General features: G+C 46.2%; 1 protein-coding gene and 6 non-coding genes across 10 annotated transcripts; 6 read left to right on the top strand and 1 right to left on the bottom strand.

Annotated features, from left to right (window-relative positions):
• The first annotated feature begins 17,579 nt into the window (after positions 1-17,579).
• Positions 17,580-46,853, top strand: LOC149852621 (E3 ubiquitin-protein ligase TRIM7-like). Of its 4 annotated transcripts, none has more exons than XM_090030050.1 (9): positions 17,580-17,668; positions 18,279-18,456; positions 25,532-25,958; positions 26,581-26,676; positions 30,115-30,345; positions 34,307-34,329; positions 36,280-36,395; positions 39,404-39,439; positions 42,783-46,853. In XM_090030050.1, exons 3-9 carry the CDS (start codon positions 25,542-25,544, stop codon positions 43,295-43,297), a joined length of 1,434 nt encoding a protein of 477 aa, XP_089886176.1. In that variant the 5' UTR covers positions 17,580-17,668; positions 18,279-18,456; positions 25,532-25,541; the 3' UTR covers positions 43,298-46,853. The 4 variants fall into 4 exon arrangements, with proteins under 4 accessions (XP_089886176.1, XP_089886173.1, XP_089886175.1 ...); XM_090030047.1 differs by having other exon boundaries at positions 25,248-25,958; XM_090030049.1 differs by having other exon boundaries at positions 17,599-17,668; positions 18,379-18,456.
• Positions 46,854-48,529: 1,676 nt separating this feature from the next.
• On the top strand, positions 48,530-48,602 carry TRNAT-UGU (transfer RNA threonine (anticodon UGU)). Its single transcript has one exon. It is a non-coding gene; the product is annotated as a tRNA-Thr (tRNA).
• Positions 48,603-50,347: 1,745 nt separating this feature from the next.
• On the top strand, positions 50,348-50,419 carry TRNAP-UGG (transfer RNA proline (anticodon UGG)). Its single transcript has one exon. It is a non-coding gene; the product is annotated as a tRNA-Pro (tRNA).
• A 993-nt stretch (positions 50,420-51,412) lies between these two features.
• TRNAV-AAC (transfer RNA valine (anticodon AAC)) lies at positions 51,413-51,485 on the top strand. The gene has a single exon. It is a non-coding gene; the product is annotated as a tRNA-Val (tRNA).
• A 709-nt stretch (positions 51,486-52,194) lies between these two features.
• Positions 52,195-52,276, bottom strand: TRNAL-AAG (transfer RNA leucine (anticodon AAG)). Its single transcript has one exon. It is a non-coding gene; the product is annotated as a tRNA-Leu (tRNA).
• A 6,239-nt stretch (positions 52,277-58,515) lies between these two features.
• On the top strand, positions 58,516-58,587 carry TRNAP-UGG (transfer RNA proline (anticodon UGG)). Its single transcript has one exon. It is a non-coding gene; the product is annotated as a tRNA-Pro (tRNA).
• Positions 58,588-60,685: 2,098 nt separating this feature from the next.
• On the top strand, positions 60,686-60,758 carry TRNAT-UGU (transfer RNA threonine (anticodon UGU)). The gene has a single exon. It is a non-coding gene; the product is annotated as a tRNA-Thr (tRNA).
• Positions 60,759-70,792: the final 10,034 nt, after the last annotated feature.

Genomic DNA, 70,792 nt, shown 5'->3' with positions numbered 1-70,792 from the left:
GCTGGTGAAGGGTCTTGCCTCGATGTTGATGGCTGCTGACTGATCAGGGTGGTGGTTCCTGAAGTTTGAAATATTGCGAGAATTACCAAAATGTGACACAGAGACACGAAGTGAGCAAATGCTGTTGGAAAAATGGTGCCGATAGACTTGCTTGACGCAGGGTTGCCACAAACCTTCAATTTGTAAAAAAACGCAATATCTGCGAAGCGCAATAAAGCAAAGCGCAATAAAACAAGGTATGCCTGTATGTCTTAATATTTATGGCCTCTCTTTTACTGTCTTTCTTCACTATCCACACCTCCATACACCAGGTCAATTTTCATTTTCATGGAGAGTGTTTCAGCACGATGAATCAACTCAGGGCTCAACCTCTTGAGGGGCAGAGGGGGAAGAAAGAAAGAAAGAGAGAAAAAATGGTTTCATTTCTTTGTAACTCTCCTTGATAATCTACACAGCACAGATTGGCTTCAGCAACCCAATAGTAGGAGGCACATGCTTCAGGGAGGAGTCCTTAGGTAGAGTTTGTTTGGGGGTTTTTTTGGGGGGGGGTGTTATTATTATTATTTTTATGGTTCATTACTGTATTCAGTCCATAAACAGCGAGGAAATTAAGAAATTAGATTTTTTTTAATATATATATTTTAAAAAACCCATGCAAATAAAAAGTTTCCCTGTCCAAACTTAGTCCGAGGAAGGGTGCTTTGTGCCTGAAATCTTGTCTAACTTTTCTCCCACATACAGTTAGCCCAGCAAATATATATCACCACTGCTTTCTGCATTCCTATGAGACATTTAAAAACCCAGTGTTTATTTATTACATGATATCCCTACTTTTCAGAAGGAAGAAGCACTTCACTATGGGGCTGCTTTTTTGGACACCTGGGAAAGAAGAGACCTCCGTGGTTAAAGTGGGGATAAAATTCTCCAGCACAACACGAGACAGAGACTGTTGGGTTATTTTGCCTTTCTCTGGACAACTGGGTTAAGGCTAGGAAAGTATCTTCTCCAGTGTGGAGGTACTGGAATAGCAAGGAGGAGCAGACACAAGTGGTCTTAACTTCTTCTCAAATTTCATTCCCATGACTATCCAAAAGAAACAGATAAGGAGAGGTTGAATTGGCAAGGTCATCATGGAAAACACAAGGACCCACTAGCTGATTTTTCTAAGTTGATTCTGTAGTAGGGATGTGGTCTGTTATTCCCCATCCCGAATGGCTCCTCTCTATCCTGAGAAGTAACTTCACATTTCTCATCAGTCACACTGGCCCCAGGGCATCTGAAAGAAGCCAGCATTTCCTGCAGAAAAACCATATGTCTGCAATTCTGGCTTCAGTTCCCCCATCTGTCTTCACAAAAGGATTGTTGCAATGACGAGGTTCTCGAGAACATAATGGTCAGTTGAAAGTTAATGCAGTTTGTCCTCTACTGCTTTCTGGCAGTACTCCACGGTGGACAATGCAAATCTTCTTTGCCTCTGCTACCACCCTCCCCAGCATACTCTCACCTCCTTCAGCCCTAATTTTGAATTCCCACCCCTGTGGCAAAAGGTGACGTCCTACTAAGCAGGAAAGGTGAACTCTTCCAAAAGAGGAATCCATGCAAATCAGGAATTCTTTTGGGATAATCAAAGAACTCGTGCAAAGAGAACTGACGTGCCTTAACTACATTAACTGGATAACCCCTAGTCAGGCTCATGTGAGCTTATGACTTTTTTGGCTGGAGGATGACTGATAAACACTGAAGTTGGTTAGCCTGAATCATCACTGAGCAGTCGGGGCAATTCCATTTTGTGGATGATTGTGATGCTGAAATCAAATTGAAATAAACGCTCTTATGAAAGGGAATGGAGCCATAGGTTAAGGAAAACCCTCTCTACCTTCCTGTCTTGAGGGAAGCAGGGAGCTCTTCACTCCCACCGCATGAACCATGGAAGCACTAAGAGTCTGGAGACCTCCGGCACCTTGTTCCCAGTGAATTGTGGGAGCATTGAGCCAGGAGCCGCTAAAGAAATGTGAGCACTAAGAGGCTGTCCAAGGGCTAGCCAGGCAGGCCGTGGGAAAGACAGCCAGACAGTGGGACACCCGGCAGGCTCTGAGTCCTTCCTGGGTTCTTCTGTTAACTTGGACATCAAAACACCTCTACACAAATATATATCTGATGGGAAAAAAACACTCTTCTGGAGGCTGGAGAACTTCTGACCAGCTATACTGCAAAGTAGGCTCCTGACCAGTCTGGGGGCAGGGTGTCTACACTGCAAATGCAAGTGGGATTGCAGCATCTGTAGGACTACCTGAGCTTGCATTAACCTTGGTAGCATCAGTACCCCTGCAAGCACAGCTGTGACAGAGCACTCCATGCAGGTGACCAGCCAAAGTACCAGCAGCCCGGGCTGAACCCATGATGCCAAACTGGCCATCTATTGATATCCCATTGAATAGGGTTAGGTCTACAGGCAGGGCAGGCCATTTCTGTCTGTAATGTAGACATGCCCTATGTGAAAACAGTATGTGGGCATGTCTGCATGTGCATTAATGTGCCGTACTAGACATTAAGTTTTGTGCCTGTAATAACAGGCACTAAATGTGTGGTAATTGGTGCTACTTCACAGTGGTGCTGGTGCACATCTTTTAAAGCCACACCGATGTGCAGTAGACTTATTCTACCGCATATTAGCACATTGGCACAGCTTCTGCTGTGAAGCGCTAATGCACAGTAGAATTAAACTACTGTGCTTTTAGCATCTTGTGTAGACGCGCCCTGTGTGTTTTAATTTATACCACAGCCAAGTCAGCGACTTGGGCTTTGAATGCCACCAAACCAAAGGCAGAGGGTTTTGTGTGTGAACAGGAGGTGGATTAGGGGCAACATCAGAATGAGACAAAGTTATTGCTGTGGTGAAGGCACAATAATAGAGTTCATTTGTCTATGTTAAGGCAGTCAATTTGTCTATGCCTATGTGCAGTCCAGGGCAGGTGTTTATACAGGTGCAGGAAAGGCATTGTTCTAACCCAATAACATCCCCTACACAAGGGCTGAACGACCTGATAATTTTGGGGTCATGCTGTATGTGTGACACTCAGTGGCGTTGAAGAAAGTCATCTATAAAGGCAATGAGAAACCTAGAGAGGGTAGGTGCTCTGCGCCAAGGTTGCCAGCAGGCTGCTTGACTGGATGTTGCAGGGTAAGAGAAAGTCCTGAGCTACCAATACATTTCTCTATTTTCTTTAGTCTTTCATTTACCTTGAAGTGCTTTTCCCCCCCCATGTTGGGTTCTAGGTAAGTAATGCTTGGAGTTTGTATGTCAGGTCTGCTAAAAGAGTGTCACTTCTGCTCAGTCTCAGCAAGGAGAGAAGAACCTTTATCCGACTGTCACCTTCAGCATGCAAGCAAAGGTAGGAGCTGGAGAACCAGCGCTTCAAGAGAAGTTACTTAAGCACAGCAAATACAGCATAGCTGCAGGTCCCTGGCTAGCTCCATCAGTAGGGCATGAGACTCTTAATCTCAGGGTTGCCCCCACATAGGGCAGGGTTGTGGGTTATGGATCTGTATTTGCTCATAGACTGGATGCTGGTGGCTGCCTACTGATAGTCCACGGGCTAGGTGAACAAGTATTCACCAAAGCACCTCAGGGGAGAACTGGGAGCAATTGTCATAAACTCCTAGAAGGATTCAGACTGGATATAAGGAAAAACTTCTTCCTGGTTCATGTGACCAGACTGGACCCTACCCTGGAGATCTTCAATAGAAGACTGGACACACACCTTGCTAGGGCTATTTGACCCAGCAGACTTTCCTGCCTAGAGCAGGGGGCTGGACCCAAGGATCTCACAAGGTCCTTTCTAGCCCTGAATCTGTGAATCCAGATTGCCTCTTATCAGTACTACAAGTGCAAGGAAGAAAATTGCCGGTTATTCAAAATCTAATCCTTGCTAGTGGGCAAAGAAGGAAGAATGGTGGGTTCTAGCTAGTTGCTTGATTTTCACAAAGCAAAATGAATCATGACTGAATGCACTATCTGCTTGACTGATTCATGTCTTGGCTAGCTTTCATCACCGGGTATGTCTGGCTTGCCTATATTTATTGTAGGGTTTGAGGCCAGAAAAGGTGATTAGGAAGCTGCTTATCTTAAAACACAAATCAATAGAGCTATTGAGTCATGGCAGGTGCATTACAGAGCTGAGAGGGCCAGATCCTTGGTCTGTGTAAACTGACTTCTGCACAACTAACTTCAGTGGAACCAGGCTGTTTTACACAGGATTTCTTTTTGTGCAGTTTTATTTGTTCCTGAGGAACTTCCTAACACCAGGGTATAAGTGAGGCTCAGTGATTTTGTATTTCGAAATACGTGGAGCAGTTTTCTCTTTCATCTTATATGATCCCCCCCTCCCCCATTTCCACTACAGGGCAAGCATCAGATGAGCTGGTGGCGTACTAGAAAGCAGGACTGAAGCTCTGCTTTCCTAGGCTTGTTTTGGAGGGATCCTGTGAGCTATCTTCTTACACCTTCTCAGGACACCTGACTCATCATCCCTCTGCTGAAATGAAGATTATTTTCCTGGCACTGGCCACAGTTTTGTGCTTTGCAGTAGGTAAGTCAAGGACAGCAGTTGAAATAGTTAGAGGTAAGCATTCTTGCGGGTGCTCTCTTTTATTTGAACAACTCTACGCTTGGGATAGACATAGACAAGCTTTTGGGTATCATGAGACATTTCATGCAGTTGCCTAATTAGCTCCACAGCAGACATCTTGGCAGCTCTAGGTGCAGTGCTATTAGGACAAAGTAAACTACTTAACTCTGCCATAGGTTAGGTTAGTACTTGTAAACACAAGTACTGTCCTATGGCAGAGTTTTTTACTCAGCAGCACTGCATGTGTAGATGCCGATGTGGCTGGCTGGGACACAAGGGTGCTTCCGTGTGAGGGCTGCCCACCAGCTACCTCTGCACTGAAGCACCCTTGTGCCCCAGACAGCCCCTCTGCAGCATGTTAAGCCACGCAGGAGCAGCCCTGGGCTGGCAAGCTGCCCCCTGGGCTCTCTGCTAGCTGGGGCTGCTATGATCCAGCTTGACATGCTGTGGTCCCAGGTGCATGTTTAAACAGTGCACTCAGGAGCAATAAACTCCAGCGTGATGTGCACTAGAGTTTATTGCTGTACATTGATTGCATATGTAGATGTGCCAACTGTGTCCTGTTTCAGGTCTCTGGGAGACAAGCAGAAAGCAGAGACCCAAGGAAGACCTTACTCTCCCTCAGACATGTGGAAGGGTACTGTGATTCCTGAAAATTCGTCTCTATTTATCCCAGCCAGGCAGCTGGTGCAATAAAAGATAACACCCACAAGAATTCGTGCATATTCCCTGGATCATCACAGCAGCAGCATCACTTCAACAACACTGTCACTGAAATATTAAAAGCTTCAGACATTAGAAACAAATTTGCATTCAGATACAAATGTTTATTTCCCAGGGGTTCATCTTTAGATACTACAAAACTGAAGTTTGTTCAGCTTAGATAATGTCTTGCCCAGTTAGTGCATATGAGGTTTAATCATTAAAATGCATTGTGAAGATGTTTGTTAATTATGCTGATGTCCTCCTTATAGTTTGTTTTAAAAGTTAGTTATATTGAAGTGAAGAAAAGCACCCATGGTAGCTCGGGGTTCGTAACAACAGGGGTGCATCTATGTGAGACACTGTGCATTTGCCTAATAACACTGGGCAGTAGTGTGGTGTTTAAAAACCATGCTAATAGCTTACTGCATAGTATTATTAGGCTTATGTGCAGTAAGTGTCACAAAATAATCATGTGCCATCGCTACTGCACAGTAACTCTAGTTACTGCACATTTCATTAGTACTTCATTAAGCAAGTACTAAACTAAATGTGTATTAATGAACAGGTGGACATGCACTAGAAGTAGCTAAATTTTAGGCTAAACCTTTGGCTATGATACTCATTTGAAAAAACAAAACAAAAGAGAAAAAGGCCTAACATGTCTACACTAGGGCAGGTTTAGCCGTGTAAGGATGCTGGCATATTTCACTGCCAAAGCACCTCTAGACTTAACTGAGGCAAAGTTTATTATACTGGTATAGAAAAATCACCACCACTCTGAGCCAAACAGACTACACAAGTGAAAGCTGAACATTGCCACTACGCTTGTGCTTATTTCTACCCTATAGAAATAGGTTCCTAAATATCTTTATAGAACTGGGCCTAAATCTCTTTTTGCTTCAGTTTTCCATTGGTAAAATACTATTTCCCTGTTTCATATGGGTTTTGTGAGATTAAATCTTGAAGTGAGGTGTTTAAAAATGATAGTACGGGGGGAGGACATGTAAAGTGTGTAAAGTATCTAGATAGGTAGATTTGTGCAGTGATGCTACACAGAAATGTGAAATACAGGAAAGGGCCCAAGAAAACCAAGACACTTTCTGTGATCCCCTAGTGGCCAGAGTATGAAATGCAATCTGTAGTCACCAGCTGCAGTGTTTTTCTCTCCAGCTGTGCAAGCCTTGTGGTATGGAGCTGCTCTGACCCCAACCACAAAATGGGATGGCTTCACTAGTTGTAAGAACAAGCCCTGAGTTGTTCCTTTTGTTATCCAATGTAGTGGAGGCACTTCAGTGCAACATCTGCAAGCGCAAGGTTGCTATCCTGGGTTGCGTTCTGGGCCAAAATAAAACAACGTGTGAACAAAGAGAAAAATGTGCCATCATTAAATCTTCTTTTGGTAAGTGTATTGCAAAGACATAAATATTTACATATGTAATTCTGTCTATGTAGATGCTTGTCCTTATCACAACAGTGATTTTTAAAGGGACATTTTGTTTAGATTAATAGGACTGGGGATTGATGCTGAAAATGAGGTTCGTTGAGACAAAGTGTCATTTGCTTTCCTCTCAAACATGGCTCCAAATTCAAGCCATAAGCACAGAATCAGTGGAAATACTCATAGGTCATGACAGAAAGCATTTTTGCATAAAATAAGGACCTTTTGTAGAACTGAGATTTTGCTATCTCATTTGTAAGCGATGATACCTTTCTGGGCTTTCCTATAAATGTGTGTAGGACAGCTGACAAAAATACTTACTTTTAAAAAGCAGAACTTAAAATATGGTTTCATGGTGCTGTAATTTATTTATTAATTTAGTGGTGCTCTAATTTATTTATTAATTTGGCAATTTTCAGATCCACTGCTGAATTTAATAGTATTTTTAAATTTGCACTGTTTTAGCACCAACCAAAGAGTTGTGTGTGCATGTGTGTGTGTATGTATATATATATATGTGTGTGTATATATATGTAATATGTTTGTTTGCCTCTCACAAGTATATGACTCATATATCTAAGAGACATGCATACATACATGCACACAAACCTATATGCACATACTGTAACCATGTGACTAAAGTTGACAAGAAGTTTGCAAAACTAAAACTTCAAAAAAATGAAGATATTTTGCAAAACAATTTTCCTTTCCTTTCCTTTCCTTTCCTTTCCATAGAAAAACTAGCAAATTGCCCATCAAGAATGATGAGGGAAAAGGGGCTGGTGGTGACAGAGCCGTGTCTGCCCCCACCCCCAACCGCTTCTGGTCCAACACCACTTCTCCCCACCACCCCTCGCTTCGGGACCAACCCCACCCCCCATCCTCCCAGTCTGGGTCCAAACTCGTTTCCCCTCCTACTCCCCATTTGGGTCTGACCCCACCCCCCTCTCCCCCATTTGGGTGGGCAGGGTCTGACCCTGCCCACCCTCCCCACCTGCTTTGGGTCTGACTGTGGCCCACCTCTCCTCCCCACCTGTTTAGGTCTGTCCCCATACACCCTCCCCCCATTTGGGTCTGACCCTGTTCCCCTACTTCCCCCACCCCTGGTTAAAGTCTGACCTCGCCTCCCCCTCCCCCCATTTTGGTCCAACCCTGTTCCCACCCCCACCCCAGCTTCAGGTCTGACCTCGTTCTCCCCCCTGGTTCGGGTCTGACCCCACCTCACCCTCCTCCACCCCAATTTGGGTCCAACCCTGACCCACCCCCCTCCACCCTGGTTTGGATTCAACCCCGCTCCCCCTCCGCCCCTGCCTTTCAGGTTCAACCCCACTTCCCCTCCTTCCCCCCCCTTTGGGCCTGACCCCACTACAACAGAGGGGCTCCTGCCTTTCCCCAGCTGGCCCCACTGCTTGTAAAATGCGTGTGCCAATTTATTTCTTGCCACATGTGGAGGAGAGGTGAAGGGAGCCGCCACACTGGAGGTTGCCGGAGGAGGAGGTGACTGTAGAGGGGCTCCCTTTTTAACTCAGCTTGCCCCACCTCCACCCATCCAGTCCGCACAGTCAATCAGCGCATGCACAGTTGGGGAAAAGCGGTATGGACAGACACATAGACAGACAGACTAAGCCTTTTATTATATTAGAATAGGGCTGGAAGAGACTGTGGGATGTCATCTAGCCCAATCCCCCGCTCACGCCAGGATCACCTCTGTCTGAAACAAGGATAGTTTGTGTTTCAGCCTAGTTTTGAACCCAGGATTCTTCATATCAGGCAAAAAGGATAATCACTGTACTATGTATATCTACCTTTTCTTCTGTTTTTTTAAGTTCTATCTGAAATCCTTAAAAACGTGAGAAAGTTTGGGAAATCCGAAACATTTTAATGAAAAATTCCAACCGTAAAAGGTGACAAAAGGTCAATTGTAACCAGTTCCCTTACATAGGATAAAGTGCAGATCGAAATCTTTGTGCAGCCTGATGTTTCTAATCCCTCGGGGATGCTTGAAAGAGGTGCCACGTGAGCACCGGGTGGTATCAGTCATTAATCCTGCAACTTTTGTCGAGGGTTCACGTTGAATAGGAAATCCTAGTCACTACTTGCCTGGAATTGCACATTGCTGGGTATGTTCACACCATGTTCACGAAGAGATAGGGAGCAGGCAGACACGGTGTGTGGGCCTTGGAGCCTTGCAACGTGGTGGTTTTGCCTGCCTACGAGAGTCACTGACACAGGGAGCCCAAGTAACCATTTTAAACTGTGCCTGAGACTTTTCTCTCTGCTTTCTCTGTCTCCTCAGGGAAACTGTCTCTCTTTGACGAGTTAAGTTGCACATCAGAGCTGAACTGTGGCAAGATGAGGGCAGCGGATACTGAGTCTTACCTTACTTTTGAATACACCTGCTGTGAGACTGACTTCTGCAACTAAAGGCTCTGGGAGGAGAAGGGAAGAGAGGGGAGCGGGGCTAAGGACACAGTTCAGCTTTCTCTGGCTCCTACTTTTCAGTGAGCACGGGGCAGGGACAGGGGCTAGGGCAAGGGGTGGGGAGGGTGAAGATTATGGCTCTCTTTCTGCCAGCTCTGTTGTAAATCCACACAGTTTTTCCCTTGTTAAAGACCTAGAAATAATCCAGCACTGTGTTCACTTCTCCAAGAAAACACCAGCCATTCTCTTCCTTTGGTGCCTCAGTCATGAGGGCTAGATTGACTATGGTATTTATATGCATAATTTCTATTTCGGCCCCACACTATGGGTTGAAATAGAAACTGGCCACCGTAGTGATTCTGGGCCTTGGGCACCTAAGTTCCATCGACTTTCCATTGCACCCATTCTTGTTTTCTTGGGGTCAAAAAGTGACTGGCCCTTTATGTAGCCCTACTTTCCTTGAGCAGAAGGAGCTGTATACATGTTACTAACAACAGAATTTGATCATGGGTCTATATTTTCTCCTCCAAGACGGTCCTATTTATAGCCATCTAAATTTATCGTGCTGATCACAGCCATGTCACTTATGACCTTGGACAGCCCTTGTCTGTTGGTTGTATCTGTTTGTTGTGTCTCATTTCTAAATTAAGGTGGTAAATACAGCGGGCTGGAACCACTTTTTAGTACACTTTTTTTTACCTTAGTATGTGCATTTCAAAGAGCGCATCTACATGTTCATTAATGTGTTGTAGTTACTGCACATGGATTTAGTACTTGCATAAGCAAGTACTAAATCCATGTGCAGTACCAGGTGCTATTGTGCAGTAGTGCCAGTGCATGGCTTTTTAGTGATGCTGACTGCATAGTAGCCTAATACTACTGTGCAGTAGCGTATTAGCATGGGTTTTACCCTGCATGCTGCTGTACAGTGTTATCAGGCTATTGAGCAATTAGTGTCTTGTGTAGACACACCCAAAGTGGACCTAACTGGCAAAGAAGTCTGCCCTAGCAAAGGAAAAGCTACTCGAGGTCTGGGGCCTTGGATGGTGATTCATGTGACCTGTGATGAATTGTTTGGCTCTGCCACAGACTCTCTGAGTGACCTTGGGCATATCACCTATTCAAATTCATGCTTCATGCCCCAACCTTAAAAGGGGGGATAATAAACCTCCCCTACCTTGTGGCAACATGGTCTTAAGAGTAAAATACCTATTAATGGCAGTGTGGCTCAGTATGACACTACATATTAAGATTTTCTTGATCAAAGGGATGAATAGATATCTTAATAAATGATTTAACCAATTGTCTCGTATCATTGTTGATTCCAACAGGTCAATAGGCTGCTTTTAATGATCAATAACACTTTTTGTTGTGCTTATAGCCATACATAGCACATATGGTTTATGTCTATAGCACACTTCTAGCATCCATTAGTGGTATAGGGCCAGATTCAAATTGCCGCTGGAGGCCCGTAGCAGGGCTCTAAGCAATTCAAACTGAAACGGGCACTCTAAAAACTCAATATGCACCTAAATCCAGCTGGTGGTGGCCTCTTGGGGTCCAGTGTCTCCACTTAGGCTCACAGGGATGCTTTGAAGTAAGGGCATAACAACACAGCCAGGTGCCCAAGGCAGCTGTGACACCAAAGGGCAGCAATGCACTCCAGCTGTTGCCATGCAGTTGGCATGATTACACAGCTGTGGCTGCAGCTGTTTTTATCTTCCCTCCTACCACAGGTTAGTGCCTGAGGGCAGCTCCCCAGTTGCCCTACCCTAGTTATGCTGCTGCTTAGAAATGGCTCAAAGTAGTCACTGGCAATGTGTAGCTCTAACCTAAGCTCATTTTTTTATTCAAACTGATTGTCAAACTTGCATGTGCACGCACACACACACACGCACACACACACACGTGTATACTGCAGACAGTCTTCAAGAGATCCAGCTGCAGGTGGGCAAAAACCACAAGAAACTCCCACTGATAGTGATGGACAGGTCTTATACAACCTGGAGGGATGTGGGCAATGGAGTTCCCCAGGGCTTGGTCCTCGGGCCCGTATTGTTCAACATCTTCATCAGTGACTTGGTCGAGGGGGTAAAAAGCACCCTGTTCAAATTCACAGATGACACTAAGGTGTGGGGGAAAGTGGGCACGTTACGTGGGAGGAATAGGCTACAATCGGACCTGGACAGGTTACAAGGGTGGGCGGATGAGAACAGGATGGGATTCAACACTGACAAGTGCAAGGTGATGCACCTGGGGAGGAACAACCGGCACCATACCTACAGGTTGGGGAACTCCCCTCTTGTCAGCACAGAGGCGGAAAAGGATCTTGGAGTCACTATTGATGCCAAGATGAACGTGGGCCAGCAGTGCGGGGAGGCAGTCAAGAAGGCCAACCGCACCTTGTCATGCATCCACAGATGCATCTCGAGCAGGTCCAAAGAGGTGATCGTCCCCCTCTATGTGGCACTGGTCAGCCCACAGCTGGAGTACTGCGTCCAGTTCTGGGCGCCACACTTCAGGAGGGATGTGGACAAAACGGAGAGGGTCCAGAGGAGGCCACTCGCATGATCGGGGGCAGCAGGGCAGGTCCTATGAGGAGAGGCGACGGGACCTGAACCTGTTCAGCCTCCACAAGAGAAGGCTGAGGGGGGATCTTGTGGCCTGTTATAAACTAGTCAGAGGGGATCAGGAGGCACTGGGGAGTCCCTGTTCCCCCGAGCACCGCCAGGAGTGACCAGGAATAATGGTCACAAGCTGGCAGAGGGTAGGTTTAGGTTAGATATCAGGAGGCGCTACTTCACTGTCAGGGCGGCTAGGGTCTGGAACCAACTTCCCAGAGAAGTGGAGCAGGCTCCTACCCTGGGGGTCTTTAAGAGGAGGCTAGACAAACACCTTGCCGGGGTCATTTGACCCCAGTACTCTTTCCTGCCATGGCAGGGGGTCGGACTTGGTGATCTACTCACATCCCTTCTGACCCTACTAACTATGAAACTATGAAACTATAGTACTGAAGTTAACTCAAACACCAAGTGAAGCTAACTGCCTTTGGCCCAATGTCCTAGTGGTCAAAACATTTGCCCAGGACATGGGAAACTGGGCTCCTAGACCCACCTCACCTTGAAGGGATTTGAACCTTTCCTTGAGGCCATAGTCTCACTGGATCCAAAAGACCAGAGTCCCAGCAAGTAGAGACCTCCTTACACCCAGGGGTGCAGCCCATGGGAGTGGAAATGAAGAGAGTGCAGGAGACTGAAATGAGATGCAGTAGCCATTTTAGGAAGGCAGGTGACCATTCCTGGGGGGCTGATGGACACCTTGGCTTAGGGGGTGCAGATCTACAGACTCTCTGAGTGACCTTGACCATGTCACCTGTTCTCATTTGTGCTTTTAAATTTGGATTTCTTTCCACTCAGAATGAGGCCACATCCCCCAGCTGCATTTCTGCCCTTGGTGTGGAGAGGAGAAACAAAGGTGGGATATGGGGCATTCATTAGCTATGGCCACCAAAAGACCATAGTTAGGTCAGGTGGGGGGAGGTGGCCATTGCCTTCATTCTCTTCAGCATCCTGCTCAGCAGGTCTGGGGCTGAACTGCTACAGGTCAGTGCTGCACCCTGCTTAAAAACATCAGTGCTAAAAATTGATCAGAGTGAGGGCCCAAACTCTTAAATTGAATTGACAGCTAGTGATGAACGAGCCCTTGTTTACATCTGCATTTTAGCAGTAATTCATTTAACAATATTACTGTGTGCTTTTCATGGATTAATAGAAATTTGTGTTAGTAAACTTAATCAGCAACAAAGACTTCCATCATCTTTGCTGTCCGTCTGCAGGTAATTGGAGAGAGGCCCTGTGAAGGTTTGTGAGAAAGTGTGAGTGTAAGTGTGTGTAACAAGTAGTCTTTACATATGACTTTCTTTTATTAAGTGAGAGGCGAGGATTTCTTAAGGTAATTCTCATTTATTGGACCAACTATGTAGTTGGGATAAAGTTAGACAAGCTCCTGACTGCACAACCTTCTTCCTGCGGTCTTTTTTCTTGTTAAGAAAATACGTATTGTGATAAGAAACCTGTTTGTTAGTAACATTGACCTTCCTACATGAATGCAAGTCTTGTTTTCCAAGCCTTTCATTCCTTAGACTGAAGACAGACATTGCAGTTGTTGCGGCTCTGGCCGTGGTGGGACACGTAGCCGGTAGAGAAATTGCACTTCTGTAGTGATGACGCCTCAAGTGGTTGTGTGCACCACCGCGCTTCCACCACCAGGTGGCCTTAGAGGACAGGCACAGCATGGCCAGAAGGGGCCAAACGGTCCCTGGCCCTTCCCTAACTCTACCTACCGCACCCACTGGTTATTCGTGCTCTGATCCTGGCTGCTTTGATATGCAAGTTGCAGTTCCCAAGTCAGATGTAAGAGGTGGAATAGAAATTCTGACACTGTACTTTAATAAAATAAAGCTTAACCAGTGTACGTATAAGCACGTGAGATGTGTGGGGTAACATCTTTGCCGTTAAGAATTGTCGTTCTGGGTCAGACGTCTGGTAGATCTCTTGATGCCAGCCAGCAGCAGTGATCACTGCCAGAGGAAAGTTTGAGAAACCCTATAGTAGACAATGATAGGATGTCCTTAAATTGGCAAAATCTCTTCGAGCGCGTCTACACGTTGCTCTACAGCGATGTTGTTACTGCGACATTATAACCACCTGTACTGTACAGGTATTTTTAGCAACTACTTCACTGCAGCGACGCACTACAACAGGGGAATGCCCTGCTATGGCAAGGTAGCTTCTAGTCACATGTGGTCACTACACTGCTGTAGCACATTGTGACAGTGGCATAGTGTCACGTGCAGATGTGCCCTTAATGTACAACCCTTAGCAGTGTGCATAAGTCCTGAAGTATGAAAATGTGTATCTCTTCTACAGCTTTAGCATTTTCATTTTTTCAATAAACAATGAAACAAATGTGCAGAAGAAATAGGTGGTACTAATCTCCCTCTTCCCCCCATACCCGCACAGCTATTGATGAAGAAATAATTGCAGCAGTCGCAGATGGGTTTTTCTGAAGCTGAGCTTGACAATCTTGTCAACCAGGGCTGTCCAACTTCTCAGAGACCAGGGGCCACATCCATGTGGGCCACGGGCCTCCTAAGCCACACAATACATGGGTTCTCCCATTGCATGTTCCCCCTACTGCCACACTATCTCCCGCAATGCTTCTCCAGCACACGAACTTCTTCATGACCCACTGCCACCATGTGGCCTCCCGCACGTGTCCCCACCGTATGTTCACCCATGTAGGCTTCCCTGCACCCACTTCTGCCACATGATCTCCCCCATGATCTCCCACCACACAAAGCACTTGGAGGTCCTGTTGCCTTGCTGGGCTACCTGGATCCCAGATGTCCAGGCTCCCCAGATGTGCCATCCTGCCCCCAGGGGCAGGGATAGGAAGAGAAAGCTGGATGAGGAAAGAGCAGCCTGGAGGCTCCAGCCAGCAGCAGTCAGAGCAATGGGGAGAGCAGCACCCACAAGGGAGGATCTAACCACGAAGGAACTAGAAATCTCAAAAGGCTTTTATATATGAAAGGCTAACTCTTCTTGGAAACTTTGTTTTGTATTTGATTATTTTATAACTATCAATTGCAATTTATGTTTCATCTACCTACTTCTCAGTTGAATTTGATGCTTTGTGGGAGGCAGGGAGCTACAGGAATGAGCGTACTAAAAAAAAAGCTGCTTTGAAATGTAAACCTAAATGAGGCTCTTATAACTGTCTCCTAACCCCTGGCTGGCATCCAAGCACGTCACTATTGCTCAGACCATTTCAAATGAGTAGCTTTCTTGATGGTTGACAGCTGGTCTTCTTTTGTGCAGACCCCTCCTCTGACCTCACACCGAGACCCCTTTGCTGGCCACCCCCAGCGACTTTCCCTCAAGGAGCTGTTGTTCCCCTTCCAGGCATTTGATTGTTAATGGACACTCCAGTGGCCCTTGTCTGTGCCTGGGGCTCGGTGCCCTGATTGCTCTGCTTACAGGCCTGCGGTTCAAAGGCACGAACTGCTTGGCTTGGTCAGGGCTATGGTAAGATACTCCCTAAACAGGGCGGGAGGTGTCCTGCTGTCGTGCAGGGACAGCAGAGATTTCCCAAGTGGCCAGAAAGGCCCAGAACATCTGTGGAAAGAGGGGAGCATCCCCAGTGCTGGCAGCAAGGGACGGCTGAAGGTAGATGGCATCTTGCTCAGCCCAGACTGCCACAGCCAGAAAACAGTGTGGCTGCAGCATGGACCACAGGCTGGAGCCACGTGAGAGGAAGGAGCTAAACTCTCTTCAGCCAGGTCCCCACACTTCTTCTGCTCTTTCCACCTCTTGCAGTGTGATCCAGCTGCAGAACCAGGCTCTGCCCATCCTCACAGTCTGCACCCAAGAAGGAACAATGTCAAGGACTGCTCACGACTTGGAGGTGCGAGATGCGCACACCAGCAGCTCCAGGGTGGTTCCCAATTCCTTGGGCATCTGTGGGATTCCAGGACATGGCAGGGGTCATCCGGGAGAAAGTCCAAGAAGTTGATGGCTAGGGAGAGTTCAGAGACAATCTCAGGCCAAAGTGACTCAAGTGCCTGTCCCGGAGGAAGGTAACCACTTGCATGACCAGTCACAGCCCTCCATTCCCTCCCAGCCATCCACAGAAAGAGAATTTCTTTGAACGTAAAATGAAAGAAGAACTAAGACAGAAGAAGAGGAGTTCCTCCAGGCTGAAGGCGGTGTTGAGATCAAGGACAGTCTACTGCAACTCCAAAGCTGCATGCACACTTTGCTTCAAAATTCAACCAGGAACAGGACATTGCTGGGGACAATGGTTGGCTACCCCATAGCGAGAAGGCCATGGCTGTGGAAATGCCTTCATTTGCAGTGTAAAGAAGCAGTGATTGTTTAATGTTGCCAGATTGGGAGGTCTGGATTATCTTCGTTGCAGAAAGGCTTGGCACGGGAAATAGCAAAGACCTTTGCCAAACCAGCCATCTGGGTCATAATTCTGTGTGACAAGAGAACAGCAAAAGCAGCGCCGTCTCTGCGCCCTGGGCTGCGGCGGAGGGCATAAGCAGAGAGCAGCGGTGCAGGAAGAGGCCAGTGCTCACTGGCAGTCTGCCGTGCCCTCCCGCACACCACTTTGGGATGCCGGGGGCCCACAGCTCCCCAGTCACACTTCACAGTTCACACACTTAACCAGAAATGAAGTGCTTCTACATAGTACATCTTTACAACAGATCCTCTTTCGGAGCACTTTGAACATTTCTGGGGCACAGCAAGGAAATGCCTGAATAGCTTGCCCTTCAAGGTGTTCAAAACACTTCAAGTGCAGCCACAACGCCTTCGCCAACAGCCTGCGGATGCATAATGGGGGGCGAGCATCACATCCATTGTCCTCTGATTCCCTGGCCCAAATGGCTAGGTCGGTAGGTAGGTACCCATTATGCAATTCAGTTGACCGGAGATGACCTTCTATGGAGTCCAAATTAGGCGCAGTCTCCATGGCAAGGCCCCCTTACATACTTTGCTATACCACCTGAGGCTGTGTGGGGCTAAATCCATCAAGGCAGGAAAACCATTAACAGCAAAAGGGCTAAGCATGACCTCGCTCCACAACTGAAAGGCAAAGTCTTTCCACAATGCCACATAGGAGAGTGCAGTTAGGGGCATGTTTCCTACGGACAGATTTCCCTGCTGCTGAATCTTATCCTAAAGCAGCCGGAGCCAGCTACAGAGATACGTGGCACAAGCCGGAGGGGTCCATTAAAACCAGTGGAGTTTCCCTGTCCCTGAAGAAGGGTGTTTATGCCCGAAAGCTTGCAAAGAACATTTTTTCCCTCAACTATTTAACTGCTCTAATAAAAGTTTTCACATCTACCCAAAGCACCTCGCCTGCCTATGTCCTTAGGTCAACAGGGCTGCAACCTGCAACCCGTTATGCAGCCTGGCAGTTTGTGAGCTGTCAGCAATCTCTCCGCAATCACAAGAGGCTCCTTTGTTTTGGCTTTGATCTGATTCCCTGCCCTCTTCAGCTCCCACACCATTTAAACATGCCCTGCTGGGTCCAGAATTCACTGGGAAACATTAATTAACAGACTGCAGAGAGGGGCATTATGTGGTCGAGGGACTGACAATGGTTACCATGCACTTCTGTTTAGAGAGAGGCAGAGAGCAGCAAAGAGCAGCAAGGAGAGGGTTATTTTCATCACCCCCCCCAGGACAGGGAGAGAGCTGTCAAACAGGTGGAGGAGGGGGAGAAGGGGAGGGGGAGACAGGACTAGACATTTGATCTCTGCTCCAGAAAGTTTATGCTGTCCTTTAAGCTAAGGATCTTTGGCAAAGATAAGAACAGATAAGTCAGTGGGGAGCGGGGCCAGAGGGAAGAAAAGTGCTGGGGGTGAGAGGAAGAGAAAGGAAGAAAGCATGGGGGAGGGGAAAGACTGGTAAGTTTGAAGGAGCAAGAGAGGGAGGGCCTAAGAGCCTTGTTACACCTTGCGCTGCGAGCCGCACAAATATTGATCGGCTTAGTGCTAGCCTGGAGTGTGCAATTAGGCAGGAGTGCGGTGTGGCGACAAAGTGAAAGGGGGGACAAAGTGGCATCAATAGAGGCGGAGATGTCAGGGCCAGTGAAGAGAAATGTCCCATTCCTTTAGTCCGGTGTTTCCCAGGATAGCACGCCTAGCTGTAAGACTGCAGCTAATGTGGACGGGGTAGGTGAGAGGAAGGAATGGGAAAGCAGAAGAATGGAAAGAGAGACCTAAAGAACTTGAAGAACAACTTGACACTGTATTTTTGGTTGCTGGAGAGGTTAAAGTGTAGTTACAGGGACATACAATGTTTTCTTTGTGAGCCATAACATGGGATCATGTTATTATGTACTTATTGTGTATATAAGTTTATACGATTAACCTAAAACGGGATATGCAACACCCCAGAGAAGTCAGAGACCCACTGCTCAAGTAGATGAGACGATTGCCCTCTAGGTCCGACATACCAATGCGGGCGTTTGAACTATAACAGCATTTTCTATGTCTCTCTCTCTCTTTATGGTAGGCATGGGATGAGCTGAATGTTTATCTGTACTTGCGTAGTACACGTGGAGTAAATAACCATCTGTCTATCTAGCTTTTCTATCTATCTGTTTTTTGCTCAGCACCTACACCTACGCTGTTACCTACGGATTAAGACAACTATCTCTCTCCCACTCTCTCCATTCTTCCATCCACCCAGGGTAAGCATAACTGGAAAGGTGCAGTTTCTTGTCTCCTTTTTGGCTGACTATTTTTATGAGAAATTGGTTCAGTGATATTCCCCACTTCCTCATGCACAGGTTTAAATCCTCTATACATATCAGTACATAGATTTCATCACAGAATAAGGGGAAAATGTTTATTCAAATTGTATGGAAGCAAGTAATTGGCTCTTGTCATCAGACTTCAAATTCACAAGAATTTTCCAAGTGCTTTTTGTGCCTCTGGAAAACTGTCCTGGCATCAGTAATTTTATTTTATTTTTTAATTTCTTATTACAATTTTAAATAAAAACAATAGATTTTTTTAAAATAAAAAAATGACTGTTTTAAACACTAGGAAACCTGAAACCCCTTAAATTCAGAATTATTTACATAGACAAATTATTTGAGCACATGGGATTAAATCTAGCACTTGAGTCAAAGGAAAACCTGTGTTGGGGATTCTTTGTTTTAAGCATAGTGAATAATGTTTTAAAATGCTTTATTAATTTTGGCATTTTTCTGAAATTCTTTATTTTTTGGAAAAAACCTGTTGCAAACATAAAGCGTGGCACTTGATATATAAAATGAAAGTAAGGAAGAAGCCTACTAAAAGTAAATTTAAAGGGACACTGTAAACTTCAAAGTCATAACTTGGAAAATGCAAAAGCTAGTCTCTGTCAGAAGTGACTGAAAAGTTCAATAAAACTGAAGACAGAAATAAAACTTGCTTTTATCCGGATAAAAGTCAGTTGTGTTGTGAAAGAATCACATCATTAAGGTCCAGTATATGCAGTTTTTGTCATGATTTAAATATTCATTTTGGGTGGGATTGTTGTTGCTGTTATAGTTATTCCACAGCATCTCCTTCTGTGGATGCAGCTGTATTAGTAGAAAGGTGCTTTATCCTGTGTTACTTTGTTCCCTAGCTCCTTCCATATGTAAGCGTCTTTATATAGGTAAGCTTTGTCCTCTTTCAGGAAGGTTGTACTACCTTAAATATAGTCATACAGTTTTTGTGCATAGATAAGCCCCTAACCCAATGTCCCTTCATATTATTACCAGCAATATCACCATCACTACGTCTAACACTCCTGGAAAGTAAAATGAACCATTGATCTATGACTTCAACCTTAACTTATATTTACCAAAGGGTTTTGTGTGGAAGTTTCTTATGATGCACAATGGTTGTCATATCTCATCTCTTATTTTCATGCTCCAATAATCCTAAACTGGCCGTATCGTCTCATAGCCTAAGAATAGAATTTAGCCCAAAGTTCGTATTAGTACTTCTATTACAAACACACAGACATGTCCAGAGACAATCTACCACCTAAATATCACATGGACCCTGGGAATGCTTATGGTGTTGGTTGCAAAATCAAAAGTGAATCTCCCTCCAGGACATAGCCCAGACATTCAGAAAGTTTGGAATCAGGCTGGAGTTTCAGATCTCTTTACAACAGTGTGTTTTGCTCTTTTGTTTTGGCTCTGCCCACAATAGAGCTAAGTCAGTGATCCTCAACCGGGGTGCTGTGGCATCTTGGAGATCTCATCTACATATGATTCATAAAATAAACCCAGAAATTTCAAATAGGAACTGTAGAATCATAGAAAAGTAGGGATGGAAGGGACGTCTAGAGGTCATTCGGTCCATGGCAGGATCAGCCCTACCCAAACCATCCCACGCAAGTCCTTGTCCAACCTATTCCTAAAACTACCCAGCCAACCATCTTGCACAGCTACAAAACATAGCACCCAAAGACACTAAAAGCACCCTAACTTGCCTGAGGTAAGGTAGAGGATGAGGACTATTAGGCATGATTGCCGTGTGCCCTGGAGGCTGGGGGCTGTGGTGAGCTCCCGCAGGCAGTGGCAGTGCTTGCAGAGGTGGGAGTGTGGTGGCAGCAAGTGGGGAGCTCCCGCAGGCAGCCACAATGCTGTGAGCAGGGGGCGGGAGGTGGTGAGCACTGACCGGTGGTCAGCGACCACCCACAGACGCCACTGGAGCAGCGGTGGTGACCGATGGTGATCGCAGACCACCTGCAGATGCCGCCGGCAGTGCCGCCGGCAGGAGGGCGGGGGGAGTAGCGAGCGGCAACTGCCCCCAGGCACCACTGGCAGTGTCAGTGGCGCCTTTCTGCAGGGGGTGCACCGCCATGCTCAGAGGGTGCACGCACACCCACATGCACCCCCTACGCATCACCTCTGCTGTTAGGGCATCTATACACATGACAGACCTCTGGTCTGATATGTGCTAAATAGCATGTGTTGGAGCGACTCAATAAAGCAAGTCTGCTGCAAGTCTGCTGGAGCGTGCTAATTAGTGTGTTCCAGCAGCCCCTGTGTCATGTGTATTCAGTGTCTCCACTTTTCAAAATGGTGGCAGGGGTGCTTTAACTATTGCTCATCAAATGAGCTTTAGTTAAAGTGCCCCCACCACTGTTTTGAAGCACAGGACTCTGAATATACATGATGCTGTGGAGACTTTAATTAGACTGGCTCTCAAAGCCTCTCTAATGAAAGTGCTCCCCCCCACGCACACGCCCAGAGCACAGGTATAGATGTCTTTAGTGTCGTACTCTTGCAGTTTGCTAAAATGCACTCAAGAGGTCCAATGTAAAATACATTCAAGCCTCTTGTAATCTAAGTTCTTTGCAACAGATGAATTGCGCTTATTTTTTCATAGTCAAGAAATGAATGAAAGGTGAGAGCTGGCATTTTTCTGAGGGGTACCTTGAGTCTAAAAAAAAGTTCAAAACCACTGAGATAAGTTCATGACCCTTATATTGCAGTAAATTTGTTGTTGCACTTAGAAAGTGCAGTTTTAAACCTAGTGCCCCAAGAATTGACACAACAGCCGGTTGATTAATGGCAGAAAGGCTTTAATAACAATACCACAAGCAAGGTTATAAAACCAAATGACAGAAAAAGACTCCTTCCCAATACAAACCCAACACAAAATGAGCTACTCTACGAAGTCCTAGTACATATTTAGCAGCAGCAGTGTTTTTTCACCAATGCTGCTGAAGGAAGCCAGTCCAGTCTTGCAGCTTTCACCAAGCAGGATCCCTGGCTGGTTAAGCTGGGTGCCATGTAGCAGTGATCTCTCTCTGCTTCTCCTGGCCTGCACACTTCCCTGGCAAATTCACTTACTTCTTATACTGTTTAATTATACAACTTTGAAGCATTTTCCCTTGATAGCTAGCTGATTAGAGTCCAAGCAAACAGGGAGGAAAGGAGTTGATCATCATGTCATAAACTCTGAATTGCCTGTCTCCTGTTTTTGCATTGTCCAGGTGTAAAAACATGTGCATCTCTGCAGACCCTGCAATTGTAGGTCAGTTTACAGGTGATGGCCTTGAGTAGTGAGACAGGATACTTAGAGGTGTCACCAAACCTGTCTTGGGGTATTTGTATATCAGTGGGGCACATTTGCAGTAGCTTGTATGAGTGATGGTCTGTTTTCCAAACTCCAGACATTTGTAACACCATATACAGGAAGGTGTTTGTTGAGAGAAGTGTTTGTTACCTACAGGGCATCTTTTCTGTATCTTTGACAGGTTTCTTTTGAGATGCATATTTAGCTTTTTGTCTTCTGTAGCTGTTAGGTCAATTGAAATGCATATGTAGCTTCCTTGCCTTCACTGGTTCTCGTATACACATCCACACATGTGATGAGTGTGTCAGTTCTCTGTTGAACATTTGCTTGATTTGACATAATCTAGCATAGAGAATAAAACCAATTGGGGTTGCTCTATTTTGTATGGCCCCAGCTGTCACTTTGCATTTTTGTGCAAGATGCACTGCTTTTTAATTTGGTCGTAAAGATTTTATGTGTAAGCCTGATGGAGCTGTTGCTATATTCACCATCAACACAATTCATGTCCCTTATATTGCAGTAAAGTTCAAATACTAATCTTGATCCATTACTCAGATCCAAAAGTGAGCGTATATCAACTAAGTTACTTCCCTGCTGTTGCAGTGACAGGACATTGGCAGTATGTTAATCACCTCTGCTTTTACCTGTGGTGCGGAGGGTGATCTGGCTGTTTCAGAGATTGTCCTTTCCAGTTGTGGGCAAAGGTGTGAAGGAAGTTTGAGGATTGTCTTAGTTAACAATAGCCTGGAAATGCAAGGGACTGGACCCAATTTCCCAGAAGGCCTCTTCCAGTCCTAATTCCACAGTGTTGCTCCCCGTTTTAAGCTCATGTGCTGTGTCTACACATGCATTAATGCACTTTAGTTAATGCACATTAAATCTAGTAACGAGGTACTAGGAAAAGGTGCATTAGCCTGTATTAAAGTGATGCTTAATGCACATTAGCCTATTTTCACATGTGTTAAGTAAAAAGCATGGGTTTTTTTACGTGACACTTTACTGCACATTAAACGTGTAGACGCCATGGAGTTCATAACCAGCTCTAGATGTAAAATCCAGCTCTGCTCTGCAACTGTGGGCTGAATCTCCTGTGGAGTTACAATATTCAGGTCTAGTGCCAGGCAGGGAATGCAGATCTGGAAAGATTTTCTTACCCCACTGGTATTTATGGCTCTGATTAAAAACAGCATCCGTGTTCCACAAATCACTTCCTAAGCATGTGACTGAAGCACTGAAGCCAATGGGCTCAAGTGATTGCCTCCATGCAGTCTTGTAAGAACTGTTCAGTGCAGATCTAGGATTCCACTAAATTTTTTCAGCTGTAAAGCTAGACAGCTACGAGGTTCAGATCTACATCGGGGTCTGATATTCACACCTGGAGTCATATTTTATCTCCCCCAATACCCTACTGCAAAGAACCTGCAGCCCAGATCCAGACATGAGGCTAAAGTTGGTTCCTTATTCCCAGTTCCTTATTCCTTGTTCCTGGTTCCCAGTTCCTTTTTCAAAGCTAATCTAGACCCAATAAAAACTTGTAATTAATGAATTCCACATCCTAAAAAAAGAGAGAATTTCATTGTCTATGCATATATACTAATTAATATGTAAAATAATATTCCACATCAAGTACAGAGCCCAAATGAAGGTCAGATTAGGATGGGATTATGGGGAAAAATACTTCTTGGCCACCCCTAATTTCATGGCGATGCCACTGGGGGACTGTCCCAAAGAACCCTGACCACAGTCCTGCCCGGCCCAGAGCACAGTTTGGCTGTGCCAGGCTGCCAACTAACAGCCCCCATGCCCACAGTACTAAGTATAATGGCCTGAATAAGGAACTGGTTTTCAGGCGGGGATTATGGCTAGAAACTCATTTTGGGCTGCCCATCAGAACACCTCTGTGCCACCAGGGCACTGTCCTGGACATCTGTGACCAGAGACTTGCCTGGCCCGAAAGGCGGTTTGGCCGTGCCCGGCTGCTATCTGACAGCCCCCCAGCCACTGCTAAGTATAATGGCTCGAATAAGGAACTTTTTTTGGGCTGGGATTAGAGATGGAAATCCTTGTTGCGCCACCCCACTCTATGACTCTGTGGCAGCGGGCGATTCTCCAGGGATCTCCCACCACAGTCCTGTCCAGCCCAAAGCGTGGTTCGGCTCTGCCATGCTGTCAACTCAGAGCAGCCTCCCCCACCTCCCCCCCAGTAACTGTATTAAGGACAATGTCTTGAATAGGGAACTCTTTCTGGGCTGGGATTAGAACTGGAAATCCTTCTTGGCCACCCCACACTATGACTGTGACACTGGTGGACTCCCCCGGACATCTCTGACCAGAGTCGTGCCCAGCCCAGAGCATGGTTTCTTCATGCCATGCTGCTAACTGCAGCCCCCATATCCATTAACATAATAAAAGGCTTTGTCTGGCTGGCTGTGTGTCCGTCTCAACGTCTGTCCATCTTGGGCCGGGCAAGACTCTGGTTAGAGGTGTCTAGAAGAGTGGCCTGGTTCCACAGAGTCATGGCATGGGGTGGCCCAAGAAGCATTTCCATCTCTAATCCCAGCCCACCAACCAATTCCTAATTCAAGACCATATACTTAGCACAGTGGCTGGGATGTTTTCTGTTGGCAGCCTGGCACGGTCAAACCATGCTTTGGCCAGGCAAGTCTCTGCTCAGAGATGTCCAGAACAGTCCCCCAGTGGCACAGAGGTGTGTTCTGGGGTGGCCAGAGATGGATGTCCATCTATAATCCCAGCCCCAAATCCAGTTCCTTATTCGGATCCATATTCTTTGCACTGTGCTGGGCTGCTTACAGTAGGCAGGCTGGCACAGCCAAACCCTGCTTTGCGCCAGGCAAGTCTGTGGTCAAAGATGTCCAGGATAGTCCCCCCAGGGCCACAAAGGCACAGCATGGGGTGAGCCAAGGAGGATTTCTGGGTATAATCTGGGCCCAAAATCCAGGCCCTTATTCGGGTCCAGCTACTTAGCAGAGTGGCTGGGGTGCTGTCATTTGGCAGCCTGGCACGGACAAACCACACTTTAGGCCAGTCAAGTCTCTGGTCACAGATGTCCAGGACAGTGCCCCGGTGGCACAGAGGTATTCTGATGGGCAGCCCAAGATGAATTTCTAGCCATAATCCCAGCCTGAAAGCCAGTTCCTTATTCAGGCCATTATACTTAGTACCATGGGCATGAGCCAAACTGTGCTCTAGGCCGGGCAGGACTGTGGTCAGGGTTCTTTGGGACAGTCCCCCAGTGGCATCGCCATGAAATTTGGGGTGGCCAAGAAGTATTTTGCCCCATAATCCCATCCTAATCTGACCTTCATTTGGGCTGTTTACTTGATGTGGAATATTATTTTACATATTAATTAGTACATATGCATAGACAATGAAATTCTCTCTTTTATAGGAATAAGGAATAGGGAACTGGAAGTAAGGAACCAACTTCAGCCTCATGATCCAGACCATGATCTTCATAGGAAGACCTCACTACCCCCTTTTTTTTTCCATCTGAGTTTCTTTCCCCCCGCTGTAACACCGACAAGTGACTCATTACTGGTTTGAGTGACTAGGTGGAGCAGAAATGACCTCGGGGCACCAGCTGGTTCCTGGAATGGGAACACCCACTTTCTGCTCAGTGCCAGGCATTCATTCCCTGTGTACAGTTCAAGTGAAATCAGTTCCTGCTCTCAGGGACGGAGCCATGGCAGCCGTGTTTCTCCCTGGGAACCTCCAAGACGAAGCCACTTGCTCCGTCTGCTTGGAGTTTTTCAAAGATCCGGTGTCCATTGAGTGTGGCCACAATTTCTGCCGCGCCTGCATCGCGAAGAGCTGGAAGGAGCTGGAAATGGACTTCCCCTGCCCTCAATGCCGAGAGGTGTTTCAGCACAAGAGCTTCAGGCCCAACAGACAGCTGGCTAACATGTCCGAGATTATCAGCCAGTTCACCACGCGCGGCGTGAAGGGGAGCGAGGACGACGGGTTCTGTGAGAAGCACAGGGAAGCTCTGAAACTCTACTGCAAAGACGATCAGAAGACAATCTGCGTGGTATGCGACAGGTCGCGGGAGCACAGGCCTCATGCAGTCGTGCCCATAGACGAGGCTGCAGAAGAGTACAAGGTATCTGTCTGTCTGTCTTTGTGTCTTTCTGTGTGTTCATGCTACATTTATCACCAAATTATACAGCAATCACCGAGCCCAGAGGTTTTCAGGCATAGCTTATTGGCACGTAACAAGCAACAGCCAGCGTGGGACGATAGGCCACAAAGTACTCGTTGCTTCCTTTTCCCAGCTGTCAAGTTACAGTAAAAGATATTGGAAATCTTCAAATGTCCTGTCCTAATGTTACCGTTGATGTAAGGAATTGTTTTAGTTGCCACATGGATGTTATATGGTCATAAGCAGAAAGGGCAGGTGGGAGCCTGAGGGATCACGGATAGGAACGGGAAAGTGCGAGGGGACAACTTCTCTGTGAACATATGGCCCACATAATGAGACACTTTGAGAGCACTGCTTTAAATAGCCTCCTGTATATACATTCACTTGAAGCAGAGTACTTTCAAAAGCTTGGCACTGCAAAAACTTTCTGAGCTCATGAGTTAGGTTTATTAGGAAATGAAAGGTGAAATAAGTGAAAATATCCTGATTTATATTTAGCATGGGAGAATTTCCAAAGACGAATAAGATCTTTTGCACCCTCATCAGAAACCGTAATAAAAATCCTTTGTATTATTATTTCTAGGGGCAAGTTCAGAGCCGTTTGGATAACCTGAAGAAAGAGAGACAAGAATTGCTGGAGTTCAAATCAAATGATGATAAGAAAACCCAAGACCTATTGGTGGGTGCCTGCTCTGTGCCACAAGATAACACTCAGGTGTTAGGGTGTAAATGAGAAATAGCATCACAATTTTCATGGGAAACAAAGTGAAGCTAACTGCTTTTGGGTTCATGTTGCACTGAGGAAAAAATTGTTCTGATTAACTGCAACCGGGGCTCAGAGTAGAGGTGATATTTTTTATTAGATCAACAAGATTTTTGCAAAAAATAAAGTTCCTTTAATTGCCAGCCTTCTGGCACAAAAACCCCTCATCAGGCATCGGAGAAAAGATTCAGATTAACTCTCATCTGAGATATTGCAGAGATGAGTGTTTTAAGCAATATTAGTATGAATCCTGGCTAAAAATTTAAAAAACTGCTGGCAACTTCTGATCCAAACCACCTTCATGGAGAGTTACCTTTCAGAGAATGCCTGCTCAGAAGTTTCTGAAATTCGGGTCCCTTGACTGTGTTTCAAATTGGGCACCGAAAGAAGGACACATCCAAAATCAATTCTGCAAGGTTAGAAGATGGGCAACAACAATAAGTGACAGGGGTGAAATCATGCTGTTCTATTTTAATGAAAGAGCCCTGCAAGTATTTAACAAGCCAGGAAAATATTTGCTGAAGTCAGCTTCTCCCAGGCTGCTGGCTGTCACCTCCAGCTGGGTCACCAGCTGCTGTCTCTGGGGAGTAAGAGGGGAGAGCTGTTGGCACCTCAGGTTTAATCCCACCAGGTGCTGAGCAAACAGAAAAGGTGTTTAGCACCCACAAATTCAGTAGGAGTGAGGGCACTGAGCACTTTGCAGGATCAAGCCCTGGATTCCCATTCTTCGATCCTTAGTCATGCACTGCTGAGTCTCATATGTCGATATCCTCCTGAGACATTCAGCCGTGTAAACTGCTTTGCGGGCTAGCACTGCACCCTCTAAATGTCACCTGCACCTAAATGACTCCCCACCCCGGTCGCCGGAACTGGTTGCAGGGGGGCAAATGCCAACTCTCTCCCTCGACTAAGGCATCACCAGTCGCCCATGGTCACCTAATAGCTAAAGAAGAGGGGAATGTGTGTGGGGGGTGGTTGCACAGCGGTGAAACCCAAATACATGCTTGATTCATGTTCAAGGAGCAAGACAGAAAGAAAGAAAAAAGCCCACATTTACCTCTGAAATGCAGACAGCATAAATCTAAGCCAGAGGAAGGATGAACCCTGGGTCTGTTTTTGGATGGTAAATGTCAGTGGAGCAGCAGATCCTATTCCTTACCCTCTTCTCCCAGGTCATGTCCTTCTCATGTCACTCCTGTCAGGCAAAAGTGTGCTCCTATCCCCTTTTCTTGCTGATAATATCCCTAGACAGTCATCCTCCCTATCAGCAGGATTCACAGGCTTGTGGCTACTCAAACACTGCCTTCATTTTCACTCTGGATAAGTAGCAGGCAGGGTAGAGTTGCACCTTATAGACTAATCAAAGTGTGTGTGTGTGTGTGTGTGTGTGTGTGTGTGTTTGTGTGTGTGTGTGACACGCTTTTGTATGCTATAGTTCACTTAATCAGATGCTGTAAGGCAGAAGGCATGGGTGCACACTTTAGAGACTAACTGGTTCAGAAAGGCATAAGCTTTCATAGGCAGCAACTTTGTCAGATCCCAGAAGGTACTGCTAGGATGAAGTAGGTTATTGCCTATGAAAGTACAGGTGACTCAATTAATCTCAAAAAGGTGCTGCCCTGCTTTCTGCCTCACTTCACACTACATGGTTAACCATCTCTGTGCTCTATTTAAAAGAAAGGTGAACCTTTTTACCCCCATGTTTAAGGAGGGACAATGGATGACGTTCAGGTTGGGATGGCATGCCAGCATAAGACCAATGCGTTAATCAGAACATGGCTCAGAGAGGGGCCTAACAGTTGTGCTGTGCTCACTCTACAATAGTTAAATGGGTTTTATAACAAATCCTCGGTCAGGATAGAAGTCAATATGCCAGATATCTATACAATATCAATACAGTCAACAGCAAGAGTTACAAAATCATGATCCCTCCCAAGAATCATGATATTGACCTAAAGTTTGTTAGATTCTAAGAGAAAAATACTAATAAATGTGGAGTGTTGACTTTTATTTGTGTTCTGGTTATGGACCTTTGTGTCACTCCCACATTTTCCTTTACATGAGGACTAGGCGTTCTATTGAATTATTTTTAAATAAAAGTTTAGGGTCTATGGCATTCTCCTGAACCAAGGTTTTTAAGAGAGGCACCCAAAATTAGGAGACTCGTGATATCATGAGAATTGGCAATACAACAGCATGGCTGTTAAGCCTGACAATATTTCACCCTTAGCAAAAGAATAGGCTGGGATATAGTGTTTATGTGCGCTATGGACAAGACCACTTAACAGGGAAGGTGTAATCCCTTTGCTTGGCCCTCTTCGTGACTTTCCATGTGATAGGACATCCCCAAATATCTTCTCTTGACTCAGTTTGGTATGTGTTTGGGACCCAAACGTGCTGACATAGGCTCTATAATGTTGCATGATAGCAGTGGATAAATACACAATGTTCATCAACTCAGATTTCCATAGGAGGCCTGCAAGATGACTGAAGCCCTCTGTGGACACCCACTGGCCATAGTTTTCATGATGTCTTCCAGGTACCTCTTAGAAAGCAAAAGAAACTCCTCCTCAAAATCTGAAAAAAACCAAAAAACGTAGTCCTCCTTGCATCCCTCCTGAAAACTCCCCTCTGATACGATGTCTACAGAAATATATACCTTGATCCTGTCTGGTGGCTGGGATCGCTCCCACTGGCCAGCTGCAGTTTTAGTTAGTCTATAAGGTGCTTTCTGCCTGACTCCAGACTAGCACAGCTGATGACCTGTCTTGTTTTATTATTATCCATTTACTTCCAATAGCCTCTACCTTCATTGCTCTAGCCTGTGTAGAAATGTGTAATGAGAGACAGCGCTAGCTTCAGTGGCTTGCAATCTGAACAGAACAAAGGGTGGTGAGGAAACAGAAATAAAAAAGTGAAGTGAATTGCCTGAGGTCACACAACGACAGAATGGGCCTGTCTACATGTGCGCTTTAATGTGTAGTAGCCCATTTTACTGCACATCAAAACATCATGTAAAAAAACCATGTGATTATGCTAATGCACAGTAAAATAGGCTACTGTGCATTAAGCATCACTTAAAAATTGTGCACATCCATTATAGCACATTAAGGCAGCCTAATGCAAATTTGTTTAGTACCTCACATTGGAGGTACTAAATTTAATGTGTATTAGGAAAAGTACCTTAATGCATGCGTAGACACACCCAATTAGTAGTAAAGTCCCAAATCCCTTCCATTGTTTTATCCCATCATGGTACAATCCACCAGATTAAAGTAAAAGTCTTTGTTTTTACAAGGTGATACAAAAAATATTTTGTTTTTATTACAAGATTTGTTTTTTTTTTTATTAAAGAAAACTATAGAGATAGAGAGGCAGAAGCTCTTCTCAGAATTTGAGGCGCTGCGCCAGTTCTTGCATGACCAAGAGCATCTCCTCTTGGGTCAGCTGGAGAAGATGGAGAAGGGCATCTCCAAGAGACAGAACGAGAACATCACAGAGCTCTCCAAGGAAATTTCACTTCTCAACAAGCTGATCGCAGAGCTGGAAGAGAAGATCCAGCAACCAGTGCTTGAGCTCCTCAAGGTAAGACTGAGCCATAAATTATTGCACAGGGGAGGAAAAAATGCTTTTTACCCATTTGTAGCAGAGTCCAGACTTCCACTTGCATAACTTCACTCACTGATTGCTTGAAATACGGAAATCTTAAGAGATTGGGGTCCATGTGGGCTTGATTGGTCCTTCTTTGCCTATCCTAGCTTCAAAGCCTTCAAAAGATGGGAACTAGAGGCCACCTACTGTCAAACCTCTCTAGGATATCTTAGATTGGGCACCCAAAACCACTGATTTCTTTAGAATATGTTGCTTTAACTATATAACAGTTCAGTTGTGACATGCTACCTTAAGCATCAAAGCACAGTCTTGAGATAAAAGGGTAATCACATTAGCTGACATTGGAAGTAAGCTGTTATCCCTTATAGGGAGCCATTACTTAAAGAGAACATGGAACATATTTTGCAGAGCTGTTACATATTTTTGAGGTAAATTTGCATTTTTATTCTCCTAAATTAAGTCATGTTGGGCCTTATTGGTCTTTGATGCCTTAGACAAAAGATCCGCAACTAAAGTTTTGGTGCCATTGATGGCTTTTATAGTTAACAGAGGTAATAGAGTAATAGTGGCTAGTCTACGTGCCCTGGCCAAATTCAGACTGGGATCCAGTGCTCTGCCTAACTTAAAACTGTGTTCTGACCTTGGAAGGTACTTCTATAAAAGGGCATTGATTTGGGAGAAATGCACATGTGTACAATAATCCAGCACATATCTATTCTGATACTTCTTATTACACCCAAGATGACTCCAAGGGCTTTTATTTTATCCAGAGGAGAACAAGACAAAAAAAAAGTTCCTCTAAACTATACAGTGATTTACTGGGATATTAGCAATCAGGAAAAATTACCATTAACAGCTACATACAGTAGATAAGGCACAGATATACTGTCTGTCTATATACTGTATATCTATATCTACCAGGTGATGCAGTATTGAGGGCCCCAGTGTCCATCACCATAAGTGCAGAGTCCTGCATCTGTGCCTTTGGGAGTTGAGGTGTTTTATACAGTTCAGACATTTATGTCTGTATTTCCACTTATGGGCAGAGCTAGGATTTTGGAAAGCGGGTGCAGGAGCAGTCATCTGCACTGATGGGGACTTGCTACTTCAGCTCCCAGCTTCCCCCTGTTATGGGAAGACTCCACTGCAGGATCAGCAGTGGGACTTTTTAAAGTCCCTCAAATAGGTAGGAAGTTTCCCTCTCTCTTCCCTTCCTCTCGATGCTCAGCTACACGATCCTTTGTCTTCCTTCGTATACCCCTGCTCCCCCCTGAACCAGGGCTGGGGCCCTCCAGAGCTGTGCCTGCCCTGTTGCAGCTGGGGTGCACACAGAACCAGCATTTGCTAGAGGCAGCAGTGGCGACAGGTGGGTTCCTTTCTCCCGGATCTGCTTCAGGCCTGGCAGGGATCACTTGGGGGACAGGATACCAACAGGTGACCTGCTCACTGCTCCTGCTGTCCCTGGGTATGCCTGGCTCCTTGCGGAGCCTGGCTGGATCATCAAGGGTAGCCCTGAAGCTTTATACACCCATGCCCCCACACCAAGACAGCCAGAGCATGGCAGCAGTGGACATGGGAGGGAAGCAGAGGGGAGGGGAGATGCTGCTGAGCCCAGAAGAGGAGGGCAGGGGAATTCTGACTTGCTTCTTGGACCTAAAAAATGTCCTCAGATGCTTCTCCAGAGCCTGGTCATCTGAAGCAGAAAGGTTCATCCAGCCATTGCATGCTCTTCCCCATCTGCCTCTGTTCCCATCCGTTTCTCCGAGACAATGAGATATCTTGGCCAATCACGCAGGGAGCAGGGAAACAGAGTCATGTAAATCCAAGGAGGGTCCAGGGAACTACAGACTTCTCAGCCTCACTTCAGTTCTTGGACAAAGCATGGAGCAGGTCCTCAAGGAATCCATTTCTAAGCACTTGGAGGAGGAAAAAAGTGGCCAGAAACACTGAACGCTCAGAAAAAAGTGACCAGGATTCACCAAGGGCAAGTCATGTCTGACTATCCTGACTGCTTTCTATGATGAGATGACTGGCTCTATGACTGAGGGGAGAGGAGCACACATGTATACTGTGACTTTAGCAAGGTTTTTGATATGGTCACCTACAACATTCCTGAAAGTGAGTTAAGGAAGTAGGGGTTGAATGAATGAACTGTAAGGTGGATAGAGAGCTGGCTGGATCGTCCAGCTCAACAGGTAGTGATCAATGGCTTGAGGTCTACTTGGCAGCTGGTATCAAGTGGGGTGCCCCAGGGTTTGGTCATGGTGCCAGTTTTGTTCAATATCCTCATTAATCATCAGGAAGATGGCACAGAGTGCACCCTCAGCAAGTTTGTAGATGACACTAAGCTGGGGGAAATAGTAGATACACTGGAGAGTAGGGCTAAGATTCAGAGTGACCTAGACAAATTGGAGGATTTGGGCAAAAGAAATCTCATGAGATTCAACAAGGACAAGTGCAAATTCCTGCACTGAGGACAGAATAATCTCATGCACCAGTACTGGCTTGGGACCAACTGACTAATCAGCAGCTCTGCAGAAAAAGACCTGGGGGTGACCGTGGACAATAAGCTGAACATGAGTCAACAGTGTGCCCTTGTTGCCAAGAAGGCTAACGGCATAGGGGCTGCATGGGTAGGAAAGTTGCCAGCAGGGCATGGGCACTGGTGAGGCCACATCTGGAGAACTGCGGCCAGTTTTGGGTCCCCCACTACAAAAAGGTTGTGGACAAGTTGGAGAGAGTCCAGTGGAGTGCAGTGAAAATGGTTCAGGTGCTTGAGCAGATGACTTATGAGGAGAGGCTGAGGGAATTGGGCTTATTTAGTCTGGAGAAGAGATGGCTGAGGGGGAATTTGAGAGCAGCCTTTAACCACCAGAAGGGGGTCCAAAGATGGAGCTGGCCGGTTCTCAGTGGTGACAGGTGACAGAACAAGGAGCAATGGTCTCAAGTTGCAGCAAGGCAGGGTTAGGTTGGATATTGGGAAACGTTTTCAGACTAGGAGGGTGGTGAAGCACTGGAGCAGGTTACCCAGAGAGGTCGCAGACTCTCCATCCTTGGAGGTTTTTAAGGCCCAGCTCAGCGAAGTTTTGGCTGGGATGATCTCGCTGGGGATGGTCCTGCTTTGAGCAGGGGGATTGGACTAGATGTGACCTCCTGAGGTCCCATCCAACCTTAATTTTCTACGATTCTACATGTGTCAATTATTCTTACCTGGGGTCATCTTATTAGCATTTGGCAGGTCCCAGGCCTATGCATCTCAAATCACTGGAGCTGTCCCCCACAGTCACTGGATAGTCTGGGTACTAAGTTGATTAAAAATATGCAAAATTTAAAATCTCCATAATGGAGGCAATATTTCACACGAAGAAAGCAATACATTTAAAGATTAAAAGTGGGGTTTTTCAGTGAAAAACATGTTTAAGTTGAAAAATCTCAACCACATTTACTTCTGAATGAATAAATGAATTCAAAGCAGTCAACATTTGTTTAGTAACACTGCACTAGTCATCTGAAGAGAGGCTGAGTTTGGAATATTTCCCCAAACACATGGTTTATGGACCATTTCCAATTTTGGACATTTCACTGGTTCAAGGTGTTAGGCCTTTTACTTACGGGTGAATTTTACCCATCAGGGCAAATCTTCAGCTGATTTAAATCTGCCTGGATCCAGTCAAGTTACCTTTGCTTATATATTTCCATAGCATGCGTCTCTGTCGCTTGACTATTATTAAATAGCAGGAAAGAATAATATCCTGGATATCTGGAATTTTTAAGATGGGGTGAGACGTTAATTTTGATTTGAACTCTGGGATTTTGGGGTTAAAAGCATGAGTCTGAGGAGAACCAGGATGGACTCACGTTCCCTATGGCCCAAGCACAGTTTTTGCAGCACATCCTGTTCAGGGGATTCACGCTGTCTTTTTTTTTCTTCTAGGATGTGATGAGCATCGTAAGCAGGTATGGAGCTGTATTTTAACTTTCTCTCTCATGCTTTTCTCACTCACAATACTGAAAGGTCAGTGGTAGCTGACCGTATCCTTTGGAAGGATCTCCTCCCACCAAACACCAGCTTTTCCGCCAGAAATTTAACTTTGTCAGGTTTACTTTTCCTATAAGGGCATTTAAACGAATGCCAGCCTGAAAGCCCTGGAGACAGGAGTCCGAGGTTTCTTTATCTACGCAATGTGAAATTCAGCCAAGCATGGGGCCATGCCTGTGCAAAGTGGGTAGTGTTTGCTTCGGATTTGGCCGATTCAGGGGACAGTGATTCGAGATGGTGGTTCGAATCACTGTCCCGATTCGATTCAGCTGAATCAGCCAGGCCCCATCCCCCGCTTTTCTCCCAGCCCAGCAATGGCTGCCCCAACTCCCAGACTTGTTAAAAAAAAAAAGCCCTGGCAAGTCTCTGTTTTTTTTTTTCTTAAAAGGCTGGAGCTGGCCCAGGCAGGGCATCTGTGGTGAGGGCTGGGGGAGCGAGGGGGGGATAGGGGGCTTATACAGAGCTCCCCATGCAGCGTGGGGCAGTGGGGGGCAGCGGGGATCGCCCCCTGCCTGGCAGCACCTGGGGAGCACCTGGGCTTTTTTTAAAAGTACCAAGCTGGAGCGGTGGGGGCAGCCATGGGGGAGTGGGGGGCAGGGGTCCCCCCATGATCCCCCCTTCCCTGCCCCCTACTTACCAGCTCAGAGTCAGCTGCAACTCTGTGCTGCAGCCACCGGGGACTGCCCAAATCACCAAAGCTCTCCAAATCTTTTTCGAAGATTCGGAGAGCTTTGAATCGATTCGGACTTTTCAATTGGTCCCCTGATTCAATTCGGATTTGGAAACCCGGCCACCGAATCAGGCCAAATCGCCTCCAAATCGAATCACCACCCAGAACTTCACACAGATCTAATACACACCACATAAACCTTAGGATGAAATTGTGTCTGGAACACAGCTCCAGACATTGTGCTATGTACCTTGTAACCCACACTCAAGTCCTGATCCAAATGCTTTGAGGTCAAAAAGAGTCTTTCCATTGACTCCAGCAGCTTTCATATCATTCTTGATGAAAGCCTGATAATACCTTGATGTGGTATTCTTAGTGGTGCACAGCTAGCATATCAGGCCTCCTGAGAACAGGAGGAATATCAGTGGCAGGGTAAGTCCCCTCTTTCACACACACACCCTGCATGTGCAACTTCCCCTTCCCTCCACCAGGACTGCTCCGTAGCATGTTCCAGTAGTGAAGGTTGTAGTCTAGGATTTGGGAGACCTCCCAGTCTGTGCACTGTCATCATCTCCCAGCACGATGCTGGGCAAGAGGCTTGGGTGAAAAACCACAAAAGGGTTTAGATGCCTCAGTGCCTTTGTGGATTTGGTCTTCTGTCTCTTACCTAGTCCATTTATCCCCAGGAGAAGAAAGCCAGTTGCAACAGTAAGTAATTAAAAACAAACTAAGGTTTTAGCAAAGGGGTCATTTGCCTTTCTCACCTGCAGACAACACCCCTGTCCACATGGGAGAGGAGGGAAGGGCACTGTGCACCCTTGTTCTTGGAGGGAGGCATAGGCAGACCTGGATTAAGGCTATATACTCAATTTATTTATTTTTATTACAGTTATCACAAAAGAATTGTTGAGCATTGTCATTCTTTTTGTGAACTATTTATTCAGTTAACATGTTCAAGCATTATTACAGCCTAACTGTAAGAGTTGATTAATGTTACTCAGCATCTTTTAAACTCGAGTGTTGAAGATACTATCGGTGCCTAAGCTTTCTGTTGTCCTCACTGGTACAAGGTTAGCACCCTTAGGTGCTAACAAGAGCACAAGATGAGTATTTGCAAAAATCTAAGAAGCACTAGAGATCAGATATCAAAAGCATATACTAATCTCCATATATATGTATGTATTTTTTTTTGCATTAGAAGCAATGATGTGAAGTGTCAGAAGCCGGTGCCGGTTTGTACAGATATGAAAAACCACGTCTGCAACTTCTCTCTCAAGACTGTTATCTTAGAAAAAGTGCTAAAGAAATTTAAAGGTATGTGAGAGTAAAATACTCCTGCTGTTTTGCCACCAGAGCCACAATGCTTTTGATGTACATTTCTACTAAAGTGCCCCTTGATATATTTTATAAACAATGAGGAGAGTGATGATTCATCCGGGTTTTCCATTAAAAGTTCACTGCATGTACCAAAAAAGAGTAGTAGGTGGCACTAAAAGACCACAACATGAGCCATGAAGGAGTAAAACTGAAGAACAAAGCTGTCTGAGAGAAAAATCCCACTAAGAGCCAGCACTTAAGACACACTGGCCACATTTACATGAGATACTACAGTTATTACAGTGCAGTCATTTAGTACTTACATATACAAGTACTAAATGACTGTGCAGTAACTGCTGGTGTTACTGCACAGTAACATCCCCGCAAAGCTTCTTGGTGATGCTGACTGTACAGTAGCTCATTACTGCTGCGCGATATTGTCACATCAGAGGGGTGACTTGCAGAGGAGTGAATTTCACCTACTGATTCAGTGAGCATTTTGCTTCATTAAAATATTAGGATCCACCAAAATGATAGCAAGACTTCTTTGATTACGGTGTCATGGCTCCCTTGCCACCAAATTTTTGGACTAATGGAGAGCTTTGTGTACTGGATAATATAGTGCCAGGGAGTAGATCTGGCCTGTGGGCCAGGGGTTGAACATCCCTGATCCAGGCAGCTATCTAGTCTACCTGGATAATGGAGTTTCTAGCTCTCATGTGTTGAGAAAAAAAAAAGGAGCTAAGTGACATAGGAACTTATAAACCAGGAGGGAAAACATGAAAAGCATTTGAAATGCATTATTTTTCTTGAATGTCATTGTTTTAATCTAATCTTGTTGCATATATAATCTCCCCTCCTGTTTCCTCTCACCTGTCTGTACCTGCTGCTTTGCCAGCTGTCCTGGGGTTGGGGTAAGCTTCAAAGCTGCTCCGGCCAGGCTGCCTGGGGGCTGGGCTCAGCAGCAGCACAGCAGCAATGCCAAGCCTGCTCTCAGGGAAATGGGCAGGGAGGAGGCACTCACACCCAGACCATTGCTGCTGATGCCACTGTTACTTAGTCTGGCCTGGCCCCCATGCAGCCTGGCTGAAGTGGGCAGGAGCAGCTTTGAAGCTTCCCCCAAGACAGTGAGGAAAGCATCAGTGGCAGGCAGGGGAGCAGGGAAGAGGAGAGGAGGGGAAATTTGTACCTGCTTCAGGGGTTTTACTCCCTGGAGGCTCCTGAGGACAGCCTGCCTATATCAGTGGGGGTGGAGGTGGCTGGGAGCTGGGATGCAACCACCCCTGCAGTACAGGTTGCTGCTCCCATGAATGACTGGTGCCTCCTGTGACTGGGGGTGCACCATGGTGGTGAGTGGCGAGTGGGGACTGCCTGCAGTCACCGGTGTTGGAGTCGGTGGCAGCAAGAGGGGACTGCCCACAGCTGCTGGTGTTGGTGTCAGTGGTGACGAGTGGTGAGTGGGGACTGCCTGCAGCCACTACCAGCTGCGTTGGCAGCAGGGGGGCATGGGTGCAGGCTGCAAGCGGGGATGGCAAGTGGTGAGCGGGGACTGCCCACAGCTGCCACCCGCAGTGGCCAATCTCAACGGGGCACATGCCCCCCCGTGCCTCCCCTATGCATCACCTGTGGCTGCTCCTTCACCCCACTTTGAGAAACCCTGGATGTACCCTTGACCAGAGTTGCTATTTGGATCTGGAGGCCCCTTCCTTTACCCAGGTTCAGTCACTATGGTCCTGTCTCAAGGAGACTTTTTCCCTGCAAAGGCCATTGTGGAGAGCAGTTCCACCAGAGCTACACAGATAACCTATCATGACCACTCTTCTGAGCAAACCCTATGCTGCCCTTGAGAAGTCATCAGGGCCCTCTTTTTGCTGGAAGGAGCAGAGCTGATAAAACAAGAGGGTTCGATTCAGTATTGTTACTAATGTGCTGTTGCTGTTGCTAACTTCCATGGACTCTACTGTACTAGGCCTGTGCAAATAACAGAGACAGGCCAGCCCTGTAGTCACTTTAATGTCAATAGCAACAGGGTTGACCAGTAGGCATCTCCTACTGCTGTGATCTTGGGATTAGACTGTCCAGGCTTTAGGTATATTGCTGAGCTCTCATCCGCCATTTATTTACCCAGAGGATGGATTTACTCAAATCTAATGTAAGCAGGCACAGTGTGCATGCTCAGCTGTTTGCACCTAGTTAGGCCCCCATACAGAGCAATTACTTTGTCATACAGAACAGCAGAAGCAATGAATCAAACAGCTGCTTGTCTGTTGTTAGCAGCTACTCAAACAGCTGTCAGTCCTTTGCATCAGTGTAGGCTTGATGGCTGCAGCCTTGCTATTGACAGCTGCCAGCCTGCTTCACAGATTATTATTCAGACTATTCAGTTAAATGGAGTACAGTTACATTACAAAAGCAGACAAGGAGTCCCAAAGTTCCTGTGCAGTTAAATAATCTGTGCATTTATGCATACAATAGGCAGGTAGTTGTTGTTGTCAGGTGGGGGTGTCAAATATATGGCCCTCAGGCTCGATCAGCCCATGGAGACCTTTCATTTGGCCGCTGGTGCTACGTCTGGGTCTTGGATTAGACCCATGCACCACTGTGGCCTGCACTGGACCAACCCCAAACTGCACATTGCATGGGGCTGCTTCCAGGCACATGCTGCTGGCTGCACTCAGGGCCAGCCCCAGGCACTTGGGTCCCATGTCACTACACCAAACCAGCCCAGCACCACTCATCTGGATGAGTTTGACACCCCTGACATATGCCACAGGCCAAAATGTGAGACTAGTGTCATGTTATGCATGTGAGACTAGTGTCATATTATGCAGTTGATGGATTTATACGCTCATCTGATACTCATTTAAATAGAGTTGACGTACTCCCATTAGCAGTCAGTAATATTAGTTTCCTGAAGAAGTATTTGCCCCCCTGGATATGCATTCCCAATGTAGTCCGCATGGGTGTGTCAGCATCAGCGCTTACTGACTCCCCTCTTTTTTCAGAGAATCTGCGAGATGAATTGGGAAAAGGTGAAAAAGGTAAAAGTCAAATATACCCATGTTTCCTGGTGCAAACTTTTTAAATTGTGGTTGTAATTTGCAAAGCGATTCGGTAGAGAAAGAAAAGGGCACTGTGGGATTTTTTACTTTTCTCTCTCTCAATGATTTCCAGATCCAGTTTGGTCAGTTCAGGACTCAAACGATGGTTTTTCTAGCTGACGCCGAGGATCTGACAGTGAAGCTGGGTCCTTTCTGCCTGTTACACATACCAATGCCAAATGGAAAAACAGAGATTTTAATTTAGAGCTGACTCTGGTTCCCTCCAGATCCTTCCACCTTGGTTCCTCTGCCCTTAACAAATGACAAATCAAGGTCCTGAGTCTGCCAAACTTGCACTGAGGCCTGGTCTACACTAGAAAGCTTTAGCAACAGAGCCATGTCAGTCCAGAATATGGGAATAATCACAGCTCTGGTTGACATGGCTTTGGTGGCAAAAGCTCTAATGTAGTTGCAGTTGTATTGGCACAAATGTCCGTTTGCCACAAAGGCTTCTTCCACCTGAGGAATTGGTTTAAGCTATACCACCAAATGAGCTCTCATCAGCACAATCTGTATCTCAACTGTAGGGGAAAGTTGCTAGGATGACGCCACTGGTACAGGAATACCAGCCCACCCTGTAGATTAGACCCCAGCAGGACTTTACTGTATGAGAAATCAAGAGAACAAATTATGAAGCCTGGGCTCCAAAACCAATTGCAATCCACTTTCCAGTGGACTTCAGGGGTCTCTTAAGGAGAGACAAGGCCCTACTGAATGTCAGGGCTGTCCATTTTTGCAAGTTGCCTATGCGCTGCATAACCTTTTATTTTATCTGTGTTCTCGGACAGCCATGATGTTTTATTTAAAGAGCCATCTCCTGGGAGCTTAAAATTGAAGGAGAATTTTAGCTTTCATTTATATATATATTTAATATAACCAGTTATACAGTCCTCATTGTTACAGACAAACTGGAAATGGTGGACTCAGCACATCCTAAAACCTACAAAACCAGGAGAGAGATGAATTTTAAAAGCTCATTTAAAAAAAATTTTTTTTAAAGTCTCATGATTTTAAGCCTCTTTCATGATTTTCAGAAGGCTTGACTTGTATTTTTTTTTAATGCATTTGGGGCTGGCAATATGGCAAAGGATGAAACCTCTACCCCTCCGCACAGCCCAGGCACAGCTTCTTTCCCACTCAAGCCTGGTACTGGAAGCCAAGGCGGGCAAGATGTAAGGCTTAGATTGCACTTGATCTCTGCACTGCTGTTCAGTTCACCAAGTTAGAATAAAGTGGCAGAATCAGCCCTTAAATTAATAGCATATGGAACTTAATATTGCAGTTTGGGAAATACAAGCCATTTTATGGCTTGGATACTCTGTGGATGCGAAGGAACTATTACAGTCTTTTGCTTCTCTGTGGAAGTGCCACAAAGTCTTAGAATGTCACAACCACTTCTGGGAGGAGTGAGGGGGTGGTAGGGAGAGGGCTTGAGCACAGGCCCCAGACCAGGCATTTTAAACTGGTTGCCTAAAGTTGGTTTTGGTCTATGGGCACCTAAATATTGAAGCCAGTTCAGAAGTGCTGAGTGACCGCAAACTCAGGTGAACGAAAGCAGCAGGCTCAGGGAATTCAGGTGCGAACCCTTGCAAAGTGGAAGCGATTTGGATGGGAGGCTCCTGTTGCAGGCTGCCATTGGCCTAGCAGAATCTACACTCACTCTTCTAACAGGAATGAAACAGGGGGGTGAAGCTGGCTTCTGCTGAAATCAATGGCAGTTTTGGAGTTGACTTTTTTTTAACTCAGGCAGACACCAGAGAGATGTATGTGGTAAGGAGAATCCTCAGGGCTGGGATTTTCAAAGGAACATAAGGGAGTTCGCTATCCAAGGGTGCAGACACAAGGCACAATTAATATGGATTAAATTACCTCTGATTTACACTCGCATAAGGAGCACACATACTACTGACTCGGTGCTATTAAAATGCCTGGCCTTAGGGAGCTGCTTTGCATTGAGCAAAGGGTTGAAATCGTCCAATGGAGTAGGCCCATGAAGGGTCCTGTGTACTAATTTTCCTATGTGGTAATGTTACAACCTTTGTTTTTTGAGCAGTGACTTTACCCTGGTTTTGAGTGATTTACTACATGACATTTCATGCGTCTGCTCCACTTTCACTACCTCTTCAAGTTGAGTTGCCACATAGGAAGTGTGTTTTGTGACTGCAACCAAATGGAAGTAAAGTTTGGAATCCAATTTGCTTATGCTCCTAAATCCCAGAGGCTGTCCAGGGGGGCTAGATTGCTTGACAAAGTGCCATGTGCATTCAGCAACTTTGCTAACTACAACCACAATTTGCTTGTACTTACACTATCTGATCTTTTTTCAGTGTGGCTTTGTGAAAGAGCATATTTTTTATTAACTCTCTTTGTTGTTCCTTGAGGTCCATCTGAATGCAGTTTGGTGCGCAAAGGTATATTTAGGCCAAGCTTTTCAACAGACACTAGTGTGGGAGGGGTAGGGGATAGGGATTGCACAACTTGTCTCGGGGGGTGATCCTCCCCCTCTATGCAGCATTGGTCAGGCTGCAGCTGAAGTGCTGTGTCCAGTTTTGGGCACTGTACTTCAGGAGGGATGTGGATGGCCTGGAGAGGGTTCAGAGGAGGGACACTTGTCGGGTTAAAGGCCTACAGAAAAAACCTTATGTGGACCGACTGGGAGACCTGAACCTCTTCAGCCTCCACAAGAGGAGGCTGAGACATGATCTCATGGCTGCCTAAAACTCAACAGGGGGCCCAGCAAGAAATAGGAGATACAATATTTAACAGGGCGTCTGTTGGGGTAACTAGAAATAATGGCCATGAACTGGAAGAGCAAATTCAGATTGGACATCAGGAAAAAATTCTTTACAGTGAGGGTTGCCAAAATATGGAATAAGCTTCCAAGGGAGGTGGTGCTGTCCCCTTCCTTGAAGGTGTTCAAACGGAGATTGGACAGACACCTACCCAGGGTTGTCTGGCCCCAGCACTCTACCCTGCCCAGGGCAGGGGGTCGGACTCGATGATCTAATAGGTCCCTTCTGACCCTAACATCTATGAAACAATGAAACTTCCTACATTTTTTAAAGGGACCTGCTATTTTTATAGGGTGGCTGTTAGGCAGTTTATGCATCTCATCTCAGGTCCCCAAATGAAGAACCCCCCCCAACTATTAGTCTCTTTTGAAAAAAATTGGCCTAAGTATGTTATTATGGCACATAATTACAACTTCCTTGCATGGGGCTTTCATGAGGTCCTTTACCAGTAAAGCTGTGATTATTGTTATCATCATTGCCGTCATCCACAGAGGACCTGACGCTGGATCCAGATTCTGCAAATCAGCTCCTCATCTTATCAGCAGATCTCAAGAGTGTAAGGATGGGATGCAGGAAGCAGGAGTTGCCTGACAACCCCAAGCGATTTGACACTAATTCCCGGGTCCTGGCCAGCACAGGATTCAAATCTGGGAGACATTACTGGGAGGTGGAGGTGGGGGCCTCCGACGGCTGGGCTTTTGGGGTGGCCCGGGAATCAGTACGGAGGAAAGGCCTAACTCAGTTTTCACCTGAAGAAGGAATCTGGGCAGTGCAGCAAAACGGTGGGCGATACTGGGCCGTCACTTCCCCTCAACGCACCCCTCTTTGTCTCAGCGAGAAACTCAGTAAGATCAGAGTTTACCTGGATTATGAAGGGGAAGAGGTATCATTCTACAACGCCGAGAACATGCAGCACATCTTTACATTCACCGTTCCTTTCAAGGAGAGGGTGTTCCCACTCTTTTCAGTCTGCTCCACCGTGACCTACATTAAACTGTGTTCTTGAAATTCATGAAGTATTTTGCTGAAGACTTGTTTGTATGCTCTTTACAGAAAGGTGCTAAGATACCATCGAGGTAAGCATGGTATCGATGTGATAGAGAGATAGATAGATAGGCAGACAGACAGATAGATACCCAAAAAAGTTATTACCAGAGGGTCATGAAAGTAGTGCTTGCTACAGAAAACTAAAACCAACCACAGCTATTGAGATAACCATAATCAGCAAGCCCCAGACGGTGTCTACACATTGCACACTCCTAAACCTATTGCTGAACCAGTTTCCCGCTTAGCGAGAACGCTGGTATATGCCCTATGTCCTCAAGACTGCTAATGAATCTGCATTTTTTCCTTCTGGGGGTACAAGTATTAACTTGTAATTCTCTACATTTTTTTCCATTGGAAAATACCACTTGGTCAAAACTGAAATGTTCAGCACATGCGTGGCAATTTCAATGAAGTTTCATTTTGAAAATAAAACTCCGGATGGAATATTTTGAGATTTTTCCATTTAGAAATGGCTTTTGACTTTAATTTTTATTCTAATATTGTAACAGAGCATTCTGCTTTTATCAAAAATGAAAATCAATTAATGGGGGTTTTTTTGGTCTCAGAACATTTTGCTTTTTATCAAAAATGAAAATCAATTAATGATTTTTTTTTTGGTCTCTCCAACTTTATCAACACAAGATAATGTATCCCAGGGTTCAGCTGTCTTTTAGGAACGGCAGGATGAATTAACACAGCTCTGGCCTAAGGTGGCCAAATGCCCCCTGCTACCATTTCTCCCCGTGCCAAATGCCTGCACAAGCTGTCAGGCCCCATACAGCCTTGGTGGGCTGGCCAGAATCTCTTTGAGAGACAGATGTGGCTGGAGGTTGTAGGTTGCTAACCTCTGTTTTATTTGAAGCACTGGGGATTTCTGGGCCTGTGCCCAGGCATACTCCTAACATTTAACTCCCTTCCCTCCACCATGTGCAAGGGACAGAAGAATATTTTGCTTCCTGAGCTGAGCGCAAGAAATGACATGCCAGAATATCTGCAATGACTCTACACTTCTAAAACTCTTAGGTGCTTTAGGATAATTTCCACCTACAATCCTTATGTGGTAGACACTATAATCTATGCACCGCATTATGGTTATCCTAATGTTTTGCCTGATTCATATATAGACTTGAGCTGTTTACATAATACTTTATGATGTAATAATTCACTTTCTTTGGCTTGCTGTATGCCGGGTAGAGCTGGTTGACATTTTTCATTTGAAACGGGTTTTTTTTGACAAAAATAGCTTATTATCAAAATGGAAAATGTCCAGTTTGGGGACATTTTTGGGAGGTTTCACATTTAGCAAGAAACCTAAGAAACAATAATGTTCCAGTTCCACTCATCTGAAAAAACAAACAAAACCCATTTCATTTTTCATTATTTATGACCTCTCCAAAACTTTTGAGAAGCTATTTCAATTTTAAAAATCCATCATTTTATGCAGAAACACGTAACATTTTTGACCTGCAATAATCCTAGAAAATGGTATAATTTCAGCAATGAATTTAGTTGAACTGATGATCGTGTTTCATATTTGTTTAGTCCTCCAGCTAAACTGGTGCCAGTGCCGGTTCCATTCAGCCAGTGGTTTTCAACCTCTTTAGAGTCAAGGTACCCCTCATGAGACCCAAGACACCTCTCAAAATACCTCACTTAGTTTCACTCATTTTTTTAACTACAGAAAACATAATAGAGCATTTTTTCTGGTGCAAAGAACTCAGAAAGGCCACAACAGGTCAGAAAGGTTTTTTACACAAAAGATTTCTGTTTGCAGTCTTCGGATTTATTTTGTGACTAATTTGTAGGTGTTTGCACCCCCAGCAGAGCTAATATTGTACAGCACCCTGCAACACCCTTAAAAGGATCTCATGGCACCCTGGGGTGCCACAGCACTCTAGCTGAGAATCACTGCATTAAACCACTTACGGTAATGGTGCAATTTCAGTGATCCTCATTTCATAAATTCAACTTCAGGGGAAAAACATTATCCATTACTGGGGACATACACCTGGTAGCCATAAAGAGAGGGGTAGTTATGATTCCCTAGCTCTGTCATACCCTCAGTCAACCTAGAGTTTAACCCTAAGCTGACATATCTATTATGTACAAAAATTTAGAAATATCTTACAGACATGTCACTCAGTTTACTGCTGGGAGGCACTCAGATGCTACAGCAATGAGTGATACGAGAATTGAATAGAATGCAATAAAAGTATGCATTTATGCTAAGAAAATGTGCACACAAATTTCTTCTATAGTGCAATTCTGGTAGTGACAGCTAGAGGGTAAATGGCTTTCAAGCATATTGGTGACTGTCTCATTGAAGGCCTTGTCCATAGCAAATACTTGCACTGGTTGTATTAAATCTGTTCTAATTAAACCAAATCAACCTTTTCCTCAAAAGCATCTTATTTTAGGTTAATTTAAACCTGTGCCCTAATTAACTAATGTAAAACGCAAAGGAAGTCTTACCTAGACAGAGAAATTGATAGCCTCCTGCATTCCAAAAGGACTCTATAGTTATAGCTATAGTTATTTTGGTAAACTGTAGTTGTTCTGGGATGATCCCATAAAATGGACCTTCTGCTCCGGAAGGCAAGTTATTTGAGAATAGTGTGTCCACAGAAGGGTTTATTTCAGTGTAGTGATTGGTTCGGTTCCCAAAAGAGACTGTAAGACTAGTCTGAAATGGAACAAAGGGTTTGTACTGTTTTAAATAATTTAGGTTAATGCACAATTTTAGTTATAACTGTGCTACACTCTGCATACGTCAACTTTCTTGTGTTAACACTGCAGGCTGTTTTCAGCACTAGCGATTTTCAGTTCATTCTTACCATGGTAACTCTACTCATGGGACCTGTAGCGTAGACTAATTGGTTTCCTGTCAAAGTAGTTTTGGAAAAGATGGTAGTAAAAGCTAATGTGGCTGGCTTATCTTAGTTTTTAATGAATTCTTACAAAAGCTGATTGAAGTCAACCGACTTCAGTGGGCTTTGGACCTATTGGCACAATACAGAGAGATTTTTCAGAAGACTGCCAGTCGAGACAGATCATTGTTAGGCAGTTTTACTGGGTCTAAAGACCTGGAAAGTACGAAAGTAAATTAAGCCAATTTAAATAAGAGCTGCACTGGTTCAAGTGCACCTGTGCTGAGGATTTGCTTTAGTTTTCCTAGAAATATTCTAAATAATTTTCCTTTTGAAAGCCAGGCCTACCACTGCATGGTATTGGTGGCTAAAATACCTGAGCCTCATCCATCCTATAGCCACCATGATAGAAGAGCAGAAAATGACTGACACTTTCCCTAAGGATTCGTTGTGAGACTCTTTCTTTTGTTCTTATGTTATGACTTGATGCAAGTCCTATTTGTACACAACACATACCTCTTCCAGTCTCTTGATGTATACGTGGTTTAAAGATCAATGGCAAATAATTCATTGTTTGGTTGGGTATGGAAACTCCGTGACTGGCGAGAAGCCTTGTGCTAGAAATAAAATCTGATGGCACCATCTGAATTTGTTTGTTCATTTTTCTTTCTCTTTCAATCCCCCCACCTTTTTTACTAGGGATAATATTTAAAGGCTCACAGTTGTTTCTGAAGGATAAATGCATTAAAGACTAAGAGTGTAGGTTGTAGCCGTCTTGGTCTAAGGCAGGGCCAGGCGTTTATTTCGAGTGGAGGGCTGCCTACTGAGTTTTGGCAAGCCATTGAGGGCTGCATGACAGGTGGCTGGGGGCTGATAAGTATTAATTTTCTAAATTTTTTAGGGGCCCCAGGGGCTGGATAGAATGGCCTGGCAGGCCGCACCTGGCCCGCGGGCCGCATTTTGCCCACCCCTGGTCTAAGGACATAGGCAGACAAGGTTCTTTGGGTGAATCTAATATCTTTTATTAGGCCAACTTAAATAGTGGGACATTTTTTAAATTTAAGTTGGTCTAATAAAAGATACCAGAGTCACCCAAAGAACCCTGTCTGCTTAAAGACTAAGAGGCACTGTCCTAGTGCGGATCGTGTAAGTCCTGCAAACAGGTGGGTACAAGAGTCCCAGTTTTCATAGTCTAGGGGTTGCCAATTTGGACATGCAGAAAAAAAACAAAAAAAGAATTGGGGTGAAGAGCAATTTGTACTGCAATTTGTGAAGCCCTCGAAATGTTTGAGTTGTATAATGAATGTGGTATAAAAATCCTGAATTCAAGTACATTTCTTTTCCTTTTGCAATTTAAACACATACCTCTGCATACAGTGTGGCATTTCACAGCTAAACTGGAAATATTTAGCAAGCAGGTTGGTTAAGGAACTATGTACATAAGGTAAAGAAAGGGATTGGCAGACAGTGCTCTTAGTTAGGCAAGGTTCTTGGGGGAAATGTTATATCTTTTATTAGATCAACTAAAATAGTTGGAAAAATTCCTGTCAAACATATCTGATTTACCCGAAGAGCCTTGCCTGCCTAGGTACTTAAACCAACACGGCTACAACAGACACCATTGCTCTTAGATTGCATTCCTGTCTATGACAGGGGCTCTCTCTCCCACCCTTCCCTGCCTGCCCACCCACCCAAAAAGGGCAAAGCGCTTTAAAATAGTCTTTGATTAAAGTTTGCACGGTGCTTTGGAAAAGGAAAAAAAAAAGTCAAGGGCTGAATATGACTCCCAAGAAATTAATACGATTACATGGGGGCATCATTATTTTGATTCTGTTTATTTGATGTATGCAAATCAACACCAGCGCAAAAACACCGCTCGTGCCACTGGCACGTTTCAGAGGCGGAGCTTGTAGCCGTGTTGATCTAAGGACACGGGCACGCCAGGCAGATCTGACCGCTTTGATTAGACCGACTCAAGGAGCTGGAACAATTCTTCTTCCAACTGCTTAAGTTGGTCTAATCAAAGCGATCAGATTTACCCAAAGAGCCTTGTCTGGCTACAGATTGCACCATCTTTCGTTTTCCTGATGCAACGTGCAGCACGCATGCAGTCCAGCAGGTGCCAGGCTGTCCCGGTGCAGCCATTTGAGCCGCGGAGCTGCGCCTGGCCTGTCTCCTCCTCCTCCGCCCTCAGGCGAAGCCAGGGCCAGGGCCGGGTCCGCGCACAGCCCCTCGGCACGGGCCGGGCTGGGCCGGCAGCGCCGGGCGCCGGCTCCGCGCAGCCTCCCCCTTCCGTACGGGCGAGGAGAGAGCCCAGCAGCGCCGGCTCCATAGCTCAGGGGTTAGAGCACTGGTCTTGTAAACCAGGGGTCGCGAGTTCAAATCTCGCTGGGGCCTCACCCACACTTTTTCCCACCCCTGATTTCTAGAATCGCTTTAACTCAAGGAAACCACACACCGTGCAGCCCCCTTCCAGAAACACACTGCTCCGCTCATTTAAGTGTCAGCCAGGTTCTTTGAGAACCACGGGGCACTTTTACTAAATAAAATTAATATAGCAGCTTTTATATTTATATCATACATGAACTTTATCCAGTATAGAAGGTTTTATGTGATATAGATCAATATAAAACCCGTATTAATTTTATCTAGTAAAAGTGACACGTGGTTCTCAAAGAACCTGGCTGACACTTACAATGCTCGGTGCTCATTTACAGTGCCTATAAAAAGATGCAGGTGATCGAACGTATACTGATGATATTGATTACATGGATATATGTATTAGATCATCAATATCATCAGTGTGATGATGTAATATAAATAGATAGAGATAGATAGATCTGACCCTGTAGATCTATCTATCTACCTAGCTATAGATAGATATAGATATCTATATAGACATTTATATATATCGGTATCTATATCTCTATCTATCCATATATATATATATACGGAGAGAGAGAGAGAGAGAGAGAGAGAGAGAGAGAGAGAGAGAGGACCCTAGGGATGTACGGGCATATCAGCCTGGGGCGGAGGGGGGGCTGGTGAGTGGGCGGAGCACGAGGGGGGGTTGAGAGGGGCGGCAGTGCGCAGCCGCCAGGGGGCGGAACGTGGCAGTGACTCTGTGCGGGGGGGGGCCCGAAGTCGGGGTCGGGGCGCTTGCCCCGATTCACCCCCTCCCCCAAAGGGAGGGCTCTGTACGTGTATTAGATCATCACTGATGATGTCATCTATGTAGCTATATGGGAGGTAAGGGGTTGTCAGCGCGTCCCCTGGGACGCTTGGGCCGCGTCAGCGGCGGGGCGGGGCCGGCGGCGCTCTGCGCCTCCTGCCGCCCGCCTCTGTTCTCGCTGCCGCTGCGGCAGCCTCAGGCGCGGTGTGGCTGCCGCGGCCGGCGGTGCCTAGGCCGCGGGGGCGGGGCGATGGAGTGCGGGGTCCTGGTGGGGCCGTTGGGGCCGGGCGGCAGGGAAGGAAGGCGGGAGGGAGCGGAGGGGGCTTCAAGGTGGTGGCTCCGGCCCCGACAACTGCCGGCGGCGGCGGAGGGAGCCTTTGCATGGGGTCGCGGCGAGGGTGGGCCCGTGCAGCCCCCCTAAACCCCTTGACATGCAATTAGCGAGTAGAGGCATAAATAAGTAGTTAGTTGGCGTAATAAAAGATCTCACATCTACCCGGTATAAAGAGATGCACGTGATCAGAAATCCCCGTCCAGCCGGCCTTTCAGATTGCACATCATCTGTATTTGCATTAATGAGTCGTTTGTTTTCTGGCACCTCACCATGCAGCGCCCTCGTTAACTGGGAGAAATCGCTAGCCCAGATTTACAATTCCAAAAGCTCTTTAAGCCCATAAAAGCAGTGGGGAAGAAAACAATCGGAGGAGGAAACAAACCCCCCAAACCCAACCTGGCGCATGCCAGCAGGAGGCGGGGGGTTTCACGCCGCTGCGGTGCCCTGTGCCCAGGTGGAAGCGAAGGTGGTTGCCCCTCGCTGAGAGCCGCGGGGGTGCGCGGGGCGGGGGATCCCGCCGACACGGAGAGGCGGCGGGTGGGCCGGAGCCGCGGCCGAGCAGGTCCGCCGGAGCCGAGCGGCAACAGGCGGCGGCGGCAGCGCTCAAGTGCAGAGGGAGCCAGGCTTTCTCCAGGCGGCTCGTTGGTCTAGGGGTATGATTCTCGCTTTGGGTGCGAGAGGTCCCGGGTTCAAATCCCGGACGAGCCCAAGTTTTTTCCCACCCCCAAAACTTTCCCAACAATTAAAAGCCGTCCCCAGTGTGGGGGATCGCTGCTGTTCATGGGAATCGCGGTGTTTCCTGGCTGCGCCCTGCTCCCAAGCAGCCAGGTTCACCCGGCTGCGCCCTTCGTTTCTCCCCCTCTCAGTCTCGAGGCTGCCCAGCGCAGGAGGAGTCAGTAGCGCCGCGGCAGCCGGGGGGACAAGCGGGGGCCGCAGGGCAGGCAGCGGGGTGCTTGTTGGACGCTGCAAGCAGGGAAGGGGGGCGTAGAGGCCTTCCCAGGGACGGCCTGGCCGGGGCTGTTGCAGGCAGGGGACGGGATCTGGGGCTGGTGTGGGCAAAAGGGAGGGCAAGCCGGCCTCAAGCACCAAGGGGCGGCTGCGCAGAGGGCGATGCTACTAGCGAAGGAGGCGGGGCCCAAAGGAGAGAGGATTGCTTAGTGCAAAGGGGCTCCTGGGACAGAGAAATGCGGGTGCCTTGCACGGGGGGGGGGGGGGCAGCGCTGCCTGCCCACGGGGATCCCGGCGTGCAGCCGCACCGTGACCTCGCGTGACGCGCTGGGGGGGCTGGACATGGGGCTCCGTTCCCCCCCCTTGGTGGGCGATTTGCTAGTATACCTATATGTGTGTGTATATACACACATGCATATATATGTGTGTGTGTACATATATATACATATATATACACACACGCTAGCCAGACTAGTGTATACAAGTGTATGCGTGTACCAGGCACGTGTGTGTGTACACACACACCTGGAGTTTCCCCAAACAATCACACACTTAATGGAAACGTGTGGCAACCTATCCTTTACACAGCTAGGACCATAAACACTAGCAATAAAGGTCCTCAAATCTCAAGGGTTTGGACCAGGAGCCCCAGGACACCCAAGCGTGGACATGCGCAGTAGGAGCGGCCCCAGCTGACACGTGGAGGCGAGACCAGGCACAGGGGCAGACAGAGGGGCCCGGTCTTTCAGGTGGGTTTCTGTAGTGTAGTGGTTATCACGTTCGCCTAACACGCGAAAGGTCCCCGGTTCGAGACCGGGCAGAAACAGCCGACTCCTTTTTCTTTGCTTAATCTTTATTTTGGGTAATACTGATACTAAAGGGAGAAAAATATTTGAGACACAGTGTTAGTGCAGGACACCTGTTCCTACCTAAAATAGGTCTGGTCAAAGAGTGAGAGAAAACAACAGCTAACTGGTGTATAGTTCTGCAACACGAAGTCCTGGACACTGGCTTGCTAAATTTATAGAGTGAGGAGGGGATGGGGGGAATATCTTTTCTTGGACCAACTGTGTAGACTTGGGCTGAAGTTAGACAAGCTTTCCCATGAGAAGCAATCTTCTTAGGGGCCAGGAGGGAAACTGCTGGGGTCACTTGTCATGCATGCAGGGAAGCCAAAGGAGATGTGGGCACCGGGTCCTGGGAGCATCACCTGATCCACAGGTCCCTGCTGCTGGGGAAGCTGGAGACAGAGCAGCTGCTGGAGTCACTCTTCCCTCCTGCCATGCCCGGGAAGAGACTCGGCAGCTGTCTTAGGCAGGGATCTGCCACTCACATCGTGTTTGGACCTCCCTCAAGGCCCTGCACACAGGGGCTTCCTGTCAGCTACAGATTGTCTTAGGTGCTCTCTGGGAGTGCAGATAAAGCAGCTATGAAAAGCAAACTGTAATTGGGATTTCGGGAGTTTGGAGTTACAGGAGGAGGCCGTTGGGACATGGAAAGAGCAGAACAGCTGGAGAAAGCTGAAAAAGATGTGCTGGCAGCGGTGGGATTCGAACCCACGCCCCCGAAGAGACTGGAGCCTTAATCCAGCGCCTTAGACCGCTCGGCCACGCTACCACAGTTATGCAAGTTTGCACCCTGTGCGTCTCATTGCAGAATAAATGTTTTTCAAACCTTTTCTATTTGTCTTCGGTTGGATCATTAACGTTGAATTCTAATCCGACACCCCATGGGCTAAATCTTTCTTTTATCTAGTAATAAAAATCAGTAGAAGCACAACTCCAATAGCCTGTTATCTGTACTCCAATGTAAAAGCTCCCCTGAATTTATCCTTCTTCACATAACATCTTGAGTAGTTCTGGATAACAAGAGCAAGAAGAAAATCATACATCTGGAGGCACTAATGCTTTCCTACCTAACATCTCTCAGACAGGAGTGGCTTACTGTTTAATCAGGCTTATCTTTTGACATCACTGTTACTCAAATGTATGAAAGAGATGACTGGCAGACAAGGTTCTTTGAGTGACATATCTTTTAGGTTTCCTCAGCCTGACAAAGGGCTTTTAAACCCGAAAGTTTGCTGAGAATTCCCCCCCCCCCAACTATTTAAGTTGGTTTAATAAAAGAGATCTGATTCACCCAAAGAGCCTTTTCTGCCTATGTGCTTAGACCAACACGGGCACAACCTACAACCCTTAAAGAGATTGCTGGTACTTTTATATCCCCTGGCCAGTGCCTAGACTGAACAGAGCAGATTTTTTTTAGGCTTCGCTCATGGAAACAGAACTGTTGGACTCATCGCCGCTACCCATAGGAGGCCTTTTCATGAGTGGACTAATTTGCTTCATTCCCAGGTTTTTAAGGTTTTCATGGTGGATTTGGCATGATCATCTTTGCCATCATCAGCATAATCAACTACATTTTTTCTCCCTGGTGATACCAGTTGTCATTGTTATGATTTACTCTTTCCCACTCCAATAAATATTAGCTAATGATGGCACTGTTTGGTGAATAGTTTAATAATTTTACTAAACATCATAAAAAGGAGAACATTTCAGTTTCCGACTTTCTGTAGCTAATTCACCTTTACATTATTTACGACCCTTTCTGCACCCCTAGTTGGGCACTGTCCTCCATTTTCTCCAGTCTCTTCTCTCAAACTGTTTCCCTCTTCTGATGCCTTTTTTTCATTGCTTTGCCAGCAGCTAACCTTGTAGGCTGATGCAAAGACCCCTAATTTGTGCCAAGCCCCCACTGATTCATATGTCATGTTTTCTATTGCTAAAAGACTCCTGTTGTTCCTTTAACTAGGCCCAGCTTGTTAATATGATTGACAGTTAAGCTGACCTGGATATTTTTTAAAGTATCAGATATCATGGTCTATGTTACTCTCTGCTTGGAAGCTTCTGCTTTTAAATGTCATGAGGATAGAAAAAGCCCACAATTTGATTAGTATTTGGTGGAACATACTCCTTTTGCCTTTAGACCAATACGGCTACAACCTGGATACCCGACTGAATATAGGGCATCTTTTTTCAAGTCCACCAGCCTGGCCCTATGCTATCACTAGGTTATGAGACTTTTAGGTAGAATAACCTGCTCTATCATCTGAGGCTTGTTGACAAGCCCTTAGACAAGTCTGTGAGATAACTAACAGTCCTTCCCCACCTCCTGTGGTGTGGTGAGGAGGAGGATAATAAAAAATTGTCAGGTGTTTAAGTATTATAATAACAGAGGCCATTTAAGTACAGTACATAATTAAATGCTGTTTCCTCTCCCCTCGAGTGTTAGATAACATGTGTTAACAACTATGTTGGCATTGCACTCCTAAGACTTAGTAGGAGGATGTCTTCAGGCTGTTTCTCTCCTGGATGCTGTGGCCAAATTAGATTCATCTGCCCCTTGCTTTGCATCATTCATATCTTCCTCTTGCCAAATTACAGCAACAAGGGTGGCTAAAGATAGTCACTTGACTCATTGGTTAAGTATTAAACCATCACAGCTGAGGGATTTAACCAGCTGGCTAGCAAGGAAAACTTTATGTGGACAAGATCCTTTATAAGTCTACTGGCAGGCCAGGTTCTTTGGGGAGATGTCATCTCTTTTATTAGACCAACTGTGTTGTTGGTGAAAAAAAGCTCTTAGCCAGCTTTCAGGTGCAATCACCCTTCTTCAGGTATAGGAAGTCTCAAATAAGTCTCATAAGTCTACTTGCATTCATGCCCTACACCTACACCATGTGTGTTAAGGGAGGGGTGAGTGCAAGAGATGTCTGAACTCCTAAAAGCTGTTCCCCAAAAGGTTTTAGGCTTAAAATCAGCAACAAGTGAGCAGCCCGTTCGCTTTGATAAAGCTTCCCAAGCAACAGGTCCCAAGCCAACTGAGAAGCACAAGGAAATCTGGACTCCCGAACAAATATCCTCTGATGTGTGGGGTAGGCTGGGATGTCTCTGCTCCCAGTGTTGCAAATCCTGTTCTTACAGCAGACAGCTAAATAGTAGCACAAGTTAAACTACAACGAGTAGTTGGCCTGAGTCCTCCTTGGTTTGGATGAAAGCTGATGGTGGAGAGGGCAAACAGTAACTGAAACAAGAAGGTACTGGGAACTGTTAGTGTTTAGTCTTGCATTCAAGTAGATCCCAGAACTGGTCAGCCACCATTTAGTTCACAGGAGAGTGCAAGGGTGACTTCAGAAGTTTGGCTCCATAGTTCAGGGGTTAAAGCACTGGTTTTGTAAACCAAGGGTATGAGTTCAAATTTCACTGGAGCTCTCAAGAAGCCCTTTCTTCATCAACACAGCTTCTTTGCTACCCTTTTTTGTTATTGGGTTATGCTGCATGTTAACAGACGACTGTGGCTTTGTTAGCTTGCCATAAATTTTCTGCAAGTGATTACAGTTTAATTTTCATAAATCTGCCTCTGAAATGACAGCTTTTCTTTTCAGGTGTTCGTTGTAGCTGTGTTGGTCTAAAGACGTAGGCAGACAAGGCTCTTTGGGTAAATGTGACATCTTTTATTAAACCAACTAAATAGCTGGAATTTTTTTCTTTGCAAGCTTTTGGGTACAAACACCCTTGTTCAGGCAGCAGGAGAGTCACCCTCCCTGTGCCTGAAGAAGGGTGTTTGTTTCTAAAACCTTGCAAAGACATTTTTTCCTAACTATTTCGTTCCCTGTTGCCAACTCTTATGATTTTCGGCGTTGTTCTTAAAGTCTACACTTTGGGAATGTGAAACACCTAACTCATTCTTTTATTCTAATACAATAAAAGGCTTAGTCTATCTGTCTTTTCGTAACACTTTGGCCCAACTGCGCGTGTGCCAGTTGGGCTGCGCGGGCCAGGCAGCTGGGAGTAGGTCCAGCTGAGTTCAAAAGGGAGCCCCATGCACTGGTGCTGCCTCCTTCTGCGGCCTCCCATGCGGCAGTTCCATCTACCCCACCTCCTCAAAGGCCAAAAATAAGAAGTGGGTATACTATACAAGCAGCGGTGCCAGCTGAGGAAAACCAGGAGCCCCCTCTATTGTAGCAGGGTTGGACCCGAAGGAGGGGAAGAAGAGGGGCAGTGGGGTGTGTGTGTCTCTGTATATATATATGTGTGTGTATGTATGTGTATGTATGTATGTATATATATGACTTACAAATAAGAAAAAAGTCCAACTATTTAGTTGGTCTGATAAAATATATCACATTTACCCAAAGAACCTTGTCTACCTATATCTTTAGGCCATCAACACACTAGAAGGAAATCTGACATTTCAGTGGCAGATTTGTGAGAATTAAACTGTAATCCCTTGCAGAATATTTGTGAAAAACTAACAAAACAGCATTTATCATGTAATGTGCAGCATATATATAAAAGAAAGAGTTAAGGTTTTCACACTCCAGAAGTGGAGACTTTAAAAACTTCAAAAATCATGAGCTGGAAATACTGTTAGCTGGTCTGCCCCTTGCTTTGCATCATTCATATCTTCCTCTTGCCAAATTACAGCAACAAGAGTGGCTAAAGACAGTCACTTGACTCATTGGTTAAATATTAAACCATCACAGCTGAGGGATTTAACCAGCTGGCAGGCAAGGAAAACTTAAAATTTTAGCTTTTCTTCTAAGAAGTTAGAGAGGTAGGCTGGGTAAAAATATACATGCTGCAGGATGATGATGTCTCTTCCTGTCCCCCCAAACAGTGGCCCAGAGTTCCCTGGCATAGAGCAGAGGTGGCAGAAAATAATCCAGGCTGTCATCTATGACAGTTTACAGGTCTCTGAACCAGTTAGCTTGTTAGGTGCTAACCTGTCCTGCCTTCTGCCGGTTGATAAGAGACTCAGAATGGCACTTGGATAGACAGGATGAAGACCACTTATCTGTAGCTTGGTCTTGGGTTGTTTCAGCAGACAGTTACAGTAGTGTGACATAAAAAATACAACCACTGTCTACTGGACTTCTGAGGAGGTATTCGAATCCCTTTGGTTCAGCTAGAGCTGGTACCTAGCAGGGCACGTCCCCGCTCGTGTGGATGTGGCAATGTGGGGCTCAGGCAATGGCTAGCATTTCGGTCTTTCCCACTTTCTACCTGCACAGTGAGTTGCACTACGACGCTAACACTATGAATTGGTTTACTCTCCTGGGGCTGGGGACAATGGCCCTGCTAGCTACCAGCTCCAGCTGAACCAAAGGGATTGTAATTCCTGGGGAAACCTTGCAGTTTTACATGGCCCCACAAACCGGGCATGCCTGCACGTCTGCATCCGGCTCATGAATCTGACAGTCTGGGACTCTGCAGTATGTGTGTATTGGAGAATAAGGTATGTAAAGGCCTGCTTTTTCCTAACCCCAAGAAATTAGTTAGTGGCTTCCATTCACATATATAAGCATCCTGCTCTAAAATCCTGTTCCCCTCTAAAAAAAAAAATCCAAATGGTGGTTTCCTGAAAAGGAATTTTTTCAGCAATCAGTCTTGTACAGCAGTATTATTCCTTTAAAGGAAATAATAAAGGAAATAAATACTTCCCTAAATATATTTTCCAGTCATATGAGACGCTTAAAAAAGCCAATCACTGTGAAGACTGATTTTTCCAAAGAGTGTAGGATGGGGACCTTTTTTTTTTTGTATAGGCCTAATATGTGTTATCTAAAATGTGAGAAATTTGTATCTCAACAAATAATATTGCAGACTTCACGTAGAGAGCATTTTTCCTTTTTTAGATTCTGGGTGAAAGGCCCTTGTTTCCAAAGTTTTCTTGCCTTGGAGTTTAGCAGAATAAGTTCTTCATCTAAGAGCTTTTAAATAACGTTTTGCAAAAAGTGGAGACAAAGGTGAAGACTATGTATCGTGAGCATCATTTATCACACCAAGCTATACAGTCTGTTCCCTTGTGCTGACCCCTCCATATCCACTGGCTGTCTCGCGCCTTGTCCTGGAATGGGATGCTCTTTGGGGCAATGACTACCCTTTTGCTCATTGTTTGCACAGCACAGCAAGGTTTTTTTCTGTGAGAGAGGCTCCTATGGGTGCTCCTGCACTACCATTTATCACCACCTGTCTTTGTAACCCATTTCTCACACTTGCTTACATCATGTGCACTTGGCCTGTGGCAAAAGCTGCTGGACTTAGGTACATTATACAGCAGGGGTGGACAAACTGTTGCCCGCAGGCCAGAAGCAGCTCGCCAGGCCATTCTGTCTGGCCCGCAGGGCCCCTAAAAAATTTAGAAAATTAATATTTATCTGCCCCCGACTGCCTGTCATGCGACCCTTGATGGCTTGCCAAAACTCAGTAAATGGCCCTCTGCCTGAAATAATTGCCCTCCCCTGTTATACAGCTTGGAGAAGGACACGTTAAAATTAAACAGGGGGTGAGGGAGGGAAGAGTCCAAGAATTTCCTCTTCCCAAGCTTTCTAGTCAGCTTGATGCACAAACCTCCTGTGTTACTTGCCCGTCCCTCCCCTTCACACCTTCGTCTTGATAACTAAGGTAAGTTATTTTGGATAAAGCTGCTTGTGTATTTAAATAATACTTACTTCAAGAGTCTTTCATGTTCAGTATTAATTACAAAAGCAAATTTGGGGTTATTGTGCAAGTGGATCTGGCATTGTCCGCCGTATCCGTCAGCCTGCAGACAGGGGTTTTCTGGCTGAGAAGGAAGCAGTTGGGGTAGTGACACTGCTTCTAGCTGAGAGCTGCAGAGGAGGGTTAGAAACTGAGGACTGTGGGCCTGGAAGATGGGGGGAATAAAGGTGAAGAAGCAAGAGCCAGGCCTGTGGTGTCCCAGTACACCTGGAAATCATCCAAATGCAAAAGGAAACTGAACTCAGAAACATTCACAACTGTGTAAAAGCTCCAGGTCAGCTACCCTTTGCAAGTGGCTCGTTGGTCTAGGGGTATGATTCTCGCTTTGGGTGCGAGAGGTCCCGGGTTCAAATCCCGGACGAGCCCAGCTTTTACTCCCACTTCCTCGTGCTTTTAAAAATCTGGAGCTCTTCCCACACCTCCAGCTCTCCTTTGAAACATGAAGTTTCATTTCTACCTAGGAGAACTTTTACAGACTTTTCTGCTCTGCCTGCACAAGGGTGTCTGTGCCTAAATAACTTGGGCACAAGAAGCTTGCACATAATTTTTGCAGCTGTCCAGCTGGTCTAATAAAAGATATCACCACTGGCACCACTTGTGATTCCTTTTGCCTCTATACAGCTACAGCCTGGATACCTTTAAAAATCTCCAGCACTTTCAGACCACGCACAATGGATGGGATTTCGCTGTGCGATTTTCAAGATCTGTACTTTTGGAAGTGATCTCTCTGGTGGGGAAAGGGAATACCTAACCTTGGGGGTTACCTGTTTGCAGGGGGGGCTGATGAATGTCCCCAGCAGACCTGCAGCTCTTACTTCTCCTTTCAACAGCCCTCCCCCTCCTCAGGAAACAGAGGGGGTAAGTGAAGCAGATGCCAATTTAGAGTCTCTGTGGCTGGGGCTTTTGCAATCAGTGCTTTGCTCAGCTCTTGGACCTTTGCCACATAATTTTGTTTTTGGTATCATTACTGTTCAGCCCTTTCCTCCTCCCACAGCTATTTAAGGAACAACTCCTAATTGCAGTTGCTATTTTCTAACAGATCAAGGCAGCTTTTCAGAGACCTATCAGGCAAGTCCCTGTTAAGACAATTACATGTTCATTCATCAAGGGGTTTTCAAAGCGAATTCCTCCCAGCAGACATGTTAATAAGTGACTAGGCTTTCAAATTGCAGGGGGAGGGGGTAAAAAAAAAAAGTAGATCTGGTTGTTGTCCTGGTTTTTTTTCCTTGTATCTTTGCCAGATCCTGTTCTTCCCTCTCGCTGGAACTTTTCCCACCCTTTCCTGCCAGGTCCTGCTCTAAAGAGGGAGTAGGACATTGTGAATCAGAACAGGATGCTCATGCAGGTTCCTTATAGCAGCATTTCTCCACCCATGGACCCAAAAGTGGGTCGCAAGAATATATGAAAGGGTCATGAGCAAACTGTGAAAAATGCATCAAAATCTTTAAACCTGGCTTCTCCTTTTTAAAAAGAAAAATGGAAAACTGTGGCCTGCAAGGGGCTGCTTGACCCCCCCCGCCCCACACACACCCTCCCACCCCACATACCCGCCTGCTGCCCCACACACTGGGGGGCTGGGGACTGGAGGTGGGAGATGGGGTGGGAGTGAGGGGCCCTGGGTTGGGACTGGCCATCGATGTTTACAAATGGGTCCTGGTACAAAAAAGGTTGAGAGCCAGTGCCTTGTAGGATCAGAATCAAGGGGGAAAGGAGGGTGGGAGGGGGTCTCTTTCCCCAGCATTACATGCCCACTGGGGATGTGCACGTGCACCCCCTGAGCACGGCGGTGCACCCCCTGCAAAAAGGCGCTGCCAACACTGTCAGTGGTGCCTGTGGGCGGTCACCGGTTGTCACACTGCCAACAGCACTGCCACCGCGTGCAGGAGCTCACCATGTGTCCCCCCCCCCCCCCGCAGCTTCTGGGGGCACACAGCATTCTTGATGCAGGGGTTTGATGTTAATTTTATTGCAGTGACTGGGGAGAATTCCCATCCTGAGCTTTGGGGCCAATATCTGGTAAGGGAAGGAGCAGATGATGCAGTAGAGGATCTTGCAAGGGGCAGAGATGAAGGGGTGGTGGAAGAAGTTTGAGCACAGAGGGGCAATGCATGAACATGAGACAAGTGGGGGCTTTTTCAAAAGTGGGTCACTTTTATGAAGAAACTGCAAGTTGGGGGACACTGGTTCGAGCTGCCTACAGGGATTTCAAGGTTCAAGGGGGCTCTAGGGAGGCCAGAAGATACCAGTGATCTTGGAGCTTCCCGTAAGAAGAGGGTTGGGGGGTTTGGGCTGCTTGAAGGAGGGGAAGCTTCGGGTGGGGGCTACTACACCTCTTGATTTGTTCAACCACTGCCACCTCTTGAACACCAGGTTTGAATTCAAGCAATGCAAACATTAACCACACACTTAATGCAGGCCAGAGAAAAAGATGTCGATCATAACGACCCAAAAGCAGATGAGGTTGGTTTCTGTAGTGCAGTGGTTATCATGTTTGCCTTGTATGCAAAAGGTCCCTGGTTTGAAACCTGGCAGAAACATACTGAAAGGCTTGGGGGGGAGCTGTAAAAATCATGCATATGAATATATGTATGTTCATCTGTATGCAATGTGAAGCATGGTTTGAGTTTAAAACAAGGGAGAAGTTACCTGGCCTCCAATCCACACTGGATAATTGTTTAGCACATATACAAACAAGGAAAGACAAGTGTGGAAACAGCTGATGAAAAGAAGCCAGTACACTTGGTTTTGCTCTGAACTGCTGTGGGATCAAATGGTAGGAACCCTCCCCAGAAGTCAGTACGTAAAATTCAGTGCCACAGACTGAACCTTTTGGATACATAGGAAATATTTGCATTTCCTGTGAGTACAGTACTGTGGGCTTGTTTCTCATGGGCTATTTGCTGTGGAATTAGAGCAGAAGGCAGAAGAAACCCAACAGAAAAGGTAAAACAGTGCCTAGCTAAGGAGGCTGCACCAGACACAGTAGCTATGTGGCTAACAACTGCTCTCAACTTCTCCTGATCACCCTAGATCTGGGGAGAACTATGGGTCCAGAGACCTGGAGCGAGAATGCAGGGAACCTAACGCAGCTCAGCGTCCTCTACTTCCATATCCTCCTCCTCCGGGTACACGCTAAATTCATGACTTCACAATCCAGCCAGAGTAAGACGCAAGCTTGCTTGACAGTGGTTTGATAAGAATGAATTAGGGTGACATAAATGGCTTGGGCTGGAATTTTTTTTGGAAGAAAAAAAATCTAGTTGGTGAACAAGGAACCTCAAGGGGGCTTACCCCCCCCCCCCTCGCAAGAGCTGAGAGACCCCCTGTAAGGTTTGAAAATCATAACTGGGGCAGGGGGCTGTGATCCAATTGCTCCTTCACTTAGGTCAACTTGTTAATCAATGAACGGGCTTAATTTTTTTGCAGACCCCCCACACCTCCCAAGTGTTCAAGTGTAATTTGAACCCTGGTTATTGCTAATAAATCACTGTGACACATAAATCACCATTTCCACAAAATGAAAAATTTCACAGAAAATGATTTTCACTGAAAATTGGGGGGATTTCAGTGAAAATTTGACTTAAAAAAGAAAAAAAAGCAATCTTGATTGTTTGTTTCAGGGTTCTGTTTCAATAATACAACACCTGAAAGAATCTGTGTGTGTTTCAGCAAAAAAAAATTAAAGGCAAAAACTTCCATGATATTTTTACATAAAAAAAAAAAGATTCCAACCATCTGTAATCACAGAGAAAGGGGCACATATCTTGATAATGAACACGATTTTGCTTTTAGGTTTTAAAAGGAAACTTTCACTGTTTTTAAGTGAAAAGATGTTTTCAGCAAAATTGCAAGGATATGCTTCAGAATTTTTAAAGAAATGGTAATTTCCTGATCCCTGCAGCCCCTTCGCTCTGGAAAGTTGAAAGTTATAACACAATAACAACATCAGTTAGGGAAGGGAAAAGAGGGGAAATAAAAATACATATATATATTTATATACATATATATATATATCTCCCAATAGTCATAGCACTAAAATCTCCCATGTGAACACTGCTATAGTGATATAAAAGCACCTTAAATCCACACCCATTGTGGCCAATTATACAGGACACCTCTGGTGCTTCTGCCTATGTATGCACAGGGCTTCTGTTGTTTGAGCTATTATTGGCCTAGCTAAAGTGGCTCAACATAATAAAGAAAACTCATGTCTGGGGTTAAAAATGCGATCAAGGGGATGCTGAGTGTGCAGGCACCAGCCTCCTCTTCTTGCTTGTATTCTTCTCACTTTGGATCTGCAACTTGGCTGCCTCCTCTTCAATCCTGACTTGCCTTTCAAAATGCATGTAGCAGGGCTCCTAAGCAGCCCTGTTACAGCTGCTCCAGCGCTCATCCCTTGCCTTCTGCCGCCACGGCGTGGACTGTTTTAACATTGCACAATGAAGTTGCAAGCCGAGTAGAGTATTGCATCATTTTTTTTAACAATCGTATCTCTGTGGGTGCCTGCGATGAATGCTGTTGCTTTCTCAGCCGGTCTTAGTCAGGATGGTAACTGCCTTCAGTAATTCCTACTATGTGTAAAATTTAGGCTAGGTCAGGATTTCTGTTCTCATGCCAGGCTTCTGGTTGCTCATAGAAGCTGCTCCTTAGCCAGATGTTTCAGGAACTGTGGACAACAGGCTGCTTCCTTGCTGTAGTCCTGACCACAGGCGATGCAGGAAACCTGGCACAACCAGCCACTGCCTTGTGTGGTCACTGATTTACTGAAGTCCTGCCACACACGGAGCGGCAGCTTGCTTCCGCAGCCCCGTCCTCGCCAGGACAGCTGCAGTAGCTCTGTGTACAGAGGTCAGGGAAGTCTGGCCACGGGTGTGCATGTGCCTTTGCCCTGGGAGCATCCTTTCACTGGGCCATCAAGGACTTGTCTCTGTTTTTTTACAGCTGTTCTTTTGTAACCATTGTATTTTTACAATCTCTCTCTCTCTCTCTGTGGGACAAGACTGCTAATATTTTTTTAGCTCACTGGACTGAGGTTTTCAAAGGCCCTGGGGACTTTTGCTCTTAACTCACCTAAAGTGTTTTTGAAAATCCCACCTTTTGTTGTCTGTCTTTTGGAAGCTAAACTTGTGGCTGATTTTTCAAAAAAAAGAGGCTCTTAATTTTGAGTGACAGTCTTTACTAATTACTCTTGAAATTCTTGCCCTTTCTTTGCTTGTAAGTGATTTAAATCCCAAACTGCATTGTTATGCAACTAGTATAACACAGGCTTGCCACAGGGATGTGGGCAGTGGGGTCTCCCAGGGCTCGGTCCTTGAGCCTGCACTGTTCAACATCTTCATCAGCGACTTGGACGAGGGGGTAAAAAGCACCTTGTACAAATTTGCTGATGACACTAAGATGTGGGGGGATGTGGGCACGCTAGAAGGGAGGAATAGGCTGCAATTGGACCTAGACAGGTTACAAGGGTAGGTGGACGAGAACAGGACGGGATTCAACACTGACAAGTGCAAGGTGCTGAACCTGGGGAGGAAGGGCCAGCACCATACCTACAGGTTGGGGAACTCCCTTCTCGTCAGTACAGAGGGAGAAAAGGATCTTGGAGTCATCACTGACTCCAAGATGAACATGGGCCGGCAGTGTGGGGACGCGGTCAGGAAGGCCAACCGTATCTTGTCATGCATCCACAGATGCATCTCGAGCAGGTCCAAAGAGGTGATCCTCCTCCTCTATGCGTCGCTGGTCAGGCCGCAGCTGGAGTACTGCGTCCAGTTCTGGCCACTGTTCTTCAGGAGGGATGTGGACAACATGGAGAGGGTCCAGAGGAGGTCACTTGCATGATCAGGGGGCAGCAGGGCAGGCCCTATGAGGAGAGGCGACGGGACCTGAACCTGTTCAGCCTCCACAAGAGAAGGCTGAGGGGGATCTAGTGGCCATCTATAAACTTACCAGGGGGGACCAGAGAGGAATGGGAGAAACCCTGTTCCCCCGAGCACTACCAGGAGTGGCCAGGAATAACGGTTACAAGCTGGCAGAGGGTAGATTTAGGTTACATATCAGGAGTTGCGACTTCACAGTCAGGGCGGCTAGGGTCTGGACCCAACTTCCAAGAGAAGTGGTGCAGGCTCCTACCCCGGGGGTCTTTAAGAAGAGGCTAGATAATCATCTTGCCGGGGTTGTTTGACCCCAGCATTCATTCCTGCCTATGGCAGAGGGTCAGACTTGATGATCTGCTCATGTCCCTTCCGACCCTACCAACTACGAAACTATAATAATATATTTGGTGACGTGAATGCCACATGCTCCCAGAGACTGGGGGGGCATGGCAACCACCTGCAGGCAGCAGTGGCGGTGTTGGTGGTGTGGCAGCAGTGAGTGGGGAACTCCTGTAAGTGGATGCAGCAGTGTAGCGTTGCTGGGGGCAGTGGCGAGAGCTGACTGGTGGTCAGTGACCACCCGTAGACACCGCTGGCAGCATTGGTGGTGGCCAGTGGTAACCAGGGACTGCCCGCAGGCACTGCCAGTGGTGTTGGTGGCAGGGGGAGGGGGTGGTGAGTGAGTGGTGACCACCCACAGGCACCACCAGCAGCATCGGCAGTGCTTTTCACAGGGGGTGCACCGCCAATCTCGGCGTGCATGTGTACCTGCATTGCCAATGTTTGGTGAAATTACTTCATTTTCCTATTTGTAAATTGCTCCCAGACAGGCTTTGACTGCCCTCTTCAGGAGTTTTTCTTGACTTTATCAGGGATTGGTGGTGGTGGTTTTTTTTAACAACCCACCTAATGTATGCATGGTTTATCACAAAACAACTTCCATATTGTGTTTTCTGAACAGGGATGCCTGGCAAAGAAGGTCAGGATAATGGTTAGGATAGTGTTTTGTAGTTAGTGGGCTGAAGCAGGATTTTTTTCCTTTAGCCATTCCCTCAAGACTGTTTGTAACACCTCCACTGCATTTTGATATAAATACACGATTCATCAGAGTGCAATCCATGACTTATGTACCAGGGACTTGCAGTGCCACAGCAAGGAAATTTGGTGCCCAGGGAAAGACCGAAGAATACTGCCCCCAAACATTAATGAGGCTTTTATAACATTCATTACCCCCTTTATGCTCTCTGTAACAGGTCATCAATTAAAGTAATAAACTCATAAAGTCTTTATAGGGACTTTTAGGCTGATACCGTGTTGCCCCTGCTAAATAGCTTAGTTCCAGGATAGCCATTGAGCAGGAGAGGGGGGATCTCCCGGGTCCTCTCTCATGTGAGGTTTTATTAAGCATTAAAATGGCACTTTATTAAAGCAGCAATATGGGGGTGCCTGACATGCCGCATGGCCGGCCTGTGACAGAAGGAGGAGCAGGTAGGTGGAGGCCTGTTGACAGCTTCCCGGAGCGGAGCAGCCACAGAGTGGCCTTGGTTGTCCCAGTGCAGGGAGCGCACGTACAAGCTCGGCACGGAAACCAGCTGTAATCCCTCAGTGGCTTGGCCCGTCTGGGTACCAGGCAGGCAGGGATCAGTGCCCCCACTGCAAAGGGACAGTGCTTTGGACAGGTGGGCTTTGCCCTTTCTTCCCTGTGCTCAGGGAATAGGGCTGCGGCCAGGCAGGGTGCTCCCCATGGCCACCGCTTTACCTACCTTGCCCCAGGCGGGATCGAGCCCATGGGTTCCTGTGCCACTTGGGTGTAATTTCTGTGCCCTACCCCGAGCAGTGTCTGTGTGCCAGGGCTGTACCACCTGCCAGAGAGAGCAGCCCCCATGGGCTGGGAGGGCGGGGAACACCAGGCTGCAGTACACGCGGCTGCGTTGTGGGGGTTCATGGCTGCCGGTGCAGCGCTAGCCCCCGGCGGAGCCAGGCTCTGAGCCGCTGGGCACAGCTTGCCCCTGTGCCATGGCCCCTCTGGGTGCCCAGCCCCGGCTGTGCCCTTGCACCCTTCTGCTCGACGGGTGACTCGCCGACTCGACTCCTGCTCAACTCATGACTTGCCTGTTGGCGCCCATTCTCTTTGGTGCCCGGGGTGGTGAGCCCGCTTGACCCTCCCTTAGTATGGTACTGGGGACTTGCCAGCTGCTCATTGTACTGGCAATCAAGAGAGAATTTTCTGTGTTTAAACTTTTTCAGTGTCCTGCTATATAATATTGGTTACTTTGACAGATGACTTAGCTGGTAGACGAGGTCTAAATCAGCGTGTTAATTTTAGTTGGTAGTTCCCAAGCTAGAATACTCTCAATGTTTCTCAAAGCATTTGGAGTCAGTTCACTCTTGCGGCTTACCTATCCTCTGCCTGCCACGTATGTGGGTTGGAGGGAGACAGGCGAGAGGAGAGGCTCTCTCGGAGGTGTCTATAGATACTGCTCGTCTGTCCAGAGTCGGAGAGATAAAAGAGCTTCTGCTTCCTGATTGCAATGTTATGCTTAGTTGAAAAGTCACTTAAACCCACAGCAAGAGGGGCTGTGGTGTATGTGTTTCTTAGCCTTGGTTTGGTCAACCCTTCTATTAGGAGTTTATGAATATGTTAATATGTCCATGACTCCTTCCCAAACTTCTGGGGATGTCTTACCTCTGTACATGAAGTACTGTACCTGTGTGGGTGCCTGTGATGCTGACAAAGAAGGAATGATCGCCTTCCTCACTCTAACACCTCTTCCTCCACACATTCTTCATTCATTTCTTCTGAGTGTGTGAAAGGAGTTATTTGTTTCACACTGTAAAACTAAGTGAGACCATAAGGGTTCCTCCATCAGTGCTGGACTCCTAGGGTGCGTCCAGGTGAACATGCACATGTGATTTAGGTGCCAGAGGCCCATCTGTGGCACCACAAACCGTACATGCTGCACATGCATGCATTCAACACCCTGCGAATTTGCAGCACAGCAGGTTTTTTTCAGTTTAGGCTCTAGAGCACATTCGTCAAAAAATTTGCAGTGCATCAGTCACCCCCCCCAACCATGTCAGTGCATGTGGCAGCAGTGTGTGCGCCATTCGAAACCCGAACCTGGCTGGCCCCTGGCCAGAACTATGCTCCAGCTGCTGGCCAGGCTCCTCCTACCTGGATCACTGCTGCCGGAGCACCCCAGCTGGGGCCAGCCCAGGTGTTGGACCCAGCTTCCCCTACCCAACCCAGGGCAACTTGCTGTTCACCAGAGCGTACATGCAGGGGCATTCCTTGGGGACAAGCAGCAAGAGCACAACTATGTGCAGCTGCTGTTTGTCCCCAGGGAGATGCGTGTGCGCGTTCGTCTGGATGTGTCCCTAGTGACTAAAAGTTTAATTCAGTTAGAACCATGCAGATTCTCAAGTGAGAGAGACACTTTGCAGAGTCCTTGAGGTTGGTCCCATGAAAACTCAACATGGGCCTTCTTTTTATGGGCTTTATTGGAAGGAATAAATAAGCAAAGCTAAAAGTCAACTATATCACCACTACGAAAACAACTATACATTTTTCTGAGCTAGCTAACATCAAATAATGCAATCGTCATTTTTTATTAATGAATTAACAATTATATTGGATGGGTTCATTCATTGATTTAAATAACAGCATTAATAAAGTATTTGATGCCAGTTCAACAAAAATTCACTTACTATTGTTCTTATATTGGGATGGTAAAGGAGGTAGCTGCCAGGTTTAGTTTCAAGTTCTGTGCAAGAGAACTTGCTAATGGAAGTGAAATATCAAATTTAGCAGATGCTAAAGAGACATAGAAAACAAACTGTCACTTCTCTTTGGGTTACCAACTTAATGCTAATTCAAGACTCCTCCTTGAAACCCACTGCTATGGGAAGTAATATTTTCTCTTCCCCAACCCCCATAAAGGCAAACTGCAAGTTTTACTCAACTATATTTCTTTAAAAAAAAAAGGTTTATCGAAGCATGTCAGCTGCTTTCATTCTGCACAGTGGCAGGTTTTGCAACATGTTGACTAACAGAGGAGACTGGTTTATCATCAGGGCAGAAATCGGCTTTGGATTTAAAGCATTATTACTAAAGCTGTTCCCAAGGTGAATGCATGCTACATGTGCACGCATACGAATGATTGACTCACAGAGCAATGGGGATCTTTTGTCTTAGGCAATGGAATTACAAATTAAAACAAAAACTCCGAACTCTCCTGCTTTGTGGTCTAGTGGAGATGGTAATGAGGATGAGGATGAGAAGGATGATGATGATGATTAATGTATTAATCCTGTGATTCAGGGATGTGATTTATAGTTACTGGGACAAGGCAAAAGAATATCTGGTGATAGAGCTTATTGTTGAGGCCAGTCTTTCTGACAGTAGCAGAGCAGTAGCAGACTTCTTAACAGTGGCAGACTCTGGCTGCATAGCTAATGGCCAGTGTTTACATCTTCTTCTCTTCAGGATCCTTCCTAGGGATGCAAGGGGGTCACTTCTTCCATAAACAGTGGGGATTGGAAAGAGCACACAAGGCTTCTGCCTGGTCTTCGCCCCCTTGTCTGAGGACTCACTTTCTATGCACTGTTTTCATGGATTTGAGGCCATGTACCCTGGACAGTAGCTAATGAGCAGGGATCCTTGTCTTCTCTAATTAAAAACAATCCCCAATTTTTGATTTAAAAAAAGTAAACCCAAATCCACATTTTTCCAGGATAAAAATGAAATACCACTATATCTCTCTATCTGTCATGATCCCTTACAACCAACCTTGCTTACAGGCTAAGCCCATCTGGGGTAACTGAATTTCATAGATTGCATAGGCATTCAGGCTGGAAGGGACCCCGGAGGATCATCGAGTCCAGCTCCCTGCCCCAGGGGCAAGATCATAGGATCCCAGCAAACATGTTTTGAAGGCGTTCAAAGTGGGCGCTTGAACCGCCTCCTGCGGCAGTCTATTCCAGACCTTGGGGGCTCGGACAGTGAAGAAGTTCTTCCTTATGTCCAGCCTGAATTGGTTGCGGCAGAGTTTGGGATCGTTCGATTTTGTCATCACTTGGGGTGCTCTGGTGAACAGTCATCCCCCCAGGTCCTGGTGGTCACCCCTGATAAACTTATAGGTGGCCATCAGATCACCCCTGAGCCTGCGCTTTTCCAGGCTGAATAGCCCCATTGCTCTCAGCCTCTCATCATAAGGTCTGTTTTCCTGACCTCCAATCATGCGTGTGGCTCTTCTCTGCACGCTCTCAAGCTTCTCCACATCCTTTTTGAATTATGGAGCCCAAAACCAGATGCAGTACTCCAGCTGCAGCCTCACCAAGGCCAAGTACAAGGGGAGAATGATGTCCTGGGATTTGTTTGAGAAGCATCTATGGATGCAAGCCAGCATTTTGCCAAGTGAATTTCTGTGTGGGCTGTGACCCAGTGGCACTGCATAGCACGTACACTCTGGGAGAGTGCTGGTGCACCCACTGACAGGCCGCACTCTCCCTATGAGCGCTGGCTGGGAAATGGGAGCACTAAATGAAGCCCCATGGCCACCCCTTGGCGTGCTGTGGCCACTTCTGGGAGCGCCACAACTGCTTCCTGGTCAGCGCAATCAGCCGCAGGGGGACTTCCTCACTGGTCAGTGAGACTGGCCGTGGGGGGACCTCCCCCCAGTCGCTGACTGGTTGCTGAGGGGACACATGCCCCTCCTGACTAAGGTGGCACCAGTCGCCCATGCTGTGACTACACTCATAAGTGCTATCACCCTTTGTTTGGGAACCAGTGTCCTACCCTGTGTCCACTCCACTTACCTGTAGCCAAATGGGTGTTGGTTCATACCAATTTTGGAAAAATCCTCTCTGGCTGTGGGTGAATAGTCTCTGTCGTTCCTTCTGTTTAAGGCTGGCCAAGCACTCTGCCTCTTTTAGAAAGGGGTTTCCCTGACCTAGGCATAGTTTATTAGAGTAATGACTTCCTGTTTCTGTAAAGCATTAAGAGGGCAAATGCTTAGTGGGGACACCCCCAGTTCAACCAATCTCTAATTGGGAGAAAAATCCTGCCAGTTTTGCTCCCATGCTTCAGCCTCAGTGGCTGCAGCTACCTGTCCATTAATGTCCAGTAGTTACTGTGCATTTAATTTAGTACTTGCTTACTAAAGTACTAAGTAAATGAGCAAAAACTACAGTTACTGCACAGTAGTGCCAGGTGAATGCCATTTTAGTGATGCTACTGCACAGTAGTTTAATAATACTGCATATTTCTGTATTAGCACTGCCCGTGCTGTGATACACTACTATGCAGTGTCACTAGGCTACTGAACATTAAGCATCTCGTGTAGACGTGGCCAGTGACAACATGAGTTTTACAGGGCTCAGCTATGCAATGGAGGCTACAAGTTAAGAAAAGTTATTACCAAAAAATAGCTTCTTGTTCTATATTTCAAAAGCTTTCTTTACTATGTAACTGTTCCTCCCACAGTGTAATTCAGGATTATCTGCATTTTATATTTTGGACGCTGAGGTCCAGAATGATGAAGAGAAATGGCCAGGGTAACAAAAGAAGTGAGAGGCATAGCTGAAAATTAGATGTAGATCTTTTCTAAATCCCTTAAAAAGAAGGCAATACTTTATTTGTGTAAGGCCAGTTCCACTTCTTACCTCCTTTGTTTTCACAACTATGTCTTTCTTCATCA

The sequence above is a fragment of the Crocodylus siamensis genome, chromosome 15, assembly GCF_052110815.1.
Source record: "Crocodylus siamensis isolate JL-2025a chromosome 15, ASM5211081v1, whole genome shotgun sequence".
Classification (NCBI taxonomy): Eukaryota; Metazoa; Chordata; order Crocodylia; family Crocodylidae; genus Crocodylus; species Crocodylus siamensis.
The sequence above is the reverse complement of the archived record's forward strand: the minus strand, read 5'-3'. Positions and strand labels throughout refer to the sequence as shown.

Coding starts and splice junctions, on each gene's coding strand:
- LOC149852621 (XM_090030047.1), top strand. CDS start 25,422: ATGACCTCGGGGCACCAGCTGGTTCCTGGAATGGGAACACCCACTTTC. Junction 25,959..26,580: donor AGGCTGCAGAAGAGTACAAG/GTATCTGTCTGT, acceptor TATTATTTCTAG/GGGCAAGTTCAGAGCCGTTT. Junction 39,440..42,782: donor ATTGGGAAAAGGTGAAAAAG/GTAAAAGTCAAA, acceptor CGTCATCCACAG/AGGACCTGACGCTGGATCCA.